Source organism: Dromiciops gliroides, chromosome 5 (assembly GCF_019393635.1).
Source record: "Dromiciops gliroides isolate mDroGli1 chromosome 5, mDroGli1.pri, whole genome shotgun sequence".
NCBI lineage: Eukaryota > Metazoa > Chordata > Mammalia > Microbiotheria > Microbiotheriidae > Dromiciops > Dromiciops gliroides.
The window spans coordinates 194,743,010-194,815,098 of record NC_057865.1 but is presented as its reverse complement, the minus strand read 5'-3'; the positions used below and the strand labels follow the sequence as shown (position 1 = coordinate 194,815,098).

General features: G+C 39.1%; 1 protein-coding gene across 1 annotated transcript; it reads left to right on the top strand.

Annotated features, from left to right (window-relative positions):
• Positions 1 to 25,969: 25,969 nt before the first annotated feature.
• On the top strand, positions 25,970 to 58,015 carry CREBL2 (cAMP responsive element binding protein like 2). Its single transcript, XM_043965762.1, has 4 exons — positions 25,970 to 26,239; positions 46,887 to 47,084; positions 51,412 to 51,556; positions 55,638 to 58,015. Exons 1-4 carry the CDS (start codon positions 26,225 to 26,227, stop codon positions 55,640 to 55,642), a joined length of 363 nt encoding a protein of 120 aa, XP_043821697.1. The 5' UTR covers positions 25,970 to 26,224; the 3' UTR covers positions 55,643 to 58,015.
• Positions 58,016 to 72,089: the final 14,074 nt, after the last annotated feature.

Sequence of the window (72,089 nt, the reverse complement as noted above, 5' to 3'; positions counted from 1 at the left end):
CAGTGAATTGGATTTAAGCTAGGGAGGGCTGTGCAAGGTCACCAACTTCACTCTCTCCTCCAGAGCCATCTGGGTCCAGTGGCAAGATATACATCAGGATGACTGGAGATGGCAATTGCCCAGTGACTTGCCCAGGGTCCCTCAGCTAGTAAATGTCTGAGGTGAGATTTGAACTCAGGTCCTCCTGACTCCAAGGCCAGTGCTTTATCCAGCTGCCCCTGGTAGTGCTGGGAATACACAGCCAAAGGCTGGGGGAGTATAGGGGCACTAGGGGGAGAGGAGGGGAGGTTTTCAGTTCTTTAACCAGAGTGATGAAAAGAAGTTAGAATTTTAATCTAGAATCTTTTAAATTCTGATTTTTGTTGAGTAAATATGTGAGAGTATGTTCCTTTGGGTCACACAATGTAGGGAAAGGAGATAAGAATCTTATTGGGAAATGAGGTCATGAGGTATCTTAATCATATTGTAAAATACTGTACAAGGAGCTCATAAAATTGATGAACAATCTCCTCAGATAAACCTTCCTTTAACTCATTATCTTTTTTTTTTTTTAAACTCATTACCTTTTAAACCCCAGATAGTACCAAGAGGAGCTTGGGTCAGCACTGGGAAGCTAGGAGTGTTTTCCAGCTTGTCCTCAGAAACTCAGGCTGGCAGCCTGTTTTCATATAGGCAAAAGAGGCCTAGGTTCACTTACAGGTAATTTATGTAGAGATTGTATACTGAATAACTAATCTAGAGCACTCCCTCGGGAGGCAAACAGTAACTAATGTCTACCCACCTATGTAAGGCACAGGTATTTCTGTTTAGAGAAAGTAACCTCTTCCTGGCACCTCTTACACTTCTCATGAGTGCTGTAATATGAGAAGACCAAGTGCACTATGAAATGATATCTGTTGTCCTTGGCCTCATTATAAAACCAAGTCTGCCAGTTTTTAAAAAATTGCTTTTCACAGGTAAACCAGTGAAACATCCTTCCACTTTGCTGCAATTTCCTTTTGTCTCCAGTTTTCATTTAGAGTAAGATAGTCAAGATTAGTATGATGCAGTTCCTCCAAAATTTGTCTATTTATTGGCCACAGGACAAGTGGTTCACATTTAGAGTGTTAATAGTTAATGTTTATAGAAAGTCTAAAAACTGTGATTCTGAATAATGTCAAAGGAAAAAAAAAACAACTCCACTCTGCCTTTAGTCTGTCAGAAGTCATTTAACTTAACTTTATTTAATTTAAGATTAATTTAATTCCAAATCATTTCTGACTTAGAGAGATGTTAAAAATGGGAGAGTTCCGGGGCAGCTAGATGGCGCAGTGGATAGAGAACCGGCCTTGGAGTCAGGAGTACCTAAGTTCAAATCCGGCCTCAGACACTTGACACTTACTAGCTGTGTGACCCTGAGCAAGTCACTTAACCCCAGTTGCCTCACTAAAAAACAAAAACAAAAACAAACCAAAAAAAAAATGGGAGAGTTCCCCCATATCCTCCAACCTGTTGCTGTTCCGAGACAATTTTGAGGTAGAGTTTATAGGATTGTTGAATGAGGAAAAAGATCAAAATACATTTAAAATAGTTTGGGGTTAACATTCCAAAATAGTTGCCCCTCAGTCCCTTACTAGATCACACCCCTTAAAGGACAGAAAGGAGATCCTTCCTGAGATCAATATCTTAACTTTGAATTACAAAAGAGGATTCGGTTCTCTAAGGGTCTAGGTGTCAATCATTCAAGTGAGTGGGGAAGCAATGATTTTGTCTAGATAAGATCATCCTGGGGCAGCTAGGTCACAGTCGCTGCCAAAGCAAAAAGGGGTGTACTGGAAAGGACGGAGGGCCATTTGGTCATTTTCTCTGTTTCATGGGTTGCTATGGCCAAGGCAACGATGAAACAAAACACTACCAGGTTGTTAGCCTAATAATGATAAAGCTCTCCATGCTTAATTAGACTGACCCTTGGAATGTAGACTCGATGTATGACTAGGACTGGACTTGAAGTCATTCCAGGAAGTACTGAGCTTGTGTTCCCACTGTTCTAGCCCTCTGTTAGGGCTAAAATTCTAGCTAAACTATCTAAAATATCTGAGTGGTCGCCAATAAATTACAAGCTTTAGCAAGAGTATTTAAATGTTTAAGTATTTATTAAAGAGCATTAGGATCAGAGAGAAAGGTAAAAATCTAACTATTTCTAAGAGACCCCATCATCCGACCCACCATGGCGAGGTCAGGAGCCAAAAAAAAAAAGAACCCCTCTGCCAGTGTCAGCTTCTTACTTCATGTCCCCCTCCCAGAAATGGGAGGCTCCTCAAGTTGATTGACTGGTAGTCTTGATAGACAGTACCCACAAGCAAATGTCACTTCCTGACGCTAAGGACCTTGACCACATGGCTTGCCCTCAGAGACCTTCTCCTCATGGCGGAGCTTTTCTATAGTAAGTCTCCAGCAGGTGGCATCACTCCAGTCGTTACACCTCAAGCATTATGGGTCACTTTCATGCTTTAATGTGGCATCATATAGGACTTTGTGGAGGAGCAACATCAAATCAAAGATGAGCTTAATTAAATGAAGCTGCTTTTTAAAACGCCTTTGCACAGTGTGTGTGTGCGTGTGAGTGTGTGTGTGTGTGTGTGTAATCAATGTACCCACTCACAGAAGGCTTGAGAAACTTGAGGGAGGGGACTGACAGTTTATCCAGCATTATTCCCAAGTTCTGGACTTGGCCCCTGACTTTGAACTGAAAAGTAGTTGTAGGAGGAGAAGTAGGACCTTACCACTATCAACAATAACTTACCATTCATCAACAATAACTGTTGACCAACTACCAACAACAGGCAATCTGCCTGTTGCACAAGACCCCTGGGTGACAGCACAGGTCCTCCCCTGCCCACCCCACCCCACAACCAAGTCTGAAGGTCCTGTTTCCAGCCTAACCTTTGTAGCCATCATCTTGAGAAACAATTCCTGTGGAGAAGAGGCCATCCATTCCCACCAACTGTCAACCAACTGCCATTCACAGAGCAAGCCAGCTAGCCTAGCTGATGCATCAAGGCACCCCGAAGTAAAGACAGGAGGCTACATGTGCCAAGAACTCAATGGCATCTTGACTGCCATTTTCCCCAAATCCTGATGAAGACAGCCTAAGACCTTGAACCCAAGAGCCTTGAGAATAGCAATGCTTTTAGCTAGCACAGTGTCCTCAGTCATCAACCTGGGATGCAACTTTGTGTTGATGCAACCTGGCCAGTGTTATAGCCCCAGCTACTGAGGACCCAGAATAGAAAGTTCTTGCTACCAAAGTCCTTCGCATTGTTAAGTAGTTCAGTATCAGTAACAGAAATGATTTTATCAGTGGAAATGACATTAAAGAAGAGGCATGGGGCAGCTAGGTGGCACAGTAGATAAAGCACCAGCTCCAGAGTCAAGAGGACCTGAGTTCAAATCCGGCATCAGACACTTGACACTTACTAGGTGTGTGACCCTGGGCAAGTCATTTAACCCTCATTGCCCTGCAGAGAGAGAGAAAGAGAGAGAGAGAGAAAGAGAGACAGCTGCACCCTAAGAATCATGGAATTTTTCCATCTGACTTGCAGCTGAAATATTTCATATGTATTGTATGCTCTGCGTTAGAATGAGAGCTCTTTGAGAGTAGGGACTCTCTTACTTTTGTATTAGTAAGCACTTAATACAGTGCTTTGGACATAGTTAGTGCTTTTTAATGTTTTCCCCCTTCATTCATTCATTCACTCACTCATTCATTCAGCAGGAACCATTTCAAGTATCACTCTTCAGAGCTGGTTAGGCCAGCATAAGCAGAGTTTTGTCCTGGGGCAAGGGATCACAGTGATGGCTTCCCCTTCCCTCCTCTTCATTTCACGTCACTCAGACATCTTCTCCTGTTCTCTCCTCTTTTGCTCTGTTCTAAGATGAAAAGGTGGCCCTTTTGACCACTCGTGACATACTCTAGATTCCATCCCCTTCCATCTTCAACAGATTGCCCCCAAGCCCCCATTCTCTCTTCTTTTCCTCCTTCCCTAATGCCTACAAATGTGCAACTCTCTTCCCATCCTTCAAAAAACAAAACAAAGCAAAACAAAAACTCATTTGATCCTACCATACTGTTAACTATGGTTCTATAGCTTTTCCCCCTTTATGGATAAATTCAAGCAAGTTCTTCTACCTCTACTACCTCTCCTCTCTCTCTCTTTTTTTTTGGGGGGGGGGGGCTGGGCAATGGGGGTTAAGTGACTTGCCCAGGGTCATACAACTAGTAAGTGTCAAGTGTCTGAGGCTGGATTTGAACTCAGGTCCTCCTAAATCCAGGGCCAGTGTTTATCCACTGTGCCACCTAGCTGTCCCCTCACTCTCTTAATATACCCTCTGCCATCTGGCTTGATCTCATTATTCAACTGAAACTGCCGTCTCCAAACATCCCAATGACCTATCTCTTTTTTTTTTTAGTGAGGCAATTGGGGTTAAGTGACTTGCCCAGGGTCACACAGCTAGTCAGTGTTAAGTGTCTGAGGCCAGATTTGAACTCAGGTCCTCCTGAATACAGGGCCAGTGCTCTATCCACTGCGCGACCTAGCTGCCCCTGATCTATCTCTTATTGGACAAATTTTATGGCTTTTTTCTCAGTCCTCATCCTGACCTCTCTTTGAATCTGAATTTGACACTGTTGGTCACCTCCTTCAGGGTATTCTCTTTTAGTTTTATTTTTCAATACTGATGTCTCCTGGATATCCTTCTATCTCTATAACTGCTCCTTCTCTGTCTCATATGCTGAATCTTCATTCATACCATGCCTACTAACCATGGGAGTTCCCTAAAACTATGTCCTAAGTCCTCTTTTGTCCACTTCATACTATACTTGGTGATATTATCTCCCAAGTGTTCAATTATCTCTATGCAGATGATTCTCAGATCTGCATACCTAGTCATATTCCCATATCACCATATAACTTTAAGATAATTCCAAATGGATGTCCCTAGGCATATCAAATTCAACATGTCCAAAATAGAAATCTTTACCTTTTCTCCAAACCCTCCTCTTTTCCTAACTTTCCTATTACTGTTGAGGGCACTACCATCATCCCAGTGTCCTAGGATTGCAATGGATGTCAAACTCAACTTCTCACTATATCACCCCTCGTATACAATCTGTTGCCAAATTTTGTCTTTTCTACCTTTTTTTTATATGTCTCCTCTCCACTCATACAGCCATCACTTTAGTTCAGGCCCACATCATCTCTTAAACCTGGACTATTGTAATACCTTATTACAATATTATCAGCAGCAAGGTGGCACAGGCTGTGCCTAGAGTCAGGAAGACTCATCTTCCTGAGTTCAAATTTGACCTTACTAGCTGTGTGACTCCAAGCAAGTCACTTAATCCTGCTGGCCTCAGTTTCCTCTTCTGCAAAATGAGCTGGAGAAGGAAATGGCAAAGCATTCCAGGATCTCTGCCAAGAAAACCCCGAATAGGGTCATGAAGAGTCAGACACGACTAAAAACGACTGAACAACAACAACAACAACAACAAATTGTAGTATGTGAGAGCTGGTCTCCCAACATCAACTCTCTACTTAATGCACTTCATCCTCTACTCAAGTGCTAAATATAACAACAGCTGGTAATGCAGCTGATAGAATTCTGGGTCTGAAGTCAACAAGACCCAAGTTATATCCTTACTGTATATCCTTACTGGCGGTGTGACCCTGGGCAAGCCATTTAACGTCTTTTTGCTTCGGTTTCCTTAACTATAAAATGGAGATAATAATAGCACTGCACTTGCAGGATTCTTGTGAGGATTGAAAGAGATAAAGTATTTGATTGAAAGAGATAAAGATTTGTAAAGTACTTGACACAAGCAGGCGCTATACAAATCATTATTTCCTTCCCTAAATAATTTCCCTAAATCGTATGACCACGTCACCTCCCCATTTATTAAAATTCAGTGACTCCCTATTGGATCCTTTTCACTGGCCGTCCCTCATGTCTGGAAGACACTCCCTTCTTATCTCCAGCTCCTAATTTCCCTTTTAGACTTAACTCAAATTCCACAATCTACAGGAGTTCTTCCCCTTTGAGATGAGCTTTCTTCTACTCTCTGTATGTATCTTGTATGTACCTAGTTTTTCACCGGTTTTCTCTCCCTTTAGAAAGTGAGCTCTTTGAGGCTGGGGACTTTTTTTGCTTTTCTGTTACTCTCCAGTGTTTTAGCGGAATACCTATAGTAAAGTAAGTACTTAATAAAAGCACGGCAACTTAACATCCTGAGCATGAAGCATGGCCTGGACTGAATCTGCATTGCCAACCTCACAGATCCAGGAGGAAGAAATATGTCCGTTCTACCCCCATCCTCAAAAAAAAAAAAAAAGTCACCCCCAAGCCCCTCAGTTTTCCATCTCTTCTGCCTTTTATAGCTAAATTCCTTGATGAGGTGAGGTGGTCTTTCACTTTCTCTCCTCACATTTTCTTCTTAACCTCTTACAATCTGACTTCTGACCTGATCATTCCACTGCATCTACTCTCTCCAAAGTTACTAATGACTGGGGCAACTAGATGGTACATCCATCCCTGGAGTCAGGAGGACCTGAGTTCAAATCTGACTTCAGACACTCAATGCTTACTAGCTGTGTGACCCTGAGCAAGTCACTTAACTCTCATTGCCCCGCCCCCCCAAAGTTACTAATGATCGCTTAACTGTCAAATCCAATGACAAATCGACCTCTCTGCAGTTTTTGACACTGTTCATCACCCTCTTCTTCTCAATACTCTCTTCTCTTTAAATTTTTGGGGCACCGATCTCTCCTGATTCTCCTTCTTTCTCTCTGCTCCTTCTCTGGATCCTCCACTATATCATTTCCTTTAATTTTATGTGTCCCAAAGGACTCTGTCCTGGACCATCTTCTCCCTCTATATTGCTTCCCTTGGTGATCTCATCTGCTCCTATGGCCTTAATGATCATCTTTATCATGAGAATTCTTAGATCTACCTATTTGCTCCATCCTTTCCTCTGATCTCTGGTCTCATATCTCCAACTGCCTTTCAGACATCTCCAATTTATGCCCAGCAAACATCTTTAGCTTAATATGTAAAAAGCCAAACCCACTATCTTTCCCTCTAAACTCTCCTCCTCCTCTAAACCTTCCCTATATAGAGGGCACCAGCATCCTCAGACTTGCAATCTCAATATCATCCTCAATTCCTCACTACCTGTCATCCCCATATGCAATCTGGTGAGAAAGTCTGCTGATTTCATGTTTGCAACATCTCTGCAATGTGCCCCCTTCTCTCCTCTGACACTACTATTACCCTGGGGCAGGACCTTAGCACCTCAAGCTTGGACTATTGCAATAATATACTGACCTGAAGTCTCTTTCCACTCTAATCCATCGTCCATTAAGCCACCAAAGTGATTTTCCTAAAATGAAGATTCTTTGATGTCATCCTCTCCCCCTACTCAGTAAATTCCATTGGCTTTAGAATCAAATAAAAAATGCTTTATTTGGTATTCAGCATCCTTCAAGACCTGCTCCCCTCCTTCCTTCTTGCCCCCTCCTTTCCAATCTTTTTATACCTTACTCCCTGCCAATGATACTGACTTCCTTGCAGTACCACCAACACGACACCTAATTTCTTGGTTTGGGGCATTTCTCTGGCAAGCCTAGAATTCTCTTCCTTTTCCTGGCTTCCTTGGGTTTTTTTCAAGTTCCAACTAAAGCCCCACCTTCTAAAGGAAGCCTTTCCCAGCCCTTCTTAATTCTAGTGCCTTCCCCTGTTGATTATTTCTTATTTATCTTGTATAGAGCTTGTTTGTATATATTTGTTTGCTTATTGTCCCCTGTATTAGATTGTGAGTTCCCTGAGGAAAGTGACTGTTTTTTGCTTATTTGTGTATCTCCAGTGGTTAGCACATGACTTGTTTGTTAGGGATCTTTTAATGGAGAATCCTTTCTTGTATAAGTTGAACTGGATGTCCACTGAAGTCACTTTTAATTTTCAAATTCTATGATTCTGCAGTTAATTAGTAAACTCACAGATAATGATAAGGGGAAGGTGAGGAATCGTCTTCTTTCAGAGATTAAAGATATGTTACCCAATAAGAATAGTTGAAGGTGGGAGTTGCAGAAACAGAAAGGAAGGCACTGTTATTTTCCACAAATCTTGCAAAAGACTACCCAATACTAAGTATAATATACTTTCTAGGTTAATTTTTCTTCCCATTTGTAAGAAAGAAAAGAGAAAAGGAAACAAGGAAGGAGGAAAAGGAGAAAGGGCGGAAGAGAGAGAAAGACAGAAAGAATGAGAGAAAAAGAAAGCAAGGAAGGAAGGAAAGAGTCTTATCATAAGGAAAAGAAAGTTGTAGTTTGGGATGCTTGGAGCTGCTAGCTTTCCCCTTGCTTCAAAAGTATTACTTCTAAAAAAAAAAGTATTACCTCTAAAGGAAAGGGGCAGGTATGTGGATACCTATAGTAGTCTAGTTGGAGAACATCAGCTGGGCATGAAATGGTTATCTTATCAATGTTCTCATAGCAACCTAACAGCTACCAATATCCAAGCCCCCTGACACTCTCCACTTGGCAGTTAGATTTGTATAATTTTAAATCAAGCTAGTTTCCAGACTTGCTATACTACAAATGTTACTCAAGAAACTTGATATCAAGTATCTTGATAGTAAAGTACAAATTTCAATTCAATTCATCAACTATTTATAATGTGATCTCAGACATTCTTTTCTCAGATCAGACTAGAAGGAGCTCTGAAACACATGATAGAGATAAATTGTGTAGGGCAAACCTGATTAACAGCCTTTTATCCCTTCTTCTCTTACAGGTATATATATATCGCTGCATGGGGAGGAGGAAAACTAGGACAAAGGTCTTTAGAAACAGACCTTGGGCCAAGTGTGTTGGTACACCCTGGGCAAGCAATCCCGTTGGCCTTTTCTCTGAGAGGTATGTGGCTCCCAAAAAAGCACCTGGGGTTGATTTGTTAAAGTTTCTAGGCCAAAGGCAAACCTTATCCTATAGATCTGTAGAGTCTATGAGGATCTCAGCCAAGCTGTCTGGGTTCATGTCTATAAGGAAGTAGTTTAATTCTGTTTAAAAGTTTTTTTAAAAAATTAATTATGGGGGGCGGCTAGGTGGCACAGTGGATAAAGCACTGGACCTGGATTTAGGAGGACCTGAGTTCAAATCCAGCCTCAGACATGACACTTACTAGCTGTGTGACCCTGGGCAAGTCACTTAACCCCCATTGACCTGCAAAAAAAAATGAATTATGAATGAGATATCATAATATTGATATGAGTGCATGCTCCCTTAGCAAGGCTCCTTTAGGCCCATTCAACTTCAATTACAAAAGAAACATCAATGAAACATTTAAAAAATGCATTTTAAAAGAGCAGAAAGAGTTCAGAAGGGAATGTACAGAGGAAGGTAATGTTGGTATCACTATATTAAATTGAATATATATTTTAAGAAGCCATACATAGTATTCATGGTTTTATATGTAATCTTTTTCTGCCCTTCTCTGTATATTTGAATATTCAGAGTATGCTTGTGGGTAGATGGGAAGGAACCTTGACCCTACGTCTAAGTAGAAAGACAGAGATTGAAGATTATTAAAAATGGGGGGAAATAACCACATGCTTCCCAGGAAATAAGTGGCAATCATCTGTTAGAAAATAAGGCAGGTGAGGCAACTAGGTGGCACAGTGGATAAAGCACTGGCCCAGAGTCAGGAGGACCTGAGTTCAAATCTGGCCTCAGACACTTGATACTTCTTAGCTGTGTGACCCTGGGCAAGTCACTTAACCCCCATTGCCCTGCAAAAAAAGAAAAAAGAAAAGAGAAAAGAAAAGAAGGCAGGGGATGGAATCCTAAAAGGCCACCTATTCATCAGAGACTATAAAAGTGTTATAGGGGATTATGATAAGGAGTTTTGAGATGAGGAGAAGAGGAAGGTGAAGGATCTCATGGTGAATGGCTTTCATCTTTTATTTATTGTTTTGTTGATTGTCTGGACTTAAGGAACTGTTAATAATGCATATTAAATTTAAAAGCATATGTGTATACATTTTTGGTGGAAAACTCTTAAAACTTTACCTGTGTTACTCTAGAAATATTGCTTGAGTGTAATAGAATGCTCAGGGAATTTCACCAGAATGAAGGCCTGTAGCTAGCAATAATAACTGGTATTTAAATAGTGCTTTAAGGTTTTCAAAGGGCTTTATATCCACGATCTCTTTGAGACTCTTAGCACCCCTGCGTGGAAGGCTTTAAGAGAAAAGAGAATGTCTGGAATATCCAGTAGTGAATATGACACTTCTGGGGGGGGGTATTGTTCTTGTTTATTCTTTCTTGCACTTTTTCCCTTTTATTCTGATTCTTCTCTTACAACATGACTAATGTGGAAATATGTTTAATATGATTGTAATGTAGAATGTATATCAGATTGCCTGATAGCCTTGGGAAGGGGGAGGGAAGGGAGAGTGGGAGAAAAATTTGGAACTCAAAAAAAATATCTTTACATGTAATTGGGAAAAGAATTAAAAATAAAATAATTTTTTTTTTAAATAGTGAATGTGATGAAGAATCAGTTGGGAAAATAGGATTGCCTTATGGCAGTAAGGGCCCAATTGATATTAGATAAAATATCTTTACAATGGACCCAGTCAGCCCAGCTGCATAACTTCCTCCCAGCTCCATTTAGCAACATGTGAGGAAGAGTGGAAGAGGCAGAGTGTGGGAGTAAACTTAAGTTTGGAGTTTGGCAAGGCATGAGAGGGAATAGGATGAGGGAGCGAGGGATTTCTGTTTTACTATCAACTTGAACAAATGAATTGAGAGAAAGAAAGAGGGAGAAGAAGAGGGAGAGAGAGAGGGAGAGGAAGAGGGAGAGAAAGAATAGTGTAGAGTTGAGCTGGTTCTCTACGGGGATAGAGATTAGAAGAGAGTTTAGCCAGAGTAGAGGAGTAGAAGTAAGGACCTGGGAAAGGACATACTGAGAGTAGGGGAGTGTAGGATGATAACTACATTAGGGCACAGGGAGAGATGGAATGATAGGACATTTTGATCAGCTAAATGAATTCCAGAATTCTTGATTGTGGAAGTAGAACTATCTTGGAGCATGGTGTGATTGGGGTGTAACCATTCCTGTGTATAGCTCAAGTGAAGAGCAGTAGTTGGTCATGGGAGAAAACAACAACCAGTAGGTTGAATTCTCTTAGAATAAGAGTTAGTGTTGGGATAAGAGGAAGATTGTAAACCAGGCACTTAACTCATGGAAAAAGCAGAGAGAATTTCCTGCAGGCTGAGTAGATAAGAGCCAGTAAAACCTGGATTGGGTAACTTGGTTTTTCTCTCTAAATGCCCAGGATCTCCCACTCTACCCAGGCCTGCCCTGGTGGGCAATGTCTTAAACTCCAAAATGATGTATTCTTCCTTGATAAACACCAATCAGTTCCCCAATTTCCTAAAAACAGTAAGCATTGGTCTTATTACTGTTTCACAGTTTGAAGGACCAAACCAGTCAGTTCCTGACACAGTACCCTGCTGTACCCTAGTCACAGATGCATGAATATGTATACTGACATTGTGTTAATCTAGAAGAGATTTTCTACTCCCCCTCCTTATTAGACAGATGAGGAAACTGGGGCAATTGTGTGACTTACACAAGATCACACAGGTAATGAGCCCTGGAGTTAGAATTCGAATTCAGGCTCTCCGCCTCCAGAGCCAATTCTCTTTCCACTTCCTCCTAAAGGGAGGGGCTTAGAGTACTAAAGGGTAGAGATTTGGAATGGAGGAGAGTTTAGCCAGATCTGGGCCTGGGAAAGTACTGAGAGGTGGAGGGACTACAGGTCATTGAAAGAATGAAGAGTAGGCTTGGGAGGATTAAGACATAGGGAGAGATGGAATGATAAGAGACTTCGATCAGATAAAGGCATTTCAGAGTTCTTGATCACCGAAGAATCCCAAACAGTCTCCCATCCAAGTACTGAGAAGGCCTGACCCTGCTTATCTTCTAAGATCAGACAAGATTAGTAGGGATGTTCTGGGCAATATAATTGTAGACTGAATTCACTGCCACCTTGTGGATATTTTTAGCTTCAGCATCCTCTCTGCCTTTACCAAACCTGAACCATCTTTTTTGTTTCATTTCATTTCATTTCATTTCAATTTCCTTCCTCCCTCCCTCCCTTCCTTCTTTCCTCTCTCTCTTTTTTTTTTGTTATCTCAAATTTTAAGTAAGAAAATGTTTTATTAGAGCAGAGTAAATCATATTTATGTATATATGTGTATATCTAATGTGTTCATAGATAGATACACACATAATATATACATCTATAATTATAACATGTCTGGGGACTGTTCCTTACTTTTCCAAACCCTCCGTCTTAGGTATGGCCAATAAAAGCCAAACATGGGTTTATATAATCTCATCAATTTGCTATAGAAAAATCCTTTTAGATTTAGTATGGATAATTTGGGGTAGGTTAGAGAATTTGTCAGCTCTTGAACAAGAGAATAGTATTCACTAAGGAATATGTTTGTAGAGGGGAACATAGTGGGGGAGATACCCTTCCCAGATGTCTGATGAAGAAAGGACATTGAAATTTATTTAGTTACCACATATGGTTTTTGCTTATTTGTTTGTTTTTCGGGGCAATGAGGGTTAAGTGACTTGCCCAGGGTCACACAGCTAGTGTTAAGTGTTTGAGGCTGGATTTGAACTCAGGACCTCCTGAATCCAAGGCTGGTGCTTTATCCACTGTGCCACCTAGCTGCCCCTAGTTACCACATCTGAAATTGAAATTGGTGCCTGGGACTGTCTTGGAGATAGAGACCAGCAGGATTCCTGTTCCCTAGACAAGTTTTCGTGATGCTGAATGCAACAGCGATAGTAGCCAAGGGGAATCATCTGTGGGAGAAGAGATTCCTAGTATGAAGTAGTGAGGTGGGGAGAATTGTGCTGCTTTCTGGAATAGAGGTATTCTCCTCTGTAGGAGGGCTAAGGACACAAAATACAAAGACAAATTGGGTGTGACCAATTGCTAGGAGCTGCTGAACCCTAACTTCAGTGGACCACTATAGGAGAAATTAGGGAATGATATGCTGGGGCTTGATACGTGTTGCTATCTGCTAGGAGATGAGCTGAACTAAAGGAAGAGCCTTGAGGGGGAGGGATTTCATATGTCTGTCCCTTTCTGAGAGCTACATTGAGATGGAAGAGCAGCCCCTATGAGAATGATGCTGGGCCAGGCTAGCTGGACACCTTTAAAGGGAGTTTCATGGAGCTGAAGGAGAAAGAACCTTCCTGGAGCCTTGTATTCTCATGACTTTAAGTGACTGAGACACTACATAGACATCTGAGAGAAGGTTTCCTGGCACACTGAGAGTTTAATTCAATCAATCGAAACATTTATTAAGTGCTTACTGTGTGCCAGGCACTGTGCTAAGTGCTAGAGATACAAAAGAGGCAAAAGACAGCCCTCAAGAAATTTACAATCTAATGGGGAAGAAAACATGAAGACAAATATATACATCTGCGTATAGGATGAGTTAGAAATCATTAACAGAGGGCAAGCAAGCACTAGAATTAAGAGGGGTTAAGGAAGGCTTCCAATGATTTACTGAGGGTCACACTGCTGGCATATGTCAGAGACAGGATTTGAACCTAGGTATTCTTAATAGTGAGGACAAACCTATCCACTACTGTGGTGTCCCCCCTTCTCCCCCAGCCTGATTCTTGTATGTCTGTTCCTTTGTGGGCTTTTCTCTGTTGTAAGATCCCACATGTTGGACTTAACTCCCCCTAGATTTCAGCTCCCAGAGTTTAGAACTTCAGTAGGTTTATAACCAGTGTCATTCCACTTTGGCCTGCCCCTGATGATCTTCCCATACAAACATACTACCAATCATTACTTCAATGACCATGTCAATGTTTCTTCCTCTCCCCAAACCCTTTCCCAATCCCTCTTAATTACAGTGCCTTTCCTGTCTGTCTTTTGCTTTCTTTTTATCTCCCAGTGCTTAGCACATTGCCTGGCACTTAGTAAGGATTTAATAAATGCTTATTGTCTAATTGTCCAACTCTACCCAAGGGGCATCATAGAAACAGGTATCCATCAGTCAAGTTATTATAGTTTACCATTAGAAACACTATCAAACTTCACAAGACAATCTTCATTTTTCACATGCTGGTTGAGTCACTTTTTCCTTGTCTATGAACAAATTGTTTCAATTACTCTTGGCTCCATTAACTTTCAGTTGGCAGCTCCTCCTGATTAGTTAGCTGGAACCCTGGGGGTCTGCATTGTGTACTCATTCATTCACACAATATGCATCAAGGCCTATGTGGAGAAGATTTAGCCTGCTGTCAGACTTTCTAGAAAACGGTGAAAGCAGTCAGTACTTGGCATATGCAGATGCAGGCATATTTGTCAGCGTAGGAAAGGGATAAGAAAGCACATTGCCAAATGCCTCTGGAATAAAAAACATTGAGATGGAATATTTTTAGGCCACATAAAAATGAAATAAAATTTTAAGAAACAAGAAATTCAGCAAAAAAAATCTATAAATGAAATAAAAAAGAACCACATAAAAAACAAAACACGAATAACATTTCGACAAGGAGTTCATCTCAAGCATTTCACGAATTTCACATGACTCACCCACTTTTCCTCTCTACCTTCATGATTACCATATCAGCAGTAATAATGCTCTGTTGTTCCACTGCCAAATGTACATATCAACATAGCCATGACATTCCTGAATGCAAAACAATATACTGCTCATCCTTGTTTGTTGTTCCTATAATAAGATTAATTTTTGTTCCCTTACCCACCTCACATAATCTCATGCCACCCCCCTACATCCTTTCAATCAGTGGTTTGTTTTTCCTTTGAATACTGTTGTTTTCTTCCTTTCTTTTCCATGGTTCTTCATTATGACTTGAATTATCCACAAATCCACAGTAATCTTCTTTAATACTTCCAAAGGCTACTACTACAGATATGGAATCTTCTTTGATAAAGGAATGGATAAGGTCCTTAGATTATAGTTCCTAACTTTAGGAGATTCAAAGGTGAATCTCATCCCTTTGAAAAAAGGGGATAGAGTAGATAAAACATCAGTGCAGCAAACTGAAAACTTCCCTTTGTGGTGGATAATTGATAATAACTGAGTAAACAAACCAAGTTATATGATTTATTAGCAAAACAGGCATGATAAATGGGTCAATGGACTCCCCAATCAGTCCAAAGCCCCTTAATACAGAATGAGACATATTTTTATGTACTAAAAACAACCAAATGAAACCAATTAATTAAAAGAAAACAATTAACTAGCATATAAAATTAGGTAATCTGATTTCTAATTGGAGGAAAAATTAGAGATTTTTCCAAGTTGGAAATCAGAAAAAGAGGTGTCTCACTCCCTTCAAGTGTCTGTATTTAATCAAAGGAACATGGAAACAATAACTGACTAACCAGTAGGGGGCCAGGTTTCAGATATGACACAAGGGTTGCTCGAGATGTATGTGAGAAAATTTGCATCAATCTTCAGATCTGCCTGGATTTCTGGTTGACATAATCTAAATATTTGGCTAAGCATCTCTAAGCAGCAGGTAAAGATGGTCCAGATTCCCAGCCATGCAGGACTAGCTTCGAACAATGGAATAAAGTTTTCTCACAATTCCTATAATTGAAAAAAATTTCTCACAAGACAGAAATTGTACTAGTCCCATAATTGAATAGAAAGGGAATGGAGCTAGATCCAGAACTGAGTTACAAGATGTAGTCAGTGTGGTACACTCAGTTCCCACACTTTTCATCCTTTTTGATAGCCTTTGTTTTAAATGGTCACTTCTCTTGAACTGTATTTAAAACATTTTAGAACAGAATTGTCCATGTCAACAAATGTCTAAATGGAACTTGGTTTTAATGGAAACTTGGAAAGAAAGATATATTTTTTAAAATGTATTTTTAAAATTGACAGATGCATAAGGCTTAAGGAGACATCTGTGAACCTAACAAACCTTTTATTTTTAAAATTAATTTTTTTTTTTTTGCGGGATGATGGGCGTTAAGTGACTTGCCCAGAGTCACACAGCTAGTAAGTGTCAAGTGTCTGAGGCCAGATTTGAACTCAGGAACTCCTGAATCCCTGGCCGGTGCTTTATCCACTGCTCCACCTAGCTGCCCCAACAAACCTTTTTAACAAGCATCCTTTCCCTTTGGTGTTTCCCCGTGGGTAACCTGTATAGCAAAATGGATAACATGAAACATCTTGGCAGTAGTTCAACACTTGTGTTCCCTTAGCTTAGAGATATGGAGAATGGGATAAAATGGCATAAGTGGACCAACGGTGTGGTTGATAAAGGATGTGAGTGGGTCATGTTGCCATAGAGTTCCTCATAGGAGTTTCCCAAATACTAGAGGAGACTTGGTGCCTGATTGGCAAACAAGGTCTCTGTGTGTGGTGCCTGGGTGTGCTTCTTTATGTTCTTTATATCTATGAATATATCTACATATGCATGTGTGTATATACACATACATATAAACATATATTCGTGCATGCATATATATGTATAATGGGAAGCACTAAAAATATGGTGAACACCAAATAATACTACAGAAATTGAGACTGTTTACATTCTAACAGCAAGGAAATTATTAGTTCCTGGTGTGGGAGGCATTTCTAGATCAGCTATCTACAGTAAGATCAGCAATGTTTTAGGGCAAAGATCAAAAGCAGTACCAAATTAGAAGAAATAAAAAACATGGGAAGGAGATGACATATAACTTAGGAAACAATAACCAAATTCTTGATGATGAAAAATGGAAAATGGATAATAGAACAGACACTGACAGAATATCACAATTCCCTAAGGAGATTTAACTGATGTAAATCAGTGACCACAATGAAGAGACAAAAAGAGAAAGGAAAGCACCTCAGGCAGCAAACTCTTGGGTCTCTTTGCTAAGTGAAGAGATATGACCACCAAAGGCAATACCAGTTTAGAAGATTTTGTAAAATCTGATTGAATAGAATGGCAAAAGATGGATTTTTAAGCAGGAGTGGCATGAAACAATAAGAAGCAGTAGAGAAAAAAACAAAATTACAGAAATCTTTGTGAGAATAAATAGACAAGGGAACAGCTAGGTGCAGTGGATAAAGCACTGGCCTAGGATTCAGGAGGACCTGAGTTCAAATCCAGCCTCAGACACTTGACACTTAACTAGCTGTGTGACCCTGGGCAAGTCACTTAACCCTCATTGTCCCACCCAAAAACAACAACAACAACAACAACAACACACACACACACACACAACACGAGAATAAATAGACAAAAAAGTTCTGTTGAGATTTCTAAAATAAACTTTTTCTGCATCAGTAATAGTGAAGTCACCATAATTGGACTCCTTATCAAATTTCCTCAATGGACTATGTTAGGAAGGAGACCATCACTAAAGAAAACAGAGATGGCAAAAACATGAACTAGGGCAGCTAGATGGCACAGTGGATAGAGCACCAGCCCTGGAGTCAGAAGTACCTGAGTTCAAATCCGACCTCAGACACTTAATACTTACTAGCTGTGTGACCCTGGGCAAGTCACTTAACCCCAATTGCCTCACTTAAAAAACAAAGAAACAAACAAAAAAAAATTAACTAAAAAAGAAGTACTTATAAGAGCTCCAGTGTGACAGTTTGGGAGTAGGGAGGGTTGATTCTCAAGATATCTGAAGGAGGAAAGGGTATCAAATGCTTGGAAAGAACTCACAGGCATTGTCAATAAAAATGTGATGGAAAAATGTCAATTATGTCTGCTTTTCCATCTCTATAAAATATTTATTTGGATAAGCTACACACAAAGGCATTTCTATTGAAGGTGTAAGAAGGTATCCCCACAAGGCCTGGGTTTGAACTGTGAGTACACCAAGATAATGAGAATCACAACGTGGGAGCAAAAAGGACGTTTATGAAAGGTGATAAAGATTAAATGGAAAGGGGTGTGTGTGTGTGTGTGTGTGTGTGTGTGTGTGTGTGTGTGTGTGTAAACAATATTTCCAGCAACAGCAGGAAGCTCTAGCAAACACCCCGAAAACAGCTGCATATGTGGGGACCTTGTGATATCACTGATTTGTTTGGGATAGAAGTTTCAACAAGCCTACTAGAGCAGTCTCTCTTATTTAGATCTCCCCTTAGTGATATACCCTGGAGATCTGCGTCTATCTGCTGGGCAGCTGTCAGAAATAAGGGAGTTTTGGGGCAGCTAGGTCGCTCAGTGGATAGAGCACTGGCCCTGGATTCAGGAGGACCTGAGTTCAAATCCAGCCTCAGACCCTTGACACTTACTAGCTGTGTGACCCTGGGCAAGTCACTTAACCCCAATTGCCTCACCAAAAAAAAGAAAAAGAAATAAGGGAGTTCTAAACCTGGCAGAGAAGGTATTGCAAAAAGTTCTACTGGCAGGTTTCAAGAATGGTCATTATTGCAGTGTTTGCTATATATAATAAAATAAAATATTATATATATATACATATACAGAGAGAGAGAGAGAGGGAGGGAGAGAGGGAGGGAGGGAGGGAGGGAGGAGGAGATCGATCCTTTGTTCACTGTCTTCCTTTATAGTTTTCTTCAAATTCCTTCTTTTAGAGAAGGGAACCAGAGGCCTTAACAAATAACATACCATAGCAGGTCATACCTCTACAGTCATAATTGATTGAAAGGTATGGAGAATATAAGATCCTCCTGTGCTTACTGTTTACCAACTTTTTTTTTTTTTTTTAGTGAGGCAATTGGGATTAAGTGACTTGCCCAGGGTCACACAGCTAGTTAAGTGTCAAGGGTCTGAGGCTGGATTTGAACTCAGGTACTCCTGACTCCAGGGCCGGTGCTCTATCAAATGCACCACCTAGCTGCCCCTGTTTACCAACTTTTTAAAAAGCATTCTGTTCATAAAAGCAAAAAGTTACCTTCAAGGGCTTTCCTCCAACAAGGCATCTTCCACACATATGCAAAACTTTTTAGATTTCTTGAAGAATGTATCCGTGAAAGAGATAAGGTAGCTTCTTAACAGTTGCAGAATGACTGAATAAGCTATGACATAGAAATGTAATAGAATACTATTGAACCATAACAATTACAAAAATGAAGAATTCTGAGAAGCTTGGAAAGATTTGTATAACATTAAGGAACTGTTGCTAGGTTCAAGGAGCTCGAGCACTGTGTCCACTTTCTCGCCATCACTGAAGGACCCTCAGTTTTGGACCCGGGCACAGGGCTGGGACTAAGTTTGGTCTTGGGGAGCCTGATGGTGGAGAGTTTAGGTGTCCTGCTCTTGCACCTTTTGATTTGCTACATCTCCTACCCTAGTACCCTAGGCAAAATAAATAAATAGTTTAAGACTCAGACTTAAGGTTCGTGTCTAGAACTCCACAGATAAGGGGAGACTGTAATAAAGGTATTCAATGTACACTAGGAATCAGGTACTCATAGTATTTTGGAAGAATATTTTTAAAACCTCCTTCTTAGTTTCTCTGGAAATATTTAAAAATATTTCTGCAGCCCCAAACCCTTTCCATACTTTTCCTTTTAGGAAAGTGGGTAGAACAAAAGTTGGGGTCTTTCTTAGGGAAATGGGTTAATGGAGATAACAGGAAATAACTCTTGTCTAGATAAGATCTGCCTGCCCTTGTCCTTGGGGCCTTAAAAGGCAGTATCCTCTTTTACTTTCAGGATTAAGATATGGATCACTGGAGGGAACTCTTTTCAGTCCTTGAGGGGAGTGGTCCAGGAAGGAACTGAGTAATTATGAAATGTGAACCCCAAACTATATTTTAACATATTACTACTTCCTTAGAGATTTTTAGAAATGTTACCTATGATTGTCTCAGGGCAGAAATTCATATTGGAGGGCATAGGGGACCATGCTAATTTAGTTATTTCTCTCTTTCCAAGCTAGAAATGGCTTGGATATGGTTTAATGTTAAATGAGATAAAAGTTTCTGGAAGATAGGTCCAAATCAGGGAGTGCATTGTTAGTACTGATATTTTTTTCTTTGACAGTATACACGAATAGAATTTCCAAAACAGGATTCAGTCACTTAAAATTACAATTATGTTCTTTCCCTGACGCTTTATACTTGAACCTCATCATAGTAGCTATTAATAACAGCTAACATTTATATAGTGCCTACTATGTGCCAAGTTCTGTGCTAAACTCTTTACAATTATTATTTCTTTTGATCCTCACAAAATCCCTGGGAGGTAGGTGTTATTATTATCCCCATTTTACAGATGAGGAAACTGAGGCAAACCAATTAAGTGACTTGCCCAGGGTCACACAGCTGGTAAGCATATAAAGCCTGATTTGAACTCAGGTCTTCCTGAATCTAGGTCCAGTGGTCTGTGCACTGCTGATTAGGCACCTTATATTTCCACCTTAAGCCTATACCATCCAAATAGCTATCCATGTTTTCTTCCCAAATGAGCTTAGCTCTGGCCCATTCTCTTGGTGTTAATCATCTCTAATAACACTGAAATTGTTGCTTAGGAAGTTTCTCCTTATTGCCAGTCAACTCCAACCAAAGAACTCAGTACCTCTGGAATTCCCAAGGTATCTCCAAACCCTGATACATTCATCTGGGAGAGACACTTGTTTATCTAAGATCAGGAAGGAACAAACACAAAAAAGCAGCCCCAAACTTTGGCTCAGCCTTGCCTAGGCAGGACAAGCACATTATCTGTCATAGGCTCAGGGCCCTATTGCTTCGGGAGCTGGGGATGAGGCAAACTGTCCCTCCCCAGCCCCTTGAAGGAAGCAGCTCAAAACAGTCCTGACCTGAACCTCTGCTGAAAAAGAAATGGGGAGGGGTCTCTCCTTCTATTTGGCTACTGAGTCAGCAATTCTTCCTCCTTAGCCACCAATTCAAAGTGTTAAGCCCTTTAAGTAGTGAGCTAGAAGTAGTCAGGAAGTTTATCATCCCCAAAGGGACCAAGCATTGAGTCCTCAGCAGTTTGAGGGATGCTGAGGGCACATACCCCATAGGACAATCCTGATAGGCCACTTCAACCCTTGCTACAATTGTCTGAACTGATGCAGAGTGAAATGAGCAGACCCAGAACAATTTGCCACAACAATATAAAAGAAAATAACTTTGAAAAAATTCAGAAATGATCAACAAAGTAACCAATCATGATTTTATGAAATATGCCTCCTGTTTCTTCACAGAGAGGTGATGCACTAGAGTCACAGAATGTGACATACATTTTTAGACAAGGCAATGGCTCCTCATGTTTGGGGAGAGACTGTGGGAAAACAGCACATAAATGCATTTTTGTTGAGGCTGTGAATTGGTCCTGCCATTCTGAAAAATGAAAATTTAAAAAAATTCAGAACTATATCCTGAGAGTTACCAAACTCTGTAAATACCTTTTGACAAAGCAACACTTGAAATCAAAGAATAAGAAAAAAGTGTTATATGTACAAAAATCTTTCTAGCAGCTTTGTAGTGACATAGAACTGGAAACCATCTGGGATACCCATCAATGGAGGAGTGATGGAACAAATGGTGATATAGGAATGTAATGGAATATTATCATACCATAAGAAATTATTTTAGAGAAACTTGGAGATACTCATATGAAATTGGTGCAGAGTGAAGTAAATAGAACCAAGAAAACAATTGATAAAATAACAACATTTTAAAGACAACTGTGAAAGTACTCTGATCTAAGCAATGGTCAGCCATGATTCCAGGGAAAACAATCATCATGTATACTACTTACCGCCTGACGGAGAGGTGATAGACTCAGGATGTAGCACGAGGCATTTATTTTTGGACATTGCCAATGTGGAAATTTGTTTTGCTTGATGATGCATGTTTGTTGTAAGTATTTTTTTTTCCTTTTTTCCCCCCCAATGGGTGGGAGGAAGTGAGAGGGGGATAAAAATTATGAAAAAAAAGAAAAGAGAAAAGAAAAAAAATCAATCCCATCTAAAAAATATATAGGGTCCAGGTATGCCTATACAAAATTTGGGGAGTTCTGTGGATAGGTAAAACCAGATGATTTTGGATCCAGTCCAGAATAAGCTACTGACTTGCTTTCCCACAATCTAAAATGGAAGCCCAGAGCTTTATTGGACTCCAGGTTTTGGAGAACCCATATTTCCCACCAGAATATCCTTATGGTCCTCATTTATTGAGTCTCACATAAGACTGCAGTGTTTCCCATTGAACCCTTATGACTCTGTTGGCCCTATATTTTTTAGGAGTTTCTGATCATAAAGATCAGGAGAGTAGAGCTTTTAGTGGGTATCTAGAGGGGGTGAGAACAAATAATTGTTAGGCTTCTGGAGTAGAACATTTCTCCTATATGACCTCCGGATCTATCACTTTTGAAAAGCAATTGCTTGCCTATTAGTAGGCTCAGGGTTAAACAGTCATTTACACAATCAGTTTCCTATTTTGAATTAGATGATCTAAATGACCTCTTGAAGAAGGTGTACAGAGCACAGGAAATTGTAAATCAAAGAATCATGCTCATCCATGACTATTGGTGTCCTTCACAAATGCAAACAGATTTTTGACTGTGCCACAGGCCCAGATGATCTTTGCTATCATAAATTGATTGAAAGATATAGATAATACGAGACCTCATTATGTTTTATGTCATCTATAAAAGTATGTGATTCACAGCCTTACAGATGTTTCTTATGCATATGTCAAAATTATATAAGATTTCTTTAAATCTATAACAACAGAGAAACATATACTCACCAAAGGTGTCAGCTACAGTTATGGAAGATATCCAGTACGAGGCCAAGTCAAACAAGGATTCTTTGTAAAAAATAGTTGTTCTTAACCTGTGGTCTTGGAACTTAAATATTATAACTACATTTCAGTATAATTGGTTTTCTTTGTAATCCTAAGTATTTTATTTTATGCATTTAAAATATTTTTTTTTCTGAGAAAGGGGCTATAGGATTTACCAGAATGACAAATGGGTCTGTGACTCAAAAATTATAAGACCCCCTGCTTTAGATGATAAGGTCTTCCAGGTATTCCTGTTTGTGGATAACATTATGGTCATTTCAGCAAGTCCTAGAACATTGAAGATCCACAAGAGTTGGATCTACCTACCCACATAGATTAAAAAAAAAATAGATGGAACGTCTATTGTTCTGGGCAATCGAATATGGAGCTTCTCCATCAGTACAATGTCTTGAACAGGCTCAGCAAATGGACAGTGAACTGGGCCCAGAATTGCACAGAATTACTGTTTGGATTGCTTTGGGAAATTTCAAAGATCTTTTCTTTCTTTCTTTTTTTTTTTTTGGCAGGCAATGGGGGTCAAGTGACTTGCCCAGTGTCACACAGCTAGTAAGTGTCAAGTGTCTGAGGCCAGATTTGAACTCAGGTACTCCTGAATCCAGGGCTGGTGCTTTAACCACTGCGCCATCTAGCTGCCCCCTCAAAGTTCTTTTAATGGCCCTAGGTTTCTCCCTGAAATAAAGATTCTTCTTTTTAATCACCAATATTTTTTTCAATATTATATGGTTGCAAGTCAGGGAATAGAACAGAGTACAAAATTTAAAATAAGGATCACTCAAAAGTCACTGGAGAGGGACATGCTAGAATTAAACAGTCTGCAACTTATTACATTAAAGAATTACACATAGATAATGTAAAGAATATCATCAAAGGAATATATGACCAGGAAAAAAAAAAAGGATCAGTTACATGAAAGATAGCCCTGAGCTGTACCTGATTTTAGAGGGAATTTCTCAAATGTTTCTCTATTAGATATCAGTTCATGATTTTAAACCCATAATTTTTATTTTATTAAGGCAATTTTTTTCATCCTTTTTGGATTTTACAAATACAAATGTTTTATTTTGTAAAAAGTTTTTGTATTGTATTATATAAATACAATTATTTTAATGATACCTTTTGAAAAAATAACATCACTTCTCAATACCACACTTAACTGTACTGAACCTTCTCTCCTAAGAAGAAAAGAAAGTAAGCAAAGTATGATAGAGACCATATTTAATAGTGTATGTTGTTGTACAGTCGTGTCCGACTCTGTGACCCCGTTTGGGGTTTTCTTGGCAAAGATACTGGAGTGGTTTGCCATTTCCTTCTCTACATCATTTTAAAGAAGAGGAAACTGAGGCAAACAGGGCTAAGTGACTTGCCCGGGGTCACAGTGCTAATAAGTACCTGAGGTCAGATTTGAACTCAGGAAGGTGAGTCTTCCTTCCCTTTCTTGAAATTGTCCATTTTCAATATATTTTGCTTATCTTCACATGTATTATCCATATCAAATTGTTTGCCTTCTCAAGGATGGGGGAAGGACAGGAGGGAAGAAGTAAATTTGGAACTCAAAGTTTTAAAATGTTAATTTTCCCCCATGTAATTGGGAAATATTTAACGAAATTAAGAAAAAAAATTAATGCCCATTTTATCTTTTTTTACTCTCTTCTATATCTTGTTTGGTTATGAATATTCTCCCCCAAATTGGTTGCGGAATATTTAATTCTATTCTCAATTTAAAAAAAATAATGTGAACCTTTCGATCTCTACATTTACTGCCTCGCATATTGTCATTAAAGGCAGCACAATTATGGTTAGATATGGTGCAGTCAGGAAACCTTGGTTTCAATTTCATTCTGAAATACTGGCATTGTGAACTAATGCAAATCATTCCGTTTCTCAGTGTCTCCTTTTCCTTATCAATAAAAAGGGAGAATATTTATTTTATCTACCTTAGGAGAGACAGTCTTCAGCATAAGTTCTTGACCTGAGGTCTTTGACTTTTTATAAAAACGTTTTTGATGACCATTTCAATATTATTGGTTTCCTTTGTAATCCTATGTATTTTATACATTTAAAAAACATTCACCAGACTAGGTCCAAGACACACAAAAAGATTAAGAACTCCTGGTAAAGAGAATAGAGCATTTATTAAGTACCTATAATGTGTAAGGCACTTTACATTATCTCATATAATCCTCACAACCATGGGAGGTGGGTGCAGTTATAATCTACATTTTACAGTTGAGGAATCTGAGGTAAACAGACAAAAGTGAGTTTCTAAGGTAAGATTTGAATCCAGGTCTCCCTGGCTCTAGGTCCAGCGCCCCATCCACTACACCACCTCACTGCAGATTTACAGATCCGAAATCTGACCTAGATTGGTTTGTATGACCCTAGGCAAATCGTTTAGCTTCTCAGTTCTCCAGTCAACATTCTGAGAGTTAGTGGCAAGCAGGTATCTATTTGCCTTGGTGGAGAGGGTTCCCTTAGCTGAAGTTCCTATGCCAGTGAAAACCGGGGTCTGATGTCTTTGTCCCTTCTCCTGCAACAAAACTAAACCTTAGCTTACAGGGTTGCGAGGAAGCACGTTGTTGGTTGGTGGTGTTATTGGTAGGTTTTGTTTTGGCTTGTTACTACGACATTAAAAAACAAACAAACTGGTATTAAACATCCTCGCATTGCCAGGAACCATACAGCTTTGGTCCATGTTTCAGTTCCGGACTGGAAGAAGGCACCAACTCCAGCGGGGACTCGTCGTAGGTGCCGGACCCTAGCTTCCTTCCAGTCTTCCATCCCTTGGAGCAGCCCCGACCCTCGCCCTCTGGCCTCCCTCCGAACCCACAGAGAACGATGGGACCAGTAGTTCCCACTCTCAGATCTTCAAAATCCAACTTCTTGTCACCGGAGGTAGCCTTGTCCTTGGGTGAAAGGAGGAGAGCGGAAGGGGGAGCACATTCCTGGGGGGGGGCGGGGCAGGATGAAGACCACCGGCACGCTTCTTCTAGAATAGACCTGGAAACTGTTACGCTCCCTGATCCACAGCTACGCCGTCCGAGGCCGGAGCCCCAATGGCAGGGCTGGTGGAGGAAAACTACAACTCCCAGAAACGCCCCTGTCTACGGCATCCGAGGTACTCCTTCGCGGGACCCCGCCTCTCCCCGGCGCTTCTATAAACACACCGGAGAAACTGTCATGGAGAGGGGAGGAGGCTGAGGGGGCCGTTTGGGGCCGCTCCTGGAGCTCTCCGCCTCATTTCTGAACGGGCTCCTTCACCCTTCATCCGAGAGGGCCAGAGGCTAGACCCGAGGACGCATTGAAAAAATAAATCCCCGTTGTTCCCCGGGGGCGGAGCCGGCCGACTGACCAAGGCTGCGAGGCTCGGCCTGCGAGCCTGCGGACATGGATGACAGCAAGGTAAGCCCAGACTGGGACTAGTCGCGGCTGCAGACCCCGCTCGGCCACCCCCGGGGTGGGGAGCTTCCCCCGAGTCAGGCGACGCACGCGGCCGGCGGGACCCACTTTGAATTTCGGCCGGTGGGTGATGAGGGGTGGGGACCCCAGCCTCCTGCAGGGACCTCTCCTACGGAATTAGCTTTTATCTCCCAGGGCCAGTCCAGGCCTGTTTGTCGATCCCCGGCCTGTAACTTTTCTTTATTCACCTAGGAGAATAATTGGCCCTCTTGTCTCTTATTGTCTCCCATCCCTCTTAGTTTAGGAGTCCAAACTAGCTTCATTTCCTTTGCTCTCTTATGCCCTAAGCAAACTCTCCATTCCTCCTTTGCCCCAAGCCCCTTTGGGCTGAAACCTCTTCTTCCCCTGAACCTTCTTCTTGTGGCTAGGACACCCTTGCTCCTCCACTTCCTTCTTTCCACTAGATCCTGAAATTTGGTTTTCTCTAGTTAGCCCGGTGGATATAGCACTGGCTTGGAATCAGGAAGACATCTTCATCTTACTAGCTGTGTGACCTTGGGCAAGTCACAACCCTTCTGGCTTCAGTTTCCTCATCTGTAAAACGAGCTGGAGAAGGAGATGGCAAACCATTCCATTATGTCTGCCAAGAAAATCCCAAATGGGGTCACACGGAGTCAGACATGGCTGAAATAATCTAACAACAAAGTAGAGGTCTTTATTTGACTAAGGAGACAAGTAGTGAACTCCTCCTTTCTTGCTGGCAACATTCACGGTTCACTTTCCTCTCTTGTACAGGGTATTTACTCCTTTGCCTGGGTAGCTAATTCTATTGAATGATTATTATACCTGTGCCTATTTTTGTCTTTGTTAGTATGATGGTAGCTTATATAGCACATTTCTTAAGGATAAGACACTATTTTCCACCTAAATGTTGAGAAATTCATTGCAGTGAATAAGGAAGAATTATACATTTCTAATACTGACATTTTGGAAGTAGAAATCAGGCCTTCCCAGGTGACCAGCCTCTTTACATCAGTTGTTCCTCTGTCATATCTCTTTTGCATCCTATTTTTCCCCTCCTTTTTTTCCCCCCATTAGAGCCTTTCTGATGTGGAGGTCTATCTGTTGTTAAATATACACAAAGGTAGGGTGGTGAAAATTACCTTAGTTCTGTGGTCATGTCATTACCTCTCTGTCAGGAGAGGTCTGTTTCATCTGAATTAGTGGTTTGTCATTGCATTGATTAGAGTTCTAAAGTCTTTGAAAGTTGTTTTTCTTTATAGTGATACTGTCATTGTAGAAATTATTCACCCAGTTCTGTTTATTTCACTCTGCATCATTTCATAGGCTTCTTTACAGTTTTTTCTAAGAAAGTGACTGACAAATTTATAAAAATACAAGTCATCTCCCAATTAATAAATGGTCAAAGAATATGAACGGGCATTTTTCAGACAAAGAAATCAAAGTTACCTACAGTCATATGAAAAATGCTCAAAATCACTATTGATCAGAGAAATGCATATTAAAATAACTTCGAAGTATGACTTCATACCTATCAGAGTAGCTAATATAACAAAAATTGAAAATATTGGATGTCGGAGGGGGTGTGGGAAAACTGGGATGTAATCCAGTGTTGGTGGAGTTGTGAACTGATGCAGCCATTCTGGAGAGCAGATTGGAACTATGGCCAAAGGGCTATAGAATTGTGCAAACCCTTTGATCCAGGAATACCACTACTAGGTCTATATCCCAAAGAGATCATAAAAATCTCCAGAAGAGAAAAAGACCTATTTGTACAAAAATATTTATAGCAGCTCTTTTTGTGGTGGCTAAGAATTGGAAATCAAAGGAATGCCCATCAATTGGGGAATGGCTAAATAAGCTGTGGTATATGATGGTAATAGAATATTATTGTGCTATAAGAAATGACAAGCAGGATGATTTCAGAAAGGCCTGTAAAGACTTATATGAACTTATGTATAGTAAAGTGAGCAGAACCAGGAGAACGTTGTGCACAGTAATAGTAATATTGCTTGATAAAGAACTCTGAGTGACTTAACTATTCTGATTGTATTAACTATACAATGATCCAAGACAATCCCAAAGGACTAATGATGGAGCCTTTGCCTTGGTGGAGCATTTGCCTTGCCTGTCTCCAAAGAAAGAACTGATCTTGATTGAACACAGACTGAAGTATGCTGTTTTTTCCTTTCATTCTTTCATTTTTTTCTTTTATTCAAGTTTTCTTATACAACACAACTAATATGGTAATGTTTTACATAATTGCACATATATAACCTATATCTGATTGCTTACTGCCTCAGGGATGGGGAAGGGAGGGATAGAATTTGAAACTCAAAATTTTAAATAAAAATGTTAATTAAAAAAAGAAAGTGACTCTGAAACTGTCCATTTCATCTTTTCTTATGGTACAGTAATATCTCATTACATTCATATACCATAATTTGTTTAGTCATTCCCCAATAGATGGACTCCCCCTTAGTTTCTAGGTTTTTTGTCACTACGTAAAGAATTACCATAAATATGATAGAAATGAAGGAAGGAAGGAAGGAAGGAAAAAGGTCCTATATACATTAAAATATTTGTAGTAGGGGCAGCTAGGTGACGCAGTGGATAGAGCACCAGCCCTGGAGTCAGGAGTACCAGAGTTCAAATCCGGCCTCAGACACTTAACACTTACTAGCTGTGTGACCCTGGGCAAGTCACTTAACCCTAATTGCCTCACTAAAATAAATATATATATTTGTAGTAGCAAAGAACTGCAAACAAAGCCATTTTCTATAAATTGGGGAGTGGATAAACAAGGTGTGGAATGCAGCAGAATATTACTGCACTGTTAGAAAATGATGAGTATAAGAAGCATAAAAAATATGAACTGATGAAAAGGGAAATAAATACTTGTTTGATTGGTCCAGCCAAGGAGTCTGACAAGGGCGGGGGTGGGGGTGGGGTGGCAAACAGGTAGGAGGAGAAAGCAGTGTCACAAAAACCTGGAGAAGAGAGCAAGTATCCGGGAAGAAAGGGAAGCCAGAAGTGTCATAAAGGTCAAGAAGGATGATGTCTGAGAAAAGGGTATTGGATTTGGCAATTAAGAGATCATAGTTAAATGTTGGAGAAGATGTGGGAAAATAGGAACGCTGTAAACTGATCTAACCATTCTGGAAAGCAATTTGGAACCATGCCCAAAAAGCTGTAAAACTGTGCATACATACCCTTTGAACCAGCAATACCATTATAGGTCTATATCCCAAAGATATCATAAAAAAGGGAAGAGGACCCACATGTACAAAAATATTGGAAATTGAGGGGATGCCCATCAGTTGGGGAATGACTGAACAAGTTGTAGTATATGAATGTAATGGAACACTATTGTGCTATAAGAAATGATACATAGATGGATTTTAGAAAACCTGGAAAGATTTCCATGAATTTATGCTGAGTGAAATGAGCAAAACCAAGAGAACACTGTACATAGTATCAACAACATTGTATGATGATCAACTGTGATAGACTTAACTCTTCTCAGCAATACAGTGATCCAAAACAATGACAAAAGACTCATGATGGAAAATGCTTTTCACATTCAGAAAAAGACCTATGGAGTCTGAATGCAGATTGAAGCATACTATTTTCACTTTTGTTGTTGCTTTTTTGCTGTTGTTATTGTTTATTCTTTCTTGCATTTTTTTCCTTTTGTTCTCATCCTTCTCTTACAACATGACTAATGTGGAAATATGTTTAATGTGATTGTAATATATAACTTATATCAGATTGCTTACTGGCTTCGAGAGGGGGCAGGGAAGGGAAGGAAAAATTTGGAACTCAAAAAAATATCTTTACATGCAATTGGAAATTTTTTTTTTAATTTTAATTTTAATTTATTTTTTTTTTTTACGGGGCAATGGGGTTAAGTGACTTGCCCAGGGTCACACAGCTAGTAAGTATCAAGTGTCTGAGGCCGGATTTGAACTCAAGAACTCCTGAATCCAGGGCCGGTGCTTTATCCATTGCGCCACGTAGCCGCCCCGGAAAATTTTTTAAATAAAATAAAATTAGATTGGAGACACACACACACACACACACACACACACACACACACACACACGAGAGACAGACAGACAGACAGACACCACGGTAACTTTGAAGAGAATGGTTTCAATTGAGTGATGCTGTTGGAAGGAAGCCAGAATTCAAGGAATTGAGAACTGAGTGAGAAAAGAGAAAATGGAGGCAGCAACCATTTTTAGGAATTTGACTGGTATGGCGGGGTGCATAGGAAGAGGGATATATAACAGGGTCAGGTGAGGGATTTGTGTAGGCAGCAGGGAAGGAACAAGTAGCTAGGGAGAGATTGAAAATTAGAGAGGAGTTGATTGTAGAGGCAGTCTGCTGGAAGGGAAGGGATGAAGGATCAGTCAATCAGTTATCATTTATTAAAACCCTACTATGTGTCGGGCACTGTGCTAAGTAAGTACTGGGAATATAAAGAATTACTAAAACCAGTTTTCTGCTTTCTAGGAACTGTCCAATAGAGGAAATAACATGGAAATAACTCTGTATAAAGATATTTAAATGGGGGTTGTCTCAGAGAGAAGGTGCTAAGATTAAAGAGATGGGGAAAGGCTTCTTGAAGAAAGTGGGACTTTAGTTGAGACTTCAGGGAAGCTAGGGAAGCCAGGAGGTGGAGATGAGGAGGCAAAGAATTCCAGGTATGGGGGATAGCCAGTGAAAACTCTTGGAGTTGCAAGATGGAGTAAATGTGGGAAGAACAGCAGTGAGGCCAGTGGTGCTTGCATGGCAAAGTCTGTGAAGGGGAGTATGGTGTAAGAAGACTGGAAAGGTAGGAAGGGATCAGGTTATGAAGGGCTTTAAAAGCCAAATGGAGCCACTGTAGTTGGAACAAGTAGAGGGCTTGGCCTTGATGAAGAGAGCCTTCTCTTCACCAAAAACTGAAGTAAAGGAGAAGAGAATGGGAGGTAATATCTAGAGATTTTGAGTTGCAGATCCTGAGAGCTGGTGGAGCTCTGTGGGAATGGCCTTAATTTTCTCCACCAAGTATGAAGTTGAGGTCCTTGCTGAAAGGGTGAGGGGGCAGGAGGGAGGGTTTGTGGGAATCTTGAACTGGATGTCCCATAGGTATCTCAAATTCAAGATGTCCAAAAGGGAACTCATTAGCTTTTCCCTAAAATGTTTCCCTCTTCTAAACATCCCTATTATTGTTGAAGGCACCTACATTTTCCCAGTCATGCAGGCTTGTAGTCTCATCCTCATTCTTTTTTTTTGTTTTTTGTTTTTTGTTTTTTTTTTTGCAGGGCAATGGGGGTTAAGTGACTTGCCCAGGGTCACACAGCTAGTAAGTGTCAAGTGTCTGAGGCCGGATTTGAACTCAGGTACTCCTGAATCCAGGGCCAGTGCTTTATCCACTGTACCACCTAGCCGCCCCCTCATCCTCATTCTTATACCACATATGCAGTCTCTTGCCAAGTCTTGTCATTTTTACCTTCACAGCTTTTTTTAATCATAAAAGTATTTTACACATAAAGATAGTTTTCAACATTTGTTCATAAGATTTTGAGTTCCAAATTTTTCTCCCTCACTCCCCCTTCCCCAAGACAGAAAACAATTTGATATAGGTTATATATGTACAATCACATTAAATATCTTTCAGCATTGGTCATATTGTGAAAGAAGAATCAGAGCACAAGGGAAAAACCTCAAAAAAGAAAAAAAAAAACAGCCAAAAGGTAGAACAGTATGGTTCAATCTGCATTCAGAATCTCCAGTTCTTTTTTCTGGATTTGGAGAACATTTTCCATCATGAGTTCTTTGGAATTGTCTTGCATCATTGCACTGCTGAGAAGAGCCAAGTCTATCACAGTTGATCATCACACAATGTTGCTGTTATTATGTTCAGTGTTCTCCTGATTCTGCTCACTTCATTCAGCATCAGTATACTTAAGTCTTTCCAGGTTTCTCTGAAATCTGCCTGCTCCTCGTTTTTTACAGCAGAATAGTATTCCATTACATTCATACACTACAACTTGTTCAGCCATTCCCCAGTTGGAGGACATTCCCTCAATTTCCAATTCTTTGCCACCAAGAGAGCTGCTATAAATTTTTTTGTACATTTGGGTCCTTTTCCCTCTTCTATGGTCTCTTTGGGATACAGATCTAGCAGTGGTATTGCTGGGTCAAAGGGTATGCACAGTCCCATAGCCCTTTGGGCATATACAACATTTCTTGTTTCCACTTATACAGCTGCCACCTTGAAGTAGGCCCTTAGCCCTCTTGTCTGAACTGTTGTTCTTATTGGTCTCCCTGCCTTAAGTGTCTCCCATCCACCCTCCCCTCGTCTGCAAGCATAGTCTTCCTGAAGCAGAGATCTGACCACATTACCTTCCTCTTCAATAAACTCCTGTAGCTTCCTCTTACATTGAGGATCAGCTGGAAAACCCTCCGCTTAGCTTTTAGAGCCCTTTAGAACCTTGCTCCTTCCTACCTTTTCATACACTTTACTCCTTTCTATGTACTCTAGGGTCCAGCAACAGTGAAGAAAAATTTGTCTCCTAGGAGTCATCATACTGATAGCAAAATGAATAGTCATTCATTCTAATCAAACTAAGAATAAGAACTAATTTTGTGTTGTTTGCAAGCAAAATGAACTATGCCACAGGACATTTGGATATTGAAATGAGAGCTCCTGGTTAGGACAGTAAATAAGGTGAGGAGTCCCAGACTTCTGTAGCTCTCAGATATGCCCTTTTCTTTTCTTTCTTTCTTTCTTTCTTTGGGGGGGGGGGGCGCAATAAGGGTTAAGTGACTTGCCCAGGGTCACACAGCTAGTAAGTGTCAAGTGTCTGAGGCTGGATTTGAACTCGGGTCCTCCTGAATCCAGGGCTGATACTTTATCCACTGCGCCACCTAACTGTCCCCTGATATGCCCTTTTCTTTGTACAGTTTGTGCAAATTGTCTGGAACATTAGAGCAGGAAGGGACCCTGGCAATTCCTTAGTCTGACCCATCCCTTCTTTTATGTGAGACTTGTCCAAAATCATAAAGTGGCAGTATTGACACAATTATCCCTTCTCCTCCAAAGTCTATATATGTTATCTCGATTGAGCCTCATAGCCACTTGGTGAGGTAGGTACTACAGGTATTATCCCCATTTTGTAGATGAGGAAATTGAGGTTTAGATACGTTGTGTGATTGGCCCAGGGTCATGGCTGGTAAGAGCCAGGATTTGACTCCATGGCTTTATGACTTCCAGGTCCAATCCTTTATGTGCTAGGTTACCCCTTTGAAAAGATAATAGGAAAGAGAAAAGAAGGAAGAGTGACAGCAAGTAGGAAGGGAGAGAAGTGTATTGTGGATTGCATCATTGGTATATTTTTTTGAGATCAGTGGTTTGCCTGTAAAGAATGCAACTATGAGCTAGCATCAGTGAAATGGATATTTTGAATTATTTTTCTAGTAGTGCACTGATCTATATTTACTTTCATTCTGCTACTCTCCTTCTCACTTCTTATTACTGCATACATTTTTTTGGTGTTGTTTTTTGTTATTTTTTGTGAGGCAATGAGGGTTAAGTGACTTGCCCAGTGTCACACAGCTAGTAAGTGTCAAGTGTCTGAGGCCAGATTTGAACTCAGGTCTTCCTGAATCCAGGACTGGTGCTTTATCCACTGTGCCACCTAGCTGCCCCACTGCAGACATTTTTGAGAGAGCTGGGGTAGGGTTGCAGTTTGTAACTGTGGAACAGAGTACAGCTAAGTGCTCCACACAAGGATTTACTGTGACCATGGCTTTATTAGGACAGTGCTTTGGTTGACTGACTTCCCCAGCTACAGATAATCAGCTGATAGATTCCCAGTAGCAACATCAACAGAACAAAGCTGATAGGCACATGTCTAGATAAACTTGGCTGAAGATTGGGTGACAGGATTAGGAGCCAGTTTGGGCCAGCCAAACTTTAGCCATTTACTTGTTATTGTATCACTCACTTGACACACTCACTTGTAGTATTGCTAACTTTTCATGTTGGGTCTTATTTTCCCAACTTTAGGGAAACTAAATATTTCTTAGGCATTTCCGTACCTTTTGTTGTTGTGCAGTCGTTTCAGTTATGTCTGACTCTTCATTACTGCGTTAGGGGTCTTCTTAGAAAACATGCTGGAGTGGATTGCCATTTCTTTTTCCAGCTCATTTTACAGATGAAGAAACTGAGGTAAACAGGATTAAGTGACTTGCCCAGGATCACACAGCTTGTAAGTGTCTGAGGCCAGATTTGAACTCCGGGAGATGAGTCTTCCTGATTTCAAGCCCAGCACTCTATCCACTGGGCCACCTAGCTGCCCTAGCATAGTGTTATACTTGGTGCTCAGAAAATATTTTTTCATCAAAGGTGCCATGATGTCATTCCAAGAGTTGTGCTTATATAAGTCCTACAGCTTCTTTAGTTCATGAAACTAGGAGTAGAATACTGGAGATTCTGCATAGCCCCAGATGCCTTCTCTCATAGAACTATGCAGGAGTGCTAAAGCATGTTTTAAGAGTCTCCTTCCCTTTACCTACCATGTCTGCAGTACACAGTTTAAATATCCAGTCTTTGTAGGTCAGGAATCACCTGCAGAATCTTTTGTCTTAGTTTATTATTTAAATCTTGACTTTCACACTGCTCCTCCTCTCTAATATTCTAGATGTCATCAAGCCACAGTCTAAAGTGTACTAATAGTGTATCATTATTGGCAGTTTGGGTGTATCATAGGTCAGGGCCCAGCCCTACCTTTCAGAGGAGAGGATGAACATAAGACCATCTTTGGTTTCAGTCGAATGGTGGTGGCCTTTTCTCTCCTTCTGGTTTTCCATTTCCTATGCAAAGACATCAAGTTGGTTGAGGAGTAAAAAGGCTGATTTTTGGCATATTTATGGTCTTTGTTAAAAAGTACTAGACTCGAAATCAGACCTAGATTCAGATTTGGCCTCTAGCACTTATTAGCCCAATCATTCTGGTCAAGTTACTTAATTTCTTTGAGACTTGGCTTTCTCTTGTGTAAAATGAGGATCATACTAGGCATAGTGCCTGCTTCATTGGGTTATTATTTGAGGAAACTTTAAAGTACTATATAAATCAGTTGTTACCAGCCCATAGCTCTCCTCCACTTATTATGAAACAAAATGTTGCCAACTTTGCCTTTTGAATTTCCCCTTTCGGTCTCTTGGTGTTGTAGTGCTCCTTTCTGGCTGTGTGCCCTTCCACAAAGAGATGGCTAAGCTTCTTCCAGGCTGTACCTCATATTTTAGAGCTTTCCTGCCCTCTCCATCCCAGCTCTACCATCTCCACAGAGTTCCTGCTTTCTAGGTAAAAGCCAGTTCATCTAAATTTACCCTTACCAGAGGTACCAATACTTTGATATTCTTTCTTCACTTTGCCAAGTAACATTAACATGTGCATTTTAATAGGCACCACCATCCTAGAAGTAGTTCCTGTCTTAAAAGATTGACTTTTGATAACTATATTTCAATGTAATCGACTTCTTTGTAATCCTATGTATTGTATTTTATTCACTTGAAAACAATGTGAGAAACGATGCTCAGGCTTCACCAGATTGCCAGAGAGGTCTGTGATGCAAAAACAATTAAGAGTCCCTGCCTTGGAGTCTGGCAGACTAGTAGAAGAAATATTTGTCAGGAAATTAAATTAAATGTATTTGTTTGCTTAATTGACTGTAAACTCCAGAAAAAGTTGCTTCAGGAGCATTATTTAACCTTTCTCCTAGGACATATGCTGATAACAAAATATCAACATTCTTTTATTTATTTATTTGGTTGTTTGGTTGTTTGTTTTAGTTTTCAACATATGTTTATATATGATTTCCAATTTCAAATTTTTCTCCCTCCCTCGCCCCCTCCCCTAGACAGCAGGTAATCTGATATTACATATATAAATAATAACATTAAACATATTTCTGCATTGGTCATATTATACGAGAAGAATCAGAGCAAAAAGGAAAAACCTCAAAAAAGAAAAACAACAACACCAAAACCAAAAGAAATAGTATGGTCCAATCAGCGTCCATATTCCACAGTTCCCTTTTTTTTTTCCTGGATTTGGAGAGCGTTTTCCATCATGAGTCCTTTGGAACTTTCTTGTACCGTTGGACTGGTGAGAAGAATCTAGTCTATCACAGTTGATCAACACATAATGTTGATGATACTGTGTACAATGTTCTCCTGGTTTCTGCTCATCCCACTCATCATCAGTTCATGCAAGTCCTTCCAGGTTTCTCTGAACTCCTCCTGCTCATTGTTTCTTACAGCATAATAGTATTCCATTACATTCATATACCACAACTTGTTCAGCCATTCCCCAATTTATGGGCATCCCCTCAATTTCCAATTCCTTGCCACCATAAAAAGAGCAGCTGTAAATATTTTTGTACATGTGGGTCCTTTTCCCTTTTCCATGATCTCTTTGGGAAAAAGACCCAAAAGTGGTATTGCTGGGTCAAAGGGTATATCACCATTCTTAATTTTGTGGCATCAGTTTTTCACAAGCATCTTCTACAGACACTATGCCAACATGAAAGAATGACAGGCAGCATGAATGCAAAGAAGAATGGAGACATCATGAAAACAGTTTAAATCTAAATTCATTTAGTTGGCGCTGGGTGCTAGTAGGGGCAAGCATTTCTTGTCAGGAAGATCTTTAAATACTTGCCTCTGACAGCTGTGTGTCCATGGAAAGTCACTCACTCTCTTGCTGTACCAGGCAAATCATAGACTCATATAGATCTAGAGCTGAAAGGGACTGATATTTTAGAGGTCTTCTAGACCAACCCCCTCTTTTCACAAAAGAGTAAATGGACTTAAAGAGATTAAATGACCATAGGATGTGGGAAAGCTGGAATTATCTAAGACTAGTTACTGAAAAGTTACAGGAGGAAGTTTCCACACTAGGATGTCCCTACCCTGATAAAATCACAATCCAGAACCAAAGGAAACACTCAAAGAAGTCAGAGACTGTGTCTTATCTAAATTTTATGCTATATGATGCCAACTCTAAGGATAGTAGGAGTACAGAGAAGGGAAATGCCACTGGGAATGGAAGGCTTCTTGGAAGAGAAGTTGATCTTTAACTGGGCTTTGAAGAAGTATAGGATTTGCATTGTTGAGGGCAGAAAGGAAGGAAGGAAGGAGAACAAATCATGAGTAAAGATTTAAAGGTAGGAATAAACAGAAAGTATGTTTAAGAGACTAGCTGGATTGAATCTCAGAATACGTGTTAGAGAGGAGAGAGAAGGCTGATGGTGGGAGGGGGCTTGGATGGTGAGCCTCAACTGTTATAAATGATGCATTTGGACTTGATTCAATAAGCAATGGAGAAACTATTATAAATTCTTAAGGAAGAGTGACATAATCAAAGAGTTGTTATAAGAAGGCTAATCTGGTTCAATGCATGGGATGGATTAAAGTAAGGAGTCTGGAGGCAGAGAGACCAATTAAGAAAAGTAATGTAGGAGTGCCTGTACTAAAGTGGGAACAGAGGAAACAGAGAGGAAGGGATGAATTTGAGAGATCATAAATAATTAACAAGACTTAATTAAATGAGCAAGGGGAGTCACAATATTAAAAACAACCTTTAGGAGATGTGATTTAAATGTTATTTAAATCCCACCCCCATGGGGCAATGAGGGTTAAGTGACTTGCCCAGGGTCACACAGCTAGTAAGTGTCAAATATCTAAGGTCAAATTTGAACTCAGGTCCTCCTGAATCCAGGGCTGGCATTTTATCCACTGTGCTACCTAGCTGCCCCCAAATGTCATTTAAATTTAATCTTATTTCATGATGGTGAGCTAATTAATTTTCCAAGTGACTTGGGTTAACATGTGTTATTTCTCTTTGTTTGGCAATGCATATTTTTTCATCTCTGGCATAGGAACAGATATAATCATTGTTACTGCCTTCCATCATCTTTGCTACTTCTTTGAACCTGATCTCTCTCTCTCTCTCTCTCATAACTAGTAACTATTTTGTCAGTTAAGGTGCTTGCTCTCTCTCTTCCTCTCTCGCTCCCTCCCACCCTCCCTCCCCCTTTCCTTTTTTCTGGAAGAAGCTTTAATTTGCAATTTTTGTGTCCTCTGTTATGACCACAGAGACAGATTAAGCAAAGAAAAACAGAAATAGGCAAGAAACACAAAGAACTGAACAAATATTTTCCTTTGTTTAAGGTTGTAGTTGGCAACAAGAGATACACACAGACAGTGAGAGCAAGAGAGGGTTTTTAGTGTAGCGTTAGGGTTGCAGAATCTTAAAGCTGTGGTGCTGATTACATTTTATACAGATCACTTCTCTTCTTTTTTTCTTTGTCTACCCTCTAAAAGATGGTCACCATGAAACTTGTTTTAATTGTATTTGGGACAGGAACAATGAATTGGTCAGTGAGTTCAGTACACATTTAAAGAGGAGCAAGAGAGCACTCTGAATTGAATGTGGAAAGCTGCCCAGGTCTTCTTACAATTCCAAAATGTCCCTTAGCACAAAGACCCATCTTTTTAACACAGATGTTCTGGAGGTAATACTATAGGGTTGTTACTGGTGGAACAGTCTCTTAGGAATCAAATTTTAGGTAGTTCAAAGGGCAGTGGAAAGATGCATGGTGACTACAAGTTGGCCATAGCATATGTATAGTGAAAAGCTTTACTCCAAAAGTGACAAGGGTTATGATTGAGAAAATGTATAAAGATGAGAAAAGGAGGTGGGTTGATTGGACATATGAAAGTAAGGAAGAATGGATGGACAGCCTCAGTACTTCATTGGTATACAGGAAGTATAAAATATCTGGAAGAAAGTTCCTAGCAAAAAAATAAATTAGGGCAAGGCTTATTAAGGAATCTTAGCTTAGAACTGGAGTAAGAATTTACAGAGGGACCTAGGAGAGTGGAACTGAAAGTACTAAGTGCCTGCAAAGGAACCAGAGACTGAATTGTAGTTGTCATGTCCCTTTGGTACCTTCTCTAATGGGGAGATTTTCCAGGACCACTTCAAATCAGGCATCTCTATGTGTGCCATGAGATTATGAGCTCTTCTAGTTGTTACTCACCATGGCTAACCTTCAGTGAGACAATACATGTTAACAGTGAATCAAAACCTCCAATCAAATTTATAAGAATATGAGTCATTCCCCAATTGATAAATGACCAAAGGATATGAAAAGGCAGTTTTTAGAAGAAGAAATCAAAGCTATTTATAGTCATATGAAAAAAATGCTCTAAATCATTAGTGCAAATTAAAACAACTCTGAGATGCCACTCTACATCTATCAGATGACAGAAAAGCAAAATGACAAATGCTGAGGGCACTAATTGGAGTTGTGAACTAATCCAGCCATTCTGGAGAGCTATTTGGAACTATGCCCATAGGGCTATGAAAATGTGCATGTCCTTTGGCCCAGTAATACCACTACTAGGTCTATATCCCAAAGAGATCGAGAAAAGAATCTCTATGTACATAATTATTTATAGCAGCTCTTTTTGTGTTGGCAAAGAATTGGAAATCAAGGGGATGTCCATCAATTGTGGAATGTCTGAACAAGTTGTAGTATATGATTGTGGTGGAATACTGTTTTGCTATAAGAAATGATGAGCAGAATGGTTTCAGAAAAAAACCCATTGGACTTTATGAACTGATACAGAGTGAAGTGAGCAGAACCATTGTACAAAGTTAACAGCAATATTGTATGATGATCAACTCTTTTTCCCACCCTGGGGCAATGAGGGTTAAGTGACTTGCCCAGGGTCACACAGCTACTAAGTGTCAAGTGTCTGAGGCCGAATTTGAACTCAGGTTCTCCTGTATGCAGGTCCAGTGCTTTATCTACTGCACTACCTAGCTGCCCCTGATGATCAACTCCTAATGACTTAGCTATTTCCAGCAATATAGTGATCCATGACAGTTCTGAAGGACTTATGGTGAAAAATGCTATCCAGCTCCAGAGACGGGGGGGTTGACTCTAAATAGCACACACCAGAATGTATTTCTATAAAGTTTCCATAAAACTTTACCAGAGTTTTCTCTAAAAACTTTATTTTATCCAATTATTTTGGTTTGGGGTCACAATATGAATTATCCTGGTATGATTCTTGTAGGATGGTGATAGTGGGCAGTGACCAGGCTGGAAAACAGGAAAGATTTTTCATATTTTTATCAGCATATAGTAGATTTTTAGATGGATTTTTAAAAATTTCATTAAAGTTGTGTTCTTTAGGGCTAGAAAACACATAGTGTGATTATTTACCTCTGACTTGAGAAAGAGCTACTTCAGGGGCAGCTAGGTGGCACAGTGGATAAAGCACTGGCCCTGGATTCAGGAGGACCTGAGTTCAAATTTGGCCTCAGACACTTGATACTTGCTAGCTGTGTGACCTTGGGCAAGTCACTTACCCCTCATTGCCCCACAAAAAAAGAGAGAAAGGGCTACTTCCCTAAGCATTTTGTCCTTCAATTTTTTGCTTGTACCACTCCCTTTTAATCTATTTTCATTTTGCTGGCACAGGGGAAAGAACTTAATTTAAAGATGAAATCTTGTATTTCCTGTGGAACAGAAGTTCTTAATTTGAGGCCCATGGACTGATTACATCTTTATTTTTACTAACCTTTATTTATTGTATTTTGTGCAGTTAAAAAACATTCTGATAAGGGATTCATAGGCTTCTCTAGACTTCCAAAGGAGGCCATAGCACAAAAAAAGGCAGCCTGCAACAGTAATAGTTCCTGCTTTAGCTGATTTATGCATCTCCTTTGGAGAGCTGGCAGCCTTGAGAATTCATCTTTATGGTACCAGCAACAGAAGAGGAAAGGGAAATTCTCCCTGTGGGAGAAGAAACATCTTCTAAATTACACATACTAGCCTGAATTTCCCCTCAAAAGACAGTGAAATCATCTTTAATTGGTCCACAATATTAAAGCTTGAATTGTTGATATAGCTTCCGAATCACATTCTAAGACATAAAAAGTCTATTGTGGGGGCAGCTAGGTGGCGCAGTGGATAAAGCACTGGCCTTGGATTCAGGAGGACCTGAGTTCAAATCCAGTCTCAGACACTTGACAGTTACTAGCTGTGTGACCCTGGGCAAGTCACTTAACCCTCATTGCCCCTCAAAAAAAAAAAGTCCATTGCACAAGGAATTGGAACTACTCAGACTTGATGGACTCCCTGTTGCTGTGCAAGCCAACATACCTTTCTGACTGGACCCTGCCACTATGGCAGATGAGAACATTCAAGAATTTGTTTTGCTCTTGAACCAATGCTATACCTTTCCTGAATATATTTTCCATGCTTCTATCATGAAGTAGACTTATTCTTGTTAAATTTCTAAAAAAAAGGTGTGACCTATTATGGATTTGTTTTTTTCGTCTTTCCAGTTCCCATAGATGCACCACTAAAGGGAAGACTCTTCTTAATTTTCTATATCCAGGGACATCTTGTCTTTCTTTTCAGGGCTTGAGATCCAGGAAGGTCAAGTTGTTCCTCCTTTGCTGATTATAATTGAACACTGTAGTCCTAGTGACATAAGCAATCTAATGTTCTTAGAAATTATCTGTCACAAATGTTAAAGACTAGCTCATCCACAGGAATGAAAGTATCTATCACTACAGCTCACATCCTGTTGTCACATGCTGGATATTTGTCATATTTTGCAATAAAGAGGTAAAAGCCATGGACCAATCCAGTGTGTGACATCCTTCAAAAGACTTTTATTGTTCCATCATCCTGGTAGAGGCACAATGGGAAAATGGAGTGCTGGGCTTGGAGTCAAAAGTAGATCAAAATTTCATCTGAAATATCACCAATGGCTGTGTAATCTCGAACAAATCACTTACCTTCCCTGGGCCTCAGGACCATTGCACAAATAAAATCACAGCCCCATGCCTTGAATGCTCTTCCTCTTCATCTCTGCCTACTGGCTTCTCTGGCTTCCTTTAAATCCCAATTAAAATCCATTCTTTTATAGGAAGCCTTTACCAACCCCTCTTAATTTTAGTGTTTCCCTCTTTTAGTTATTTCTTATTTATCTTGTACATAGCTTGTATGTGCATTTTTTGTCTGCTTGTTGTCTCCCCCATTAGATTGTGAGCTTCTTGAGGGCAGGGACTATCTTTCCCCCTCATATCTCCAGAGCTTAGCACAGTGTCTGGCATGTAGTAGCCACTAAGTAAATGTTTATTGACTGACTGATGTTGACATTGAAATATCCTGGTGTTTTCTTTGTCTATGTAGCATTTATTGGGCAAAGTAAATAAATTGTCTGGGTGTATGAGAAACTGTGATGTAGAATGAAGTTGTTTATCATGTTTTTAAACTTCTAAAAATGTTTAAATTTTAAATTGTTTATTGTTAAAAAAATTTTCATGTACCTGTATTTTTTATTTTTTATTTTTATACAAAAGTCACCAGATGTCCATGGTCAGAGAAGCTGCTAGACTCTCAAGACATCGGGAGTTAGTTCTTATCTATTTCATTGACTCACCGTGCAATCTTGAACAAGACACTTAATTTTTCAACATCTCTGTTCCTTCACCTGTAGAACCTAACCCATCTTGATTTGTTGTATAATTAGTTGTTTGTAAAGAGCAGTGAGATGATGAAAGAAAGAAAGGAGAATAAAATACAGCTTCTGGTTCTGTGGAAAAGATGAATGAATAAATGAATGAATGAATGTGTTCAGTAGCCAGCATTGTGTTATGTTCTTTGAGCATGATCACAATCTTACTACAATTCTAAATTTATACTTGGACATATACCCAGCCTAAATTACTTCTTTTTCTTCTTCTTCTTCTTCTTCTTCTTCTTCTTCTTCTTCTTCTTCTTCTTCTTCTTCTTCTTCTTCTTCTTCTTCTTCTTCTTCTTCTTCTTCTTCTTCTTCTTCTTCTTCTTCTTCTTCTTCTTCTTCTTCTTCTTCTTCTTCTTCTTCTTCTTCTTCTTCTTCTTCTTCTTCTTCTTCTTCTTCTTCTTCTTCTTCTTCTTCTTTTTTTGGTGATGCAATTGGAGTAAGGTAACTTGCCCAGGGTCACACAGCTAGGAAGTGTTAAGTGTCTGAGGTCGGATTTGAACTCAGGTCCTCCTGAGTCCAGGGCCAGTGCTAAATTACTTCTGATAAACTGGGCCTGAGAGTAGTAGTTCCAGGTTCATTGAAGTGAACCTGCCTCCAGGTTTGGGTGTGACAGGCCTCTTCAATTTTAAGAAGCATTCTTTTAACACCAATGCAATTGCCAACTACTTTATAACCAAACTTATTAGATTTTTTTTCTTAATAGCTTTTGATTTTGCATCACCTTCATTTCCAAATATATGCCTTCCTTTTATCCTTCTGAGAGATATAAGATATAATATAACATAAGACATAATAGCAATGGCTATTCTTTATAATGAAGAATAAAAGACAGAAGGGAGGAAAAAGCAGTTCATCAAAACTAGCCAACACATCAGCTGAGTTTGACAGGAAGCAGCAAATATAGAATGACCATTCAAGAAGTTTAGCTATGCAAAGACCAACAAACTGTTTATGCCCCACCTTTGTAAAGAAGGGAGGGAGGTGGCTAAACTCCATCATTATAATTACAGTGTTAACATGATTTTGTTACAGTTGCAATTGTTAACATTGTTGTAATCATTATCTTTGTTGTTTTCCTGGATTTGCTTTTTTCACTTTGCATCCATTCATGTCTTTCTGTAGTTCTCTGAATTATTTATATTTCATCATAGTATTCTGTGACATTCATGTGCCACAGTTTGTTAAGCCATTCACTAACTGGAGAGCATCTTTTTTCTTTGCTGGTCTTTGCATAGCCAAACTTGTGGAATGGTCATTCTGTATGTGCTACTTTACCATTTGCTTCCCTTGACTCCCTGAAATCTGGCATCTGGTCTCATTGACCTCCAGAAAAACCTTGAAGTCACTAGAGATTTTGCTGTAGTTATATTCATTTTGCTTATTTCTCATCCTAAATCTTAGTTTCTAAGATACTGTATTCTCCTCATTTTTAGCTTTCTGATCCTTTTGTTTATTTCTGGTAAACAGAATACTAGAGATAGGAAACCTAAGCTCAAATCTTGCCTTAGACATGTAATAGCTGTGTGATTTTGGTCAAAGCAGCCTCAATTTCCTTATCTATAAAATTGGGATGATAACAGTAAATCACAAGTTTTTTGTTAGGATTAAATAAAATTAATCTGTGTAATCTATTAATTTAAATTTAAATTTATTTATTTAAATTTAATTTAAAGCACATATTAATCTATATGCTTTGCTCTCCCAAGAGCACCTTATGAATATTAGATACTGTAGCTACTACTACAATCACTACCATTTACTAGGCAACCGTTTTTTAAAAATTATTCAGAACGTAAACATCAAATAAAGCAAGCATTTCTATATAGAGAGCATAAAAAAAAATTATCTATGAAATTGAGAGTCTTCTATCATATACAACTTTCTTTTCCTTTTAAGTATATAATAAATTCAATATATAAATTTCAGAGGTATCCTGCTTGTCTTTTTCCTTCTGGCCTTTTATTTTCTTCTGCTTAATTTAAAAAAAAGACTTGAATGACTTGATCTGTTTGTCTTTTTTTTTGGCTGGGGGGCAGTGAGTGTTAAGTGACTTGCCTAGGGTCACACAGTTAGTAAGTGTCAAGTGTCTGAGGCTTAAGTCACACTTTTATATAAATACCTCAGGAGATTCCAAAGTAGGACATAAAAGATGACTAAACTACATTTGTTTTATTTTAAAATAAATTTTATTGATATATTTTGGGTTTTGTGTTCCTAGAATTTCTTTTAGTATTTCTCCCCCAATCCCTTCCAGAGAACCAACATATATAACAAATTTTTTTTAAAGAAAAGGAGGAAGGAGAGACAACCTATCCCCAGTAAAACCAATCAGTATGTTGAAAAAGTCAGAAAATACATGCTGTGTACCACTCTTTTGACCTCCCACTTCTGTGAGAAAATGAGTAAGATAATTGGAAGATCCAGGGATTCAATATATGTAGAACATCTGGATTTGTGGGAGACATTGGACTTTTTCTCATGATATCCTTATGGACAGTATCTACTAGCAGATATTTAGTGGCTTTACCATGTAGTTCTGCCCTTGACCCATTCCTTATCAGAGTTTTTATTCATCATTTGGATGAATATATAGATGGCATAATTAACAAATTTGTAGCTTATTGAAATCTAGAAAGGGTAAGTAATACTTTGTGTGACAAATTTCAAAAAGATCCTGGTATTCTGGGATGATAAACTAAAATAAAAAGATATGAAATATTAGCAAGAGAAGTGTAAAGTCTTGAGTTTTTATTGGCTAAAACCTTTGTAGGTATTATTAGTGTGATGTGATTTGCAAAAAACCCCAACAAACCCCAAACCCCCCCAAAACCAAAAAACCCAAATATAATCTTAGGCTGTATGAATAAGAATGCACTTTAGTGTCCAGAACAACAGTGGTTATAGTCCTATAATACTCTGTGCTGTTCAGTATTGTGTTCTGTTTTAGGTACCACATTTTTTAAGTGACATTGACAAGTTGAAGCATAACCAGAGGAGGGTAATAACCAGGATTGTTGTGACCATTTTATACCATGAAAAGCAAGGAATCATTAAAGGAAGTGAGGATTTTAACCTGAACTGAGAAGACCTAAATGAGGGACACAGTAGCTATGAGTACATATTTGAAGGGCCGTTATGAGGAAGAGGAATTACATTTATTTTCTATGGCTTTTTAGAGTACAAAATTAGAACCAATGGATAGAGGTTACAGGGGAGTAAAATTGAACTTAAAATTTGTAGGAAGAAATTCCTACTAATGCTAGCCAAACAAAACAAAACAAAACAAAACAAAAATGGGTTACCTCATGCAATAGTGAGTTTCACATCAGTGGAGTTCAGACTGAGACTGGATGAACAGTTGTCAGGGGTGTTGCAACTGGTATGTGTGTAGACCAGATGATACATGTTCTGTTCCAGTTCTTGTGATTTGGTGATTCCATGCTTATGAATGTCAGGACAAACAAGGTCTCTCTGGAACCTGGGAATTGTGGAGAAAATTCTGAACCTATAAAATTATCCAGGCTTCTGTCTCTGGCCCTAAAAAAGAAAAGAACATTATCTGAAATACTTGTGCCTTTCTGTTGATACCTTTGAGCTTGAATTTGAAGGGTAGCAACAACAGCCAAGTATACTTAGGTGAGCTAGTCTTTCTTTAAAACATTTACCAACTTTATAACTTCCATGTAAAAAAAAGTTAACATTTTAATTATATCAAAGTCTCTTTTTTTGGTCCCTTTCTCTGTCTTAGGGGGAAAGAAATCTGCGTGAAGTTCACATTCACAGTTCATTTAATAGGATTTTGCTTTCTTGATTTTGTTAACTTATCCCTTAGCCCTGTTTTTCAAGGTGTCCTTTTTGCCAGTGTTCAATATTAGTCACAAGACTGGTAATAGAGGGACAGCTAGGTGTCAAAGTGGATAGAGTTCTGGCCCTGAAGTACGGAGGACCAGGGCTGGTAATAGACTACCTCCTAATCCTATTGATAAGAGAATGATTGATAATTTTTTTCTTCCTGAAGGTAGTTGGAGGCAAAGTAAAGAAACCAGGTAAACGTGGTCGGAAGCCAGCCAAAATTGACTTGAAGGCAAAACTTGAGAGAAGCCGGCAGAGTGCAAGAGAATGTAGGGCCAGAAAGAAGCTGAGATATCAGTATCTGGAAGAATTGGTGTCTAGTCGGGAGAGAGCCATCTGTGGTCTCAGAGAAGAACTGGAAATGGTAAGGCATTTCTATTTTGTTCGTTTTAGCTTTATTTCTAATCCAGTGTCTGTCTCCATTCAATTTATGATAGAGTAGAAAATTTGTTAGATACTATATAGTATACATTAGTGCTGTCAAACTCAGATAGAAATGGATCCCTGTGGCTGCATTATCAACTTAGAAAACTACAAATTAACATTAACTATGTTTTATTGCATTTTTATTTATTTTGTTAAACATTTCCCAATTATATTGTAATCTGGTTTGACCCAGGCTATGAGGTTGACACTCTGGTGTAGCCTCACTAGCCATACATTCTTTGAGGGATGGTATTTGTGGGGAGGCAAAGTAATAGTATTTCACATTTATATAGCCCTTCATGGTTTATAGGGACTTTTCCTTATAAGAGTCTTTTGAGGTTGGTAATGAAAGAGGTAAGTAGTACTAGAAGTACTAGATTTCTCTTTATCCTACATGCATTTATTGATTGAAGAATACCTTGTGAGACACTGAGGTAGAAAGAAAAATAAATAAGGATTAGTCCTTGCTCTTGGGGCACTTATAGTCTAGTAAAGGAGATAAGACATTAAGTTACATTAAACTACAAAAAAGTATATGATGAGTATATGAGAGATGTATGAACAAAATGTTTTGATAGTTCTAAAGAGGGTAGAGGTCACTGAAACACAGATTAAGTAGAGATTTAAGAATCATTGTCTCTGTGAAAACCATGACTTAAAAAAGAAAGAAAGAAAAACTTGGGCAATCAAAACTGTCCAGCTTTATGAGAGCCGGAGGGCAAAGTGAAGAGAGGAAGAATCTACCAATCACTTTCTTAAAGGAACTCCAGAACGAAAAGTTCAGGAATGTCAGCCAAATCCAGACTTCTCGGGTCAAAGAAAAAATAGTGAAGCATCCAGAAAAAAAGTAGTAAAAGTACCAAAGGGTCTATAGTCAGGACCACAGAAGACCTGGCAGCAACTACTTAATTTGAAGGAAATCTTTGTATACAGTATTCCTGATGTCAAAAGAGATAGGCTTGCAACCAAGAATAACTTACCCTGCAAAGCTGGATATACTTCTCTGGGGGGGAAATAGACTTTTAATGGAATAGAACACTTTCAAAAGTTCTGATGAAAAGACCAGATATGAGGAAGAATTTTGAAATATAAACATGAGTCCAGTGAAATCTAGAAAAGTAAATTTATTTGTATATGGTGATGTAATCCTAATGTTCTTATAAATAAGAGAAGAAACAAGTATCCCTTCAGAACCTTAATGTTTTTGAATGATGTTATTGGACTTAAATAAGAAAAATAAAGTTCCTGAGAGTGGTTTGGTTCTGAAGAAAGCAAAGAGAAGGAATTGATGTATAGAATGGAGGAAGAAAGGAGTGTAACCTGCCTAGGAACAGTACTAAATAACAGAATGGGGATTTTCTTACATTTATATAGTGCCTTAATGTTTACAAAGTACTTTATAAAATTTCATTTTATCTACATGGTAACCCTTTATGGTAGGTATGCTATATGTTCCCATTTTTCAGATGAGGGAATTGAAGTAGAGAGAGGTTAAATGAGTTGCCCTGGGTCACACAGATAGTAGTTGCTTGAGACTGGATTCTAACCCATATTTACAGACTCTTATATCCAGCTTTATTTTCTATAGTCCAGAGGTGTCAAATTCACAGGCAAAACTCCCAACTGCTTGAACCAGATTAAAATTTAATTGGGGAATGCTTAGCAAAATAAATAAAAATAATGTTAACTTGTGGTGTTCTAAATCAGTATGTTTCCTGCAGAAATCCATTTCTTATTGATTTTGACACCACTACTCTATACTTTACTGCCTTGGTATATGGACTTAAAACATAAAAATAGATGTAAATTTTTATGGCTGGTTTAAAAACATCCCTGTTGATTCTCAATACATTTTGCTGTCTTCAGAACTTTTGTTAGGCAGAGTATAGCCAGGTCTCTTGGGCTTCTATTCCTCCCAATATTATAGAAAGAAGATTCACCTCCCTAACTATAAGAGAGGGTTGGACTCTATAAAGGTAGGCATCATTAAGGAATTGTATGATAGAAAAGAGAAGATTGGCTGGTTATTTGGCAAGAATGGGGAATGACAGGTCAGAGTTCCTATGGTACCCTCACAATAGCAAGAGAAATAAAGGAAAGCCTCTATGACACTGGGTAGACCCCCTGTGGAGAGCTTTTGGGAGGACATGGATAAGTCTTATACAGGATGGGCATGTATGGATATGCTGTGCTCTACATCATTAGGGGGCATTCATGAATCAGTGAGATCACATTTGATCATTCCTTAATGATGCCTTTTACTCCTATTTTTCTTCTGAGTTGTTCATTGGTTATATGTTACAAACTGCTCGCATCCATCTTGTGTCTCTCCATTGCCATCTGTGTGATATTCATTTTAATTCTTTTCTCAATTCTCAACCTTCTTGGTTTCCCTGAAGTCTTTGATACTTTCAGTCTCCCTTTTCTCATGGTTTTGGTGACACCGCCCTCTCCTGGTTCCCTTGTCTGATCTCTTGTTCTCTGCCATGCTCACTAACCATGGAGTCCTCCCAAGGCTCTGTTCTGGGCCTTATTTTCTTTTGCTTCTATGATATTTCACTCAATGATCTCATCAGCTTCCATGATTTCAGTGATCATTCTGTGTATATGACTCTCAGATCTGCTTGTCTATCTATGTCTCTTTCCAACTATCATATTGCCTCACCATGACTCTTCACTTTCTTTGACACATCTCAACATCCAATCAATGCCAAGTATTGTCATTACTACTTTTTTTAAAAATCTATTTTATTTTATTTTCAGTTCTGAATTCTCTCCCCTCCACCTCCTTTTCTCTTTACACTCCTACCCACTAGGAAAGCAACAAAAATGAAAGTGGTTTAAGACATGTATAGTCAAGCAAAACAAATTTCTGCATTAGACAAGTTGGGGGAAAAAAGTACTTCAGTTTGCACTGAGTCCCACACTTCTCTTTCTCTGGGAATAGACAGTATATTTTATCATGAGTTCTCTAGAAATGATACCATTGTGTTTAGCAGAGTTCCTGTCTTTCAAAGTTGCGTGTCTTTATAGTATTATTGTTATTGTATAAATTATTCTCCTGATTTTGCTCACTTCACTTTGCCTCAGTTCAAATAAATCTTCTCAGCTTTCTCTAAGACCATCCCCTTCGTCATTTCTTACAGCACAATAGCATCCCATCACTTAAGTCCATTTAACTTGTTTAGCCATTCTCCACTTGATGGCCACATCTTCAGTTTCCAATTCTCTACTCTCATGAAAAGAGCTTCCATTACTACACATACTTTTTTCTCTCCTTTGACACTGCTATTACCCTAGTGTAGGTTTTCATCACTTCACTCCTAGATAATTGCAATAACTTGGTTAGTCTTCCTTCTTCATGTCTCTCCCCATCCAATCCATCCTTCACTCAGCTGCCAAATTGATCTTCCTAAAATATAGGTCTGACCATATCACATCTTCTCCCCGTCCCCATTCAATAAACTCCAGTAGCTCCCTGTCACCTCCAAGACATTTGCTCTTGCATAACCTGGTTACCCCTACCTTACTCAGTCTTCTACTTAGTCTTACTGCTTACTTAGTCTCCTTAGACCTTACCTCTACTTCCTCTGCAATCTAATGACACTGGCCAAAATGAAAATAGAATCCACCAATTGCCTCCTAAAACCCTAAAATGAAATATCCCAGGAATGTCATAACCAAAATCCAGAACTTGAAGATTAAAGAAAAAAATGCTAAAATCATTCAGAATTTAAATACTAAAGAGCCTTAATGGATAAGAAGTCTTTTTGATTCTCATCCTGAGATAGCTCAGATGTTTTAGCCATGTCCAAAATGCTTATAAATACTGATTTTTTTTTAACATAAGAAACACCTTCACCATGCAGGTGATCCCTGAGCCTCAGAGCAGTTGTTATTGTCATCACTACTTAGAGACCTTAAATATGTTGTCCATCGAACCTTCCTTATAATAAAATTGGTTCCCCATGAAATCTTACCCTCTAGGTACAAGAGCCATCTAGGAACTCTGATTTCATCCATTTACATCATGACTAAAGTTTGTCTTTTCTTAACCTTTGGATTTATATGGGGCTTTGGCATTGCATTTATTTCTCTGCTACTACCACTTTATTGGCTTAACCATACTTTGAGTAATGAGAATGACCTAAAATGTAATGTTTTCTTTTAGAAATGGCTGTTAAAAAGCATTAATAAACTTCTTTAATTAAAAAAAGAACATGACTTGACTGAATTTTGCTTAAATATATTTTACATTATTTCAGTACAAGCAATGGTGCATGGCAATGGATCAAGGAAAAATCCCCTCTGAAATAAAAGCTCTCTTAACTGGAGAGGAACAGAGCAAATCTCAGCAGAACTCAAGCAGACATACCAAGGCTGTAAAAACAGAAGCCAATAACAATTCCTGTGAGTACACAGTGCATGTTAAATTGATCATTGTTACAGTGCATATTAAATTGATCATTGTTGAGGTGTTTCATGATAGGTATTTTATTTTCAATCTCTCTCTTCCCAGAACAAAAGTTTAGATTAAAACAAAATTTTGATATCATTTGTTATGATGAGCAAATGAAATGGCATGAGTGTCTAAATATTAAAACATGTTTTACATGAGTGTATAAAGAATACCTGGGGGCAGCTAGGTGGCTCAGTGGATAGAGCACCGGCCCTGGAGTCAGGAGTACCTGAGTTCAAATTCGGCCTCAGACTATTGACACTTACTAGCTGTGTGACCCTGGGCAAGTCACTTAACCCCAGTTGCCTCACCAAAAAAAAAAAAAAAGAATACCTGATACTCCTTATGGGGAAAAGTTTTATTAGAAATGGCTGTCTTATAGATAGGGGGCTTGTGTTATCTTAGGTATTTTTAGTACGCTACTTTGTCATATTGACATTGTCATTCCACCATTTGCTCCAGGAGTACTTGGATTAATAAAGGAAGAATATCATAAATCATCATCAATTTTTCACATTCCTTTTTTTAATCTGAAGTTTTATTCTTCTATGAAGAGAATTGGTTTTTTCTTTTTTTAACTTTCTTTTTTATCATAAAAGTATTTTATTATTTTCTAATTACATATAGAAATAGTTTTCAACATTTGTTTTTGTAAGATTTCTACTTTCAAAATTTTCTCCCTCCCTCCTCTCTCCCTTCCCCAAGAGAAAAAGCAATCTGATATAGGTTATATCTGTAGAATCACATTAAACATATTTCTGCATTAGTCATGTTGTGAAAAAAGAATAAAAACGAAAGCGAAAAACTTCAAAAAATAAAAACAAAAAAGTAGAAACAATATGGTTCAATCTGCATCCAAATTCCACAGTTCTTTTTTCTGGACATGGAGAGCATTTTCCATCATGAGTCCTTTGGAATTATCTTGGATCATTGTATTCCTGAGAAGAGTTAAGTCTATCACAGTTGATCATCATGCAGTGTTGTTGATACTGTGTACATTGTTCTCCTGGTTCTGCTCATTTCACTCAACATCAGTTCATGTAAGTCTTTCCAGGTTTTTCTGAAATCTGCCTGTTCCTCCTTTCTTACAGCACAATAGTATTCCATTACATTCATATATCACAACTTGTTCAGCCATTCCCCAATTGATAGGCATCCCCTCAATTTCCAATTCTTTGCCATCACAAAAAGAACAGCTATGAATATTTTTGTACATGTGGGTCCTTTTCCCTTTTTTATGATCTTTTTGGGATAAAGACCTAATAGTGGTATTGCTGGATCAAAGGGTATGCACAGTTTTATAGCCCTTTGGGCATAGTTCCAAATTGCACCAACAATGCACTAGTGTTCCAGAGAATTGTTTTTTCCAATGACTATCCTTGATCAGAAAACATCTTGATTATAAATTGAATTGAAGAACAACCTATTACTCTTCGAATATTTTTTATTTTCCAAATTACATGTAAAATACAAATTTTGACATCAATTAAAAAAAAAAACTTTGTGTTCCAAATTCTTTTCCTCCCTCCCTTTTCCCCCATCCCCCTACCCCATCCCCAAGAACTCAAGCAATTCAATATAAGCAATACATAAGTGGTCATGCAAAACATTTCCACATTACCCAGGTTGTGAAAGAAAATAGACAAAAACAAAACTTCAGATAAAGGAACTAACAAAAAAAATTATGTTTCAATCTGTATTCAAATATCATAAGTTCTCTTTCTGTAGATGGATTGCATTTTTCATAAGACCTTCAGAGTTGTCTTGGACCATTGCATTGCTGAAAATAACTGAGTCATTCACTGCAGATATCTCACAATATTACTGTTATTTTGTAAATAGTACATTTCACTTTGCACCAGCTCATGCAGGTTCTTCCAGGTCTTTCTGATAGCATCCTGCTCATCATTTTTTTTAATAGTGTGATGTTTCAAATCTAAATGTGTTGTCTAAAAATTCTAATGTGTGTTCACCTTAAATTAGAAGTTTTAGCACCAGTCTTTGGGCATTAAGCATTTATTAAAGCATACTAGGTATTAGAAAAAAGAGAACATGTGGAGTTAAGAAAAGGCCTATCTAGCCTAGAGTTCCAGCCTGGTCTGGTTCTTCCTCAAGTCCTCTGCCACGAACTCCTCCCAAACTGTGTGGAAGCTTTTTATAGGTCTGGAGCAGAGGCAGTCCTTTCACATTGCTTCAAGCTGATTGGTAGTCGTCATCCAAATCCATTGGTTCACTGGACTTGAAGGTGGTCTCGAGTTGAGTTCAAAGTCCTTAGCTTCTGAGAACAATACCTCCTTAAGGGCCAGCCAGGTATGCTTACAATCTAACTTGAAGTAGGCTAATCAGCAAAGTCAATTACTCTCACTTAATTCATTCAGTTTAGATTAATCTCCAGGTGAGCCTTTGAATATCTGCCAAATCCCATTATTTTCTCACAATAGTAAACTACATTTATATAGTACTTTAAAGAGAGATTTCCTTACAAGAAACCCGTGAGGTTGATTATTGCAACAACAGTAATAGATAACATTTATTTTATTTTTTTATTTTTTTTAAGTGAGGCAATTGAGGTTAAGTGACTTGCCCAGGGTCACACAGCTAGTAAGTGTTAAGTGTCTGAGGCCAGATTTGAACTCAGGTACTCCTGACTCCAGGGCCGGTACTCTATCCACTGCGCCACCTAGCTGCCCCAGTAGATAACATTTATATAGTACCTTATACGTGACAAAGAATTTTCTTCACAATAGCCCAACAAAGTAAGTACTATACGTTTTGCCATCATCACCAATCATCACTCAATCATCACCATCTGTCCTTATCATCATCCTCAGTCAATCCTCATCATTGTCAATCAAACTTCATCTTCTTCATTCAAGCCTCATCATCATCGATCAGTCCTCATCACCAGTCAATCCTCATCTTCCTCCAATCATCGTTAATCCATCAGTCAATCCGTCATCATCATTTTACATTACTCTTGCCTCTGCTTCAAAATGGTTTTCACAATTACTATTGTTAACTCTTTCCCTCCATCATATTCCCTTCCCATGATATTTATTCTATTTTCTATCTTCTTTTACCCTATTCCTCCTCAAAAGTGTTTTTTTTTTCTGACTGCCTCCTCCCCTGCTCTGCCCTCCCTTCTTTCACTCCTCCCTCCTTATCCCTTTCCCTTCCTACTTTCCTGCAGGGTTAGATAGATTACTCCACACAATTGAGTATGTATATTATTCCTTCCTTGAGCCAACTCTGATGAGATTAAGGTCTTTGAGCTAATTCTGATGAGTGTAAGGCTCATTCACGGCCCCACTCCTCCTCCATCTCTCCCCTCACTTCATAAACCCTTTCCTGCTTCTTGTGAGATTTCACCACATTCTACCTCTCCCCTTTCCCCTCCCCCAGTGCAATCCTCTCCCCCCTCCATTTTACCCTAAAGATGTCATCATGGGGCAGCTAGGTGACATAGTGGACAAAGCACCTGCCCTGGACCCAAGAGGACCTGAGACCCAATCCAGCCTCAGACACAAGACACCAAACCTGACCACCCCACAAAAAAATCCCAAAACAAACGATAAACAAAAAAAAAATGCTTTACAGATATCATCCCTTCATTTCTGTCATTTGCCCTAATACTGAGAAAGCTCTTATGAGTTAGATGTATCATCTTCCCATGTAGAAATGTAAACAGTTTAACCTTTTAACATCCTTCATGATTTCTTTTTTCCTGTTTACCTTTTTATGCTTCTCTAGGGTCTTGTATTTGAAAGTCAGATTTTCTATTCAGTTCAGGTCTTTTCATCATGAATACCTGAAAGTCTTTTTTTTTTTCATTGAAGTCCCATTTTTTCCCCTGAAAGATTATACACAGTTCTGCTGGGTAGGTGATTTTTGGTTGTCTTCAAATATATTTTTTTAAAAATCTTACAAATTGCTTTTCATGTAGATGCCTAATTGAGGTTAAAAGCAGAATATCCCAAGTTTAAAGTTTGTCTTGAAACTACTTTAATTTTGAAAGTTTTTTTTTTCCTTCAGGGTGAAGATCATTTCCATTTAAACTCCTGAATCAGTTGCTGAATTGAAAATTCAGAATTACATGAAGGATGGACAAGATTGGGCTTTGGAATTTAATCTGCTACCTACAATTCAGTGGTCATTTATGTTAACCTACAGTTGTTGACCAAAATCTGTAATTGTACCTGTTGAAGGACCTTGCTTTAACCTTCTTCAACAACAGGAAAATTCAGAATATTCAGTCCTCTTTCATTTGATGTTGATAGCTACAGTAGGTTTGCACATGATGTGATACTTAGAAAATCCCATGTGGCATGGAGGACAATAATTTTAAAAAACAGTAGTTTTGCACCTTAGCTCCATATTGGTTAATTATGTTTTTTTCATTTAATTGTGTGTGTTGGTGTCACTTCATTTGCTTTGGTTTTTGTATAGGCTTATTCAGAGAAACCAGATAGGCTGTTTGCTAAATTATAAGTCTTCAGCCTTTAAAATGGACCTGAACTTCTTTTATCAAATTTACTTGAGTGATTTGTAATACATATTTCCTGCAGGAACCACAAGTCATGCATCATTCCAGCATAAATTGTGCATATGTGTTAACAATTATATGCATTTCTATTTTTGTAATCTGTGATGACCTTTCTGTTGTATTGTACCCATAGGGACAATCCACATGAAAAGCTATTTTGGGAAGCTTCTCTTGGAAACTCTTGTAGCTGTCCTCCCCACTATTGAAATTTCCCCATCTATATTAGCAAGTAAAGTAATCAGATTTTAAAATTACTTTTCATGTATTCAGATGCAGTGAGCAGTTTGTTATTGCTGAATGTAGACAGGTATATTTAAAGAAAGAGATACTAAGACACTTTTTTTTTGTACACTCAACAAGCTTGGGAGACTATTCTAGAGAAAATAGTTTAAAATTAGCTGCTGGTCCTTCAAGATCTTGTTTCTACCTCAAGATCTGTAATAAGGTGACATACAGTTTGCTTATAGCTCTAATGGCTGCTACAGTAACCAAAATACCAACCTTCTTTTCCTGATGTGAGATTAAACGAGATTGGGCCTGATTTGTGCTCCATTCTGAGAAAGGCACAATAGACTATTATATGTCTGTCTTTACTTGTTCGAGTCAGATAGATCTACCAGAGAGAAACCTATATCTTGTGTGTCCAAGGAAAACCCAGAGCAAATGAATGTACTTTGGTCCTGCCCAAGCCACACCCCTCTTCCTGCCTCGCATGTTAGGCCCAAACATTGATGTTATGGCCAAACACATTACTTCCATAAATGTGTGAGGTCAGGGGGAGCAGAGAACAATTCTTCCACTGACTTTCCCCATTCATATCCAAGCCTACATATATATGAAGTTATATTTTCCCCAACAGAGGGTTGGTACAGTATGAGGAATCAGGCTTATGACAAAGTATAAAAATCTTTGAAAATGTACTTGTTTAAAATAAATACAAGTTAAGTACTAGATACGGTTTAATTTTTCTACTCCTGATTCTATGATGAGGTCCTTTTTCATTGTCTCTTTCTTAAATAATCAAATCAGAAGTATGATCTCTTACTACTAAACCACAGGTATATGTAATTGGTCCACTCTTCCCTATCAGTTGGCTTTTTCACCAAATGTCCATTATCGAATGTTAGAGAAGACACATCTTCTGTAGGCAGATGATGTGGATCATGACTGGAAACACAAAAGTGAATATATATTCTCTTTGGACTGGAAGGCATGCCATCCTCTGGTCTGAGAGCCTAAAAACCCACTGTTCTTTGGAGTGCAAACTTGTGTTTGCACCTTTGGAGTTATATACCACCAGTAGTAGACTACTAGCTCAGCCTTTCCCCTCTCCCCAATTTTGTGTTTTGGAGCAATAAAGGGATGAAGAATATTTAACGTCTTAGAAATGGGATATGTTTTTGTTGTTTTCGGTTTCTTGATCATATATGTTTTCCAAAATGCCCTAAGACTTGGTTTACATTGTTTCTAGACCATTTGAATACCGTCCAGGTAGTTATTGTAAATGTAATTATTCCAAAACGAAAGTGGTTGTTCAATGGAATGTGCCTGTTATGCTTGAAATATTTCCTCCTTGGTAGTAATTCTGTATCATGTGGGGTCATTTGAGCTTTTGTTATAATATCTTTACAAGAGCTGATAATTTTGCCCTCACATAGAAGATATGAAATTCATGTAAGAGTAAATTATAATTTGTTGTGCTTACTTTATTCCCAGAACTTTCACTTTATTCTTTGTGGACAAACAGATGAAACCAAGAGAAGGTACCTTGGCTTTAAAAAGAATGTTTTCAGTACTTTTGGGATTGTGCTGTCAGTGTATTTTGGTTACTTTAAAGTATGATAATAAATGTCATTGATTAAATGAACTGGAGCACTTCCTGTCCCATTTCAATTAAAGAGCATAGCGTTTATGAACGTTCTAGCATTTCTCATGTAGTTGGACAGCAAAAAGCAGAGAAAGAACACGAGATGATGAGAGAATCACTGTTTCTGAAATAGTGCATGCTGTGACACACTTTGGATAATATAGATTGGCACATTTCTTTCCTATTTAAGAAAGATCTGGGAAAATGTATTTTTACCAGGCATTGGATTCTCATCAAATCAATAGAGAATGATATTTAATGAGTTCTAAATAATGAAGCTTAGAATTGAATCTAGCTGGTTAAAATATATCTTTCCATAGTACTTTATGTATAATATCTATTTCATTGCAGCAAATTTATATCATTGTTCACCAACTTACTGACAGTATTTACCAGTGCCATCTTTTAGCAATTGATTGTCTTTCAATTATAATAGATCTGATTTGGCTTATTATAAAGGAGAATTCTGAAATTTTAATTGAAATAAAGACAAAATGTTGTAAATAACATAATTGGTAAATTTCACAAGTAATCAATTAGACACACGTATATTGCTTAAAAAGAAATATGACTTTAAACCACATGCTATTTCTGGGACATTGAAGGAATTTTTATTTCTCTAAAGAGTATTGTACATTTATATTTTTTATTAAAAATAAAAAGGAGCTCTCAATTTCATGCTTCAAATCACTAAACTATTTCTGTTTAAATGTTTCTTTTAATAATATACACTATGTGGGCAGCTAGGTGGTGTGTCAGGCCTGGATTCAGGAAGACTCATCTTCCTAAGTTCAAATCTGGCCTCTGTGACCCTGGGCAAGTCACTTCACCCTGTTTGCCTCAGTTTCTCATCTGTAAAATGAGCTGGAGAAGGAAATGGTAAACTACTCCAGTAGCTTCACCAAGAAAACCCCAATATAGTCATAAAAAGTCAGACGTGACTGAACAACAAAAACTATGTGACTGGCTTTTTTTGAGAGTTAAACTCACAGAAGCACAGAATTTTAGAATTAGAAAGGACCTTAGCAGCCCTCCAGTCTAACCCATATATATATAAAATTATATTCAACAAGTATCCAACCTTTTCCTGGAGACCTCTAAAGAGGGAAAACTGGATAACTTTAGAGGTAGCCCATGACACTTTTGGATAGCCCTAACCATAGGGAAGTTTTTCCTTCCTCCTATCTCCTACAACTTCTGCCCATTTTCCTGGTCCTATGGGGTTAACAGAATAAATCTCATCTCCCTCCTCTACATGACAACTTTTCAGATACTTGGAGACAGCTCTCGTGCCCTCTGGGGTCTTCTCCAGGTTAAAAACAGCTACTCCCTTCAATTGATCTTCATGGATTCAAGGCCCTTCACCATTCTAGCTGTACTCCTTGGACTTTTCCACTCCAGCAACCAGTTCACTCTCTGTTGATAAGAATCAGATCCAGATTAGAATTTACCCTCGTTTGCTCCTCTGTTATTTGAAGGATAAAGTTGTCATGAGGGTGAATCAGAACGTTATTAGCTATTATGCTTCTGGCAGAGAAAGAGCACAAACATGTCTGGATAATGGAAGCCTCCTTTGCCAGGCTTTTGACTTGTGTCCCAAACTCCTCTTTCTTCTTTCAGTCCAAGTGGTATACAGATTGCCATGATAAAAATCTCTTCTGCTTCTTCCTTTGTTGACCCTCACCCAAATAAGTCTCCATCATTCTCCCCTTTGGCCTCCCCCTGCTCCCTGCTTATATTCTTGGACTTCCTCATGTGAATTTGTCTTCTTAATATATAGTGCCTAAACCTTTTTAAAAAGTTATACTCATCCAGAGCCATGGTCTAGTCATGGGTTTCATCTCACTGAGACTCAATGATGCGTATAAAATCCAATTTGCCTACCTAGGTAAGAACCCTTAATTTCTTTTGCTTGTTGCTTACATTTTGAGCATTTGTGTGTAGACATTTGATTGTAGAGATTTTATTTACTCACTTCTTGGATTTTGTCTCTCAGATACTTCTGGGTAGCTCAAGTGCTATTTCCCCTTCTTTGTAGCTCTTCCCTGTGGGACATAAATATGGGCAGTCTTCCCCCCTCCAACCTTTTTTAGTTTAAAGTCTTTCTGATGAGATTTGCAAGTTATACGGCAATTATAAGCCAGTCTTCATTTGGCTTATGCGATCTCTGGTTGAGATTTGAAGCTGTGATTCAGAAATCCAAATCCTTTTCTCAGACCCCAAATTTTTAACCAGTTTACCCCCAAAATCCATTTTTCTTTTCTGCATCCCTTGCCTTCAATGGGCAAAAGAGAATGGAACAGGGGCAGCTAGGTGGCACAGTGGATAGAGCACCGGCCCTGGAGTCAGGAGTACCTGAGTTCAAATCTAGCCTCAGACACTTAACACTTACTAGCTGTGTGACCTTGGGCAAGTCACTTAACCCCAATTGCCTATCTTAAAAAAAAGAGAGAGAGAGAATGGAACAACACTATGATTTGTCTCTTGTGCAAGACTTCATAATTACTTTTTTTTTTTTTGGTGAGGCAATTGGGGTTAAATGATTTCCTCATTGTCACACAGCTAGTAAATGTCAAGTGTCTGAGACCAGATTTGAACTTAGGTCCTCCTGAATCCAGGGCCTGTGCTCTATCCATGGCTCCACCTAGCTGCTCCCATAATTACTTTCAATATATTTTAGGTTCTTTGTGGCAGTATCGTTTGTGACCACACCAATCACAAGAAGTGGGTAGTTGTCATCTGGTTTTAATAAACCTTAAGAGGTTCTTTGTTATGTCTTAGATATGTAATACTACATGAAAACAACAGAATTCTCTTGTTAACAGAGCAAAGAATAGCTGCCTCAGTATCCCTTATGGAATCACCAATTACTACTACACCTCTTAGCGGATTTTTCTGCATCTGACTGGATGATCTCAACTGATGGATTCTGGAGTCTATTGAATCATTCTCTGGTGGACGAATGGTTTCCTCAGAGCATCTAGCTCCCTCATTTTTTCAGAATGACCCTGAAATCTGTTTTTAAACTCAATTTTATAGCTGTCCCTTTTCTTCCCTTTTTCTTCATATGACACTTCCACTCCAAGAGCCTAAAAGAGGTGAAATCATCCCTCCACCTTAGATCCCTCTTTCCCAATTGAGGCCTCATTTTACTTTCATTCACTTCAATATCCATAATAACCTTTGCACTAATCTTCCCCTTAAAACACAGATAAAGTCACTTGGTTGTCAAAGAAATACAAATATCATACATTTGATGCCAGTCATGGCACAGTTTCTCCTATTTTCCATATCGTGATTTTTCACCCTTTTAAAATTTTAAGTACTTGTGGAGGTTTATATCACAACCTTAAGCACAAACCTTTTTTTTTTTTTTTTTTGGCTAGCCAATCATCTCTTTACTTGGCAGCTCCACTTAACTTCTTTTCCTTAATCTAAGCAAAGAATTCAGTCATATCTACTGCTCCTGCTTTGAATTAATTTCCTGTTTCACCAATTTGTCCACAAACCCATTCTATCAGTTTGCTTTGCCCTTCACTTGTTCTGCTTACTTTGCCTTACTTTGCTAGCTACCTCTTTTTTTCCTTCCTGAGTCTTCCTCTTCAGATCGTATTCTCTGATTTTCCTTAATGCCTTTTTTATATCCTCCTTAGTTGTCCTTGATTCTTTTCATCTTTCAACCCTTATTATCTGGGCTTAGAGATTATTCTCTGTCAAAATTTTCCTCAATTTCTCTCGAATTTCTCCAAATTTTTCTTTTCCCAGATTCATCCTCCAATTCCTTATGTATCCTCCTTTGGTTTTCTTTTTTTTTTTTTTTTTTTTTTTTGGTGAGGCAGTTGGGGTTAAGTGACTTGCCTAGAGTCACACAGCTAGTAAGTGTCAAGTGTCTGAGGTCGGATTTGAACTCAGGTCCTCCTGAATCCAAGGCTTTATCCAATGAGCCACCTAGCTGTCCCACCTCCTTTGGTTTTAATCCTTTTTCCTTTGCCTCTCATAGAATTAGGGAATAGAAAGACATTGCTATGTGGTTTTGATTGAATTTTATTATATTTAGTATATTCTTGATTTTTTTTGCCAGTTTGACTTTTTCACATAATGTGTTGTATGTTAGGTTGGGGGCTCCTGGCATAACATAATCACTATGATCCCCTTAATTCCTTAATTGAAAGGGATCTCACCAGATTCCATGTAAATGGGTCAATTTTATGAATCACTGATGTTCTATAAGGATCAGCACAGTAATTGTTGGCACGTGTTTCCATTGCTATCATTTTATTTGGGCCTATGCCATTCTTATTTCTGCTGCTCCATTTTATTATAAGGTGGGCAGTAAACCAAGGTGGGAAAGTTTTGGGAGTCCAATAATTCATGATTATAGAATATAGTTAGACAACACATGGAGTATTTCAACGTGCCTGATAAAACCCATATTGTCTAATATGGGTTGTGACTCACTTATAGTGGTATAGGTGGCATAGAGATGTTTAGCTAATTCAACAGGAAGGCAAATTTTAAATATCATTAGACTTAACACAGGGTAGCTCTTGGACTCAGGGTGAAAACCCCAACACTATCTGAAATCCTCTATTATAGAATAGTTTCAACACCTATATGGTAATATGTGGGAAAAAGTCCAGTAAAGGAATCTTGATTGGCTAGCCCATTTATCTGTCTGAAAAATGAAATTTTGACAGGAAGTACTCTCCTCACTACAAAAGACAAAAGTTTGAAAGAAATGTTTCCATGAAACAGAGTCAGGAATTTTCATTTTTATTATTAAGCCCATGCTAAGTCCTCTACTTTTTTTGTGTTTGTTTCTTCGTGGGGCAATGAGGGTTAAGTGACTTGCCCAGGGTCACACAGCTAGTCAAGTGTTGGAATTCATATTTGAACTCAGGTCTTCCTGAATCCAGGGCTGATGCTTTATCCACTGTGCCACCTAGCTGCCACAACTTTTTTCTAGAACAGTGATGTCCAACTCAAATAGAAACATATCCCTGTAGGCCACATGTTGATTTAGAAAACCACAAATTAACAACATCCATGTTATATTACATTTTAATTTATTTTGTCAAACATTTTCTGATTACTTTTTTATCTGGTTCCATTTGTACTAGGGAGTTTTGCTGGCTATAAGGGGCTATGAGTTTGATACGTCTGTTCTAGAACACACTTCTCAGAATATTTTTTGTTACGATATAAACAAAGTCTGTATTATACAGTCATGTATAATTTTTTTCCCTGTTTTTTTTTGAGGGGCAATGAGGGTTAAGTGACTTGCCCAGGGTCATACAGCTAGTAAGTGTCAAGTGTCTGAGGCCAGATTTGAACTCAGGTCCTCCTGAATCCAGGGCCAGTGCTTTATCTACTGTACCACCTAGCTGCCCCCAGTCATGTGTTGTTAAGGAAAGTATTTCCCATACATTATTATCTGTTTCATATAATGTAGCCAAATTTTAGTTTTTTCTATTTTTAATGTTTATTGACATTTTCTATTTTTACCAAATTTGAGGAATTTAAGTTCAAAATGAGTTATTTACACTGGCCCTGGATTCAGGAGAATCTGAGTTCAAATCTGACCTCAGACACTTGACACTTACTAGCTGTGCGACCCTGGGCAAGTCCCTTAACCCTGATTGCCCCCCCCCCCCACAAAAAGACAAACCCTGCCCCCAACAAAATAAGTTATTTATTTGATATCCAAGATATTGAGAAATTTTGAAAAATTTATTATAAGTTTTCAGAAAGAACTCATTGCATCTCTAAAGACAATGACATTGAAAAAGATAAAGGCATGCCCCTGCTTAGACAAACTTAATGAATGGATTAATTAAATTGCAATTCTCTTGTTCTTTCAAGAATCCTACAGATCTTTAGCTTCTTAATAGAGAGTCTGGGGAAAAAATAACCACTAAAGAGTTCTCAGGGACAGCTAGGTGGCGCAGTGGATAAAGCACCAGCCCTGGATTCAGGAGGACCTGAGTTCAAATTCAGCCTCAGACATTTGATACTTACTAACCGTGTGACGCTGGGCAAGTCACTTAACCCTCATTGCCCCACAAAAACCAAAACCAAAAAAAAAAAAAAAAGTTCTCAGCCGCTACCAACTGGAGATCAATTTGAAACCAAAATATTTATGAAAAATACATGGTAACCCTGTAGGAAACATCTGCAAACAGCTTTGGGAGGGTGGGAATTTTTATTAGTTGATCCCCCCACCCCCTAACAAACGCATATGTAAAGAGAAGGTATAATGAATATCAGCACCAATCTCTACTGGGTTTGCTGAACAGAATCTTAGCATTGGTAGAAACTTGAGAAGTTGTCTAGTCTAACCCATATTGGAACAAAAATCCTAAAATGGCCCTAACAAATGTTCTTCTAGTCTTTGTGTGAAGATCTTTACAGTTTTTTTAAAGTATAAAGGTACCACCCCATGCCAAGGATGGTAATAAATAGTCCTTTTTTGGGTTGAGAACATCTATAAACCACAAAATCCACAACCCCCTTAAATAAGCAATGCTGCTTCTTCCTATACCTCATCCCCTAAGATATATTTCATACCACCTTCTCCCTTGAGAGGGTTATTAGTTTCCTCACATTGACCCTAAATCAACATTTTTTAAAGAAAATATAGAAGTTCTTTCCTATATGTATATTCAGAATCTTGAGCCCTAATTCTTTAAAACAAAACAAAACCTCAGTTTGATTTGTTTTCTATGCATAGGATAGCTCACTTCTGGTTTCTGTGCTTATATAAAATCATGGCTTATTTTTAGTAACACAGCTGTCTACGGCTAACTTTGGTCAAGAGTTACTCAAGTAACATGTTTCCTTTGTTTTCAGTATTTGGCAGGTATGAATTTTCAAGCTGTTTCCACAATATGCACAGAGATTTGGTCTCTACAGGAAAAGAAGTGTCCCATAGGAATAGTTGAAAACACCAAAATACAAAAAAATGGTAGAAAACACTGTTGTTGGGTTTTTAAAAATCACTGGTCCTTTGTTAGATGAGAAAGAATTCCATTCTCTAGGACAGGTAGCTTGTTGAAAGCCCTAGACCATAAAATGGTATTTCTTAAATCTTATCTTCAGTACTACTTTAATGCCTCTCAGAGAGGGAGAAAAGAAGGTTATTTAGTGGGGTGTGATGAATGGAAGCAGTACAAATGCCAACCATTATTTAGGTTACTGGTCCCCCATTTTCGTACCATATTGAATCACAGGAAGTTCCTTAAAGGCAGAACAAAATGGAAGGAACACCTATGTATAGTACCATTCATTTGTATGGGTCTAAATCTTTACACATGCTTTATATAATTTTATTTTCATGACAGCCCTGTGAAATAGATAAGACTGATGTTATCTTCATTTTTACAAATAAGGAAACAGAGATCCAGAGAGATTGATTTGCCTGATAGACATTCAAGACTAGAACCTAAATCGGCTAATTCTCAAGTCTAGTTTTAAATCTATTATACCATATTTCTCTTCTAAAGTCATAGCAGGAACAGATGCTTAAAAAAAGAAGTGGCCATATGAGTCTGGGCTTGGAAGCTACTGTATTAGTATTAAGGTCATATATTTTTAGTGCAAAATGAACCCTTTGGAATACAGGAAAAAACCCAATCAATAGAACCATCTGTGGGACAACTTTAACAGCTGAACTGAACTTACCATTATATTTCAATTTACAGTAAAAAAAAATTATGTTGGCTGAGACTGAACCAAGAACTAGGTTCCTTTCATACTCCACAAGAACAACAACAACAAAAAACAGACAAAAAACCCCCAAACAAACAAACCTATTCCTTTTTCTCCTTAGACCCTGAACCTTCCCCATATACCTAATTGTTTTTATTATTTAATTATGTCCCTTGATAGAAGGGAAGAATAGTAGAAGAAAAAGAATTTTTCAGAGTCCCAAATTTTAAAGCAAATCAGAGTGCTTATATAATTAAAAATATATAGTAGGACAAGTGTCTTAACTAAACTACAAGTGGTAACAGAGCTGGAAAAAAAACAGGGGAAAAACTACAAAAAATACCTTAAAAGATGTCTCAAGAAAACAATTTACACATTCAAAGAAATAAAGGAAGAACTGGCAATGTGTCTTAATGTATATTTTTGTGGGTTTGTTTCGTTTTACAAAGAAATACTTACTTCAAAAGGTATAATCACAAATATGCAAACTTATTCCCACAATACTGTGGGCATCATCTTCCTTCCCCCTTCTCTGCTCCTCCCCTCCCCCTTTGTAACATCTGTCTCTGGGCAGGAGTTCAGAGCTTAGCTCAGTTCCTATACAGCCTAGCTTCTTAAATGTGGCCCCATATAGGGTCACGTAATTAAATGTGGGAGTCGTGTAAAATTTGGCAACAGTAAAAGGATATGTATACCTTTTTAAAATACCTAATATATTTGGGGTCGCGTAAAAATATTTTGGGCAAAAAAGGGTCATGAGTGGAAAAACTTTAAGAAGCCCTACTATAGAGCACAGTCAAAGTTCTGAGTCCAAAACCCCCTTTTTTTTGCATCCCAGACACTCCGGTTTCTCCAGGGATCCATCAAGGTGGCGGGCTGTACCATCCATCCTGCCTGCAATCCTGGCTCCAAAGTCGTTGTGGTAGGTGCTGCTTACACCTGAAACTCAGAAGGACAAAAGAAACAGAAGAGAAACAAATCTCCCCAGGCCTATTTCTCGGGGCCCTGGTAAAAGAGGGAGCAAGGGAAGGAAATCCTTCCGCTCTCACCAGTTCAGTTCAGGGCTCTGGGTAAAGTAGAACCTTCACCCTCTGGGTGAGTCAGCAAGTGCAACAGAAAGTGCCTTAATGTATGCTTAGGAAAGTTTGGAATGCCAGTAATCTAGTACAAGGAAACATGAAATAGGTAAGACAGTAAAACAGTCCAGAGATACTCACAAAACTAAGAGGTGGTCTGGGAGGGTAGACACAAAGCAATGTCCAGCAGGGTCCTGGAGGCACCTTCTTCCAAACCACTAAGTTTCCCTATCTTGCCCAGACTGGAAGTGAAATAGCAACTCACAGCCTGCATCCCACTTAAAAATTTATTTATTTTATTTTATTTTATTTTAGCGGGGCAATGAGGGTTAAGTGACTTGCCCGGGGTCACACAGCTAGTAAGTGTCAAGTGTCTGAGGCCGGATTTAAACTCAGGTCCTCCTGAATCCAGGGCCGGCGCTTTATCCACTGCGCCACCTAGCTGCCCCCCTGAAGACCTTTTCTTTCTGAAAGAGGACAATAATACTTCATCAGAAAGAGCACAGTAGCATCCGACTGAGCATAATAAGGCTAGACTGCAGTTACTCATTACAGAGTGAGCTCAGGGAATTCAGAGGATTGATTGATCCACAATTAAACATGCCCCAACTTGTGAGGAGCCAACCCAGAACCTGAGCGATCTTCCTGGACTAGTCCAGCAACAGATCAACCCATAAAACTGAAATGACATGCTCTGTGAGAACATCTGTGAGACGTCAACCATAGGCTTGGCATGGCCATTGAATCTGAGTAAGCAGTTTCCCCTCTGGGGACTCAACCTGCTAGTGTGACTATGAGTCGGAGGAGTGATTGGGGGTGGGGGTGGGGTGCCACCTACAAGAGTTAATTTTGACATTTAAAATGCTTCACAATCTGGTTCTAGCCCACCTTTCCAAACTCATTTCACATTACTTCCTTTCATGGACTTTATGTTCAAGAAAAAATTGGTTCAGCACAAAAAATAAAAATAAAAAAATTGGTGCGTATATTATTCCTTTAACTTGGAACACCATCTCCCATTTTCATATAAGCATACGAAGCAACTAGGTGGTACAGTGGATAGTGCTGAGCCTGGAGTCAGGAAGACCTGAGTTCAAATCCGGCCTCAGACACTTATTAGCTGTGTGCCATCCTGGACAAGTCACTTAACCTGTCTGTCTCAGTTTCCTTAACTGTAAAATGGGAATAACAGTAGCACCTGTCATAAAGGCTTGTGATGAGAATCATATGGGATATTTGCGAAGAGCTTAGCCAACTGCCTAGAACATAGTCGGCACTTAATAAGTGCTTGTTCTGGGGGCAGCTAGGTGGCACAATGGATAAAGCACCGGCCCTGGATTCAGGAGGGCCTGAGTTCAAATCTGGCCTCAGACACTTGACATTTACTAGCTGTGTGACCCTGGGCAAGTCACTTAACCCTCATCGCCCCACCAAAAAAAAAAAAAAAGTGCTTGTTCCTTTCCTTTCCCCATATCTGGACTGCATTTTCTCTTCCCCTCCATGTCCCCAGTTCTCATATTGACTTCTTCTTCTTTTTTTTTTTTTTTTTAGTGAGGCAATTGGGGTTAAGTGACTTGCCCAGGGTCACACAGCTAGTGAGTGTTAAGTGTCTGAGGCCGGATTTGAACTCAGGTACTCCTGACTCCAGGGCCGGTGCTCTATCCACTGTGCCACCTAGCTGCCCCTCATATTGACTTCTTAAGCACATATATTCAAGGTGGTATATTGTAAGAGCAGATCGTACTTATTATGAGCATTTCTTCCTCATGGAGAAGCAGGGTATATGGAGTTGAATTACAAGAAATGCTTATTCACTCCAAGTTAAACCAATGCCGGCTGTATACCATTCAACAACAAAACATCAAGGGGAAAAACCCTTTCTCCAGTTTCCTCACCACACAATGGAAACTACCTCATACCCCTAAAGTTAGTAAGGGGGGAATTCCTGGCCTAGTATCTATTACACCACTCAAGGGACAGTCTTACCATGATTGAAAGTCTGTGGTTTGGGAGTGAGGAGGGTTCTAGGCAATTAAGTCTGGAGCTGTGGCAGAACTAATTAAGACAGACAGTTAGTATCCTCTGTACTCCCTAGAAGCAAGAGGCAAGGTGTGGCTTTTCTTCTCCTTATCAGGCTGGTACTATCCAGGTACCACAGCTCGTCTAGAGACATTGGTCAATACTGTAGAACTAGCTTAATCTGTCACAAAGAGTGGGGGTGACCTGGGCCTGGTAAAGCCTGGCTTCTTGCACCTGGGAGATTTGGATTTTGAATGTGACATGCCTGTGACTTTTCTTATTTGTAGTTCCTGTCAGAAGATGATTGGAGGATTATTTTTTCTTTTATCTTTACTTTGCTCTCTGCTTCTAATAGAGCTGGACATTTTAATTTGTGATTTCTTGAAAAAGAGTGCTCAGGCATTTTGTTTTATCATGGTTTTTTTTTACGAGTTTGGTGATTCTTTTTTTTTTTTAGTGAGGTAATTGGGGTTAAGTGACTTGCCCCGCGTCACACAGCTAGTAAGTATTAAGTGTCTGAGGTCATATTTGAACTCAGGTCCTCCTGACTCCAGGGCTGGTGCTCTATCCACTGCGCCACCTAGCTGCCCGTGGTGATTCTTAAAAGATCTCTTCTTCACCTGTTTTCCAGGTTAGTTGTTTGTTTTTATTTTTTTTTTATTGTTTTGATTTTGTGCTAACATTTCTTGCTGTCTCATAAAGCTGATTTCTGTTTGGTCTATTCTAGTTCTCAGGGAATCCATTTCTTGGAGAAGGCTTACTATTTTCTGTTCTCAACTGCTTATTCTCTGTCCAATTTTTTCAGCGTTTTTACTTTATTTAATTTCTTCTAGAGACATAATCCATGTGGGAAACTAGTTTTTCCTTTTAAGTGTCTGCTTGCAACTGTTGTGGAATTACTCAACCCTTTTTTTCCCCAGGGGATCTCTATATTTGCAATAAAGTTTGATATTGCTTGGTATTTGATTTACTAATCTCTCTGGCTTGAGTTTCTCAATTGAGGGTTTGTAACAGGGCTAATCTCCTCCCCACTGCTGTGCTCTCCCTTGTTTGGTCCAACGCTGAGTCCTCTGGATTTTGTGTTGACTTCCGCCTCTTGGGGTTAAGACTCCATTGATCTTTGAGGTTCAGAAGGCTGGATTTTCTGGGCCTAGGACTGTGTCTCTGGACGCTATGCTATAGGGCATCAGAACCCCTGGCCCTGAGATACTAAGATCTGAGCAGAACGATGACGCTCTGGGGGCACTGGACTCACTGGTCTCTGGTCCCTGTCCTCTACTATTCCTTGGGCCTTTAAAGGTCTTGACTCAAGGGTTTTTCCCCTCCTCTGGGGCTTTCTCTTCTCTTGCTGATTTCATACACAGAACCTCACAGGCTATACATGACCCATCTCTGGTAAAGATCACACTAGCTTTGATGGAAAATTCCTTTTCCTACGGCCTGTGGGATTATGGTTGAGTGTATGTGTGTGAAGTTCTGGGATTGCAGAATGGATTTACTGTAGTTTTTTATCTCAATCATTATTCACTGCAGTACAAACTTCAGGATTTTGTTAGAGTAGATATATGGTAGCTCAGAGGAATGTCTCCCTTTAGGCAGCCACCTTGACAGGAAATTCCCATTATATATTTTATAAATAGCTCCTGGCAAGCCTATTGGGTTATTTTATATTTGGAAAAGAGTTAGCTAAATACATGTCAGACTGCCCTGACCAATATCTGGTTATCAAAACGTACACGAAGACATTAATACATTGTTCACGTTCTTTAAGGCTTGAGTGCATATGTTTACTCCATATTCAAGATGGAAGTACTCATGTGATCAATACTCCCATGACCCTGCCTTCTCAGGGGTGTTAGCTTCCTTCAAGGTTCAACTTGACCATTCCCTCTTACTATAGAAAGTTTTTTTCTGATCCCACTAACTGTAAAGCATAGGACTGACTGTTAGGGTTAAGGTCAGATTGGCACTGTACCCAGTAAACTCCAAGGACTCCCTATTTCCATTTGTCATTTAAAGCTTTCCTATATTTTAAGAGATATTTTATAACTTTTTTTTTTTAACCTTCCAGTTTTCTTATACATTACTCGCTGGTGTGGACTGTGTGGCCCAGCCATACCAGACCATTTACCATTCTTCACTCTCCACCACCCAACAGAGTGCCTTTAATAATAATAATAGCTGACATTTATATAGTGCTTACTATGTGCCAGGTGCTGTGCTAAGCCTCTTTATGATTATTATCTCATTTGATCCTCACATTAACCCTGGGAGGTTGATGCTATTATTACCCCCATTTTACAGATGAGGACACTGAGGCAAAGAGGGGTTAAGTGACTTGCCCAGGGTAAAAAAGCTATGTGGGGACCAATTTTTAATTGGGGAGTGCTAGCTAAGCGGCTCGCCACAATATTGGGGCAAGGAAGGAGACCAGCAGCCTCCCTCAAAACAGAACAAGATTTATTTTAACAAGAACGAACTTAAAAAACAAAAACCAAACACAAACAGGATCAGTAGGATCAAGGGAAAGGAAATAAAATGGGGAAAGGGAAATTATAATACCTGAAAAAATACCACCGCCCAGGAATCAGCTGAAAATACACAGCAGAAAGCCTGTCGCTTTCCAGCTTCCACCTAGAATGCCCAATTCTCCTCCCCCAAACCTAGAAACACCCCACACAGCCCCAGCCAATGGGTTGGCCACTCTGACAGTCACATGACTGCCCTCACTAGGCTTCCAATCATTATAATTTTGCCAGGCCCATGTAGGCCTCAGCGAGTGGTGATGACGTGAGGTGCCAGAGCCCTGGCAACGGCTACAACCAGTGGGTGGAGCACCTTGTGGTTTGTGGAGCCCCAGGCCAGTGCGCACCGAGGCATAAAACCCTCAAATAACAATGAATTCTTTACAGCTAGTAACTGTCCCAGGCTGAATTTGAACTCAGGTCTTCCTGGTCCCAGGCCCAACACTCTGTGCATTATGACACCACCTACCACTTGCTGTCCCCCATGTCTTGAATATTTTTCCTTCTCTTCTTTTCCTCTTAGAGTGGCAGTTAGATAGAGCACTGGCCCTGAAGTCAGGAGGACCTGAGTTTGAATCTCACCTCAGACATGTACTAACTGTGTGATCCTGGGCAAGTCACTTAACCCCAATTGTTTTAAAACATCCGGGGCCATCTCTAGTCATCTTGATATATATCTTGCCACTGGACCCAGATGATTCTGGAGGAGAGAGTGAGGTTGGTGACCTTGCATAGCCCTCTCTCACT

Bases quoted from the DNA above. Each gene is read 5' to 3' on its own strand.
- CREBL2 (XM_043965762.1), top strand. The intron at 47,085-51,411 runs GTAAGGCATTTC...ACATTATTTCAG, and splicing joins TCAGAGAAGAACTGGAAATG to TACAAGCAATGGTGCATGGC.